Source organism: Lissotriton vulgaris, unplaced genomic scaffold (assembly GCF_964263255.1).
Source record: "Lissotriton vulgaris unplaced genomic scaffold, aLisVul1.2 SCAFFOLD_532, whole genome shotgun sequence".
Taxonomy (NCBI): Eukaryota; Metazoa; Chordata; class Amphibia; order Caudata; family Salamandridae; genus Lissotriton; species Lissotriton vulgaris.
In genome coordinates this window covers 1,095,320-1,167,408 of record NW_028245496.1, presented here as the reverse complement: position 1 = coordinate 1,167,408, position 72,089 = coordinate 1,095,320, and positions in this window count along the sequence as shown.

Genomic DNA, 72,089 nt, shown 5'->3' with positions numbered 1-72,089 from the left:
TCCCCTGCAGAAGCGTTATGATGCCCCTGCCACGCTGAAGACTGTGTGTGGCATCCGGTGAGGAGGAGAAACGAAGTAGCACATGGGAGAGTGACCACGGGGTTGTAGCAGAGTTATCCAAAAATATACTGTTGTCGCTGTATCACCTTGGGGCCCAATGGATGATTTGGTAGTAGCAGGAAGTGGCCTGAAGAAAGAGTAGGTGAACAAGCTTCCCTTGGTGGTCTGAGGAGTCGCATTGGGCCGGCAAAAACATTGGGCCATAAACCAAGATGCTCAGTTGGTTCACTCAGAATAGTTAGCGTAGGGAAGATTCCTGATGTCATCAGCAAGCTCTACCCCACCTTCAAATCTAGTAGGTCCACCGATAAAGTATATAACCGATCCCGCCAAGCTCACAATATTCTGTCAGTATTAGAGTTAAGAAAATGTATTGTGAACAGTTTCACGTTGTAATCTATGGGTTATAAAGAAGAAGTGAAATCACCAAATGTGTGAAGAAGGTGATTTATTGCTGAATCTATCAGCATCACAAAAACCCACTCTGGGTATGAGGGGGCAAGTGGAACCAGTCCCCAACTGTATTTGTCCAGGACACAGCACTTGTGCCTCACCACCACAGCTGTTGAATGCTGCCCCTGTTGGGCCAAACACATTAATGTCTATGGGTCTGATTTAGACACTGGGGGACAGCGCACTATGTATCAGAATGGTGATGGCCATCTCCTCTGCCACCCTGACCTGACTTCCTCCCTTCAAACTTACAGAGTTTGTTTTTGAAAAACAAAAAATATAGGTAGGGGGGCCATTATTATTTTTCTATCCATGTTCACCAGGGATTACCTGATAGTTTCCACATATTTGCTTCAAATCTCATAAATATTACTTTAAATCTATCTATCTATCTATCTATCTATCTATCTATCTATCTATCTATCTATCTATCTATCTATCTATCTACTATCTATCTATCTATCTATCTATCTATCTATCTATCTATCTATCTATCTATCTATCTATCTATCTGTCTGTCTGTCTGTCTGTCTGTCTGTCTGTCTGTCTGTCTGTCTGTCTGTCTGTCTATCTATCTGCTTGTCTGTCTGTCTGTCTGTCTGTCTGTCTGTCTATCTATCTATCTTTCTGTCTGTCTGTCTGTCTGGCTGTCAGTCTATCTATCTATCTAATTACATATTTATATATAAACACACAGGCACATGTATATGGGGACTCATTATGATTGCCTGTTTTAGGTAGCACCACAACTTTTATCTTTGGCCCATTGTGTGCCACCCTATGGGAATGATTTCTAGAGATGCCACTGGCCATTTGCTTCCTCAACAGCCTCCCAGCTCCAAAGACAGGAGTCAGAATTTCGGCAAGTAGAGACGTAATCTGGCAGAAAGGTGGCTAGAGATAGTACCTTCCACAGTGGGGAGTAGTTTGTAAGTTACTGCCAAAGTGAGGAGTTGGTTTCTGAAAAACAAAATGCAAATGCCCCCCCCCCCCCATAGCCTGGTAAACCTTGGGGTCCCGCCTGTTTCTAAATGACCAATAGTTTGGTGGACATGGTACTCCATTGCATTTGAGATGGAGTACCTGTTCTGCCAAATTCTATATCAGCCCCTTAATTCTATAAAAATCATATTTAAAAAGAAGCAGGTAAATGAAAGTGACAGGAAAGCCAACATATGCTGCGCTGTATGGTAGCCTCATCCCAAAAATGAGCCATCATTCAAAAAGTGTTTACCGTAACCATTATTACACAATGTCCTTCTGAAGGTGAAAGATCAGTTATGAAGTCTGTAGGAACTGGATGCCACGGTTCAGGAGCTACTGGTAACAGCCATGAATATCTAAAAATATATGCCCTAAGTTAGAGTTTGGTGAACAGGGTACACCACCACAAAAGTGTCAGACTATCCTGTCTGCCAAACAGACAGTCTGCCCTCTCTATTTTGAGTCAAGTGGCCGGCATGTTTTTGACGGTGGTGCCCCTGTTGCCTCTGCCGTTAGAGACCCAACACTAATGGCCAGGTAGAGTTAGGGCCATCAGCGTAGGTGCATCAGACTGTCCACCATATTTTGAGTGGAAGGTCTGAAGTATTTTTTCCAGTTTGTAGCCAACAAGGGAACCCTTGCATTTCTGAACTGCAAAAAATAGAACAATGACCCCCACCCCTCAGTAGAAAGATCCCAGGGTGTCAGGGTCATTTGTTTATTTATTTATTCATTGCCAGATCGGATACAACAATTCATCGACACATGCATTACAAACAATGAATATTATTCAAGTAAAAAAAAATCTGATTTAAAAACAAGTGTAAATAATTACCCGTCCCCAGTCTTAAATACTGCAGGTTGTTTTACTTTTCTACTCTTTTAAAAATACATCAACCTCCAGTGCTTAATTTGTGCCTGTGGTTTCCAGCACTTATTTCAGAGGACCGGGACTATACATTTCTACTCCTGCATCAGAATTCCTGATAACTTTTCAAGATAAATATACCTGCCTCGGTAACTGCCTGGTATATCTCAGCTGGTCACCCTGGCTCAGGCATGAGTAATGTGTATTGTTCATCACGTTAGCGATATGATCACGCCTTGTTGTCATGACCCTCATCAATCACTGAATAAACTGTGTAGTGCTTTCTCATCCAATGATCTCTGAGCCTGCTTGATGCAGCCAGGGACTGAACTTAGGCAAAGAAGGCTGTGAAAGCACAGGCAACCTTAGCAATAAGGGCCTGGTGCAGAGTAAAGCGTGCTAAAAATAATGTTTTATACACTTACTCTCATTTATTCCTCTAACCATTCTGGGCCTTTTAAGATAAGTCAAATTTAAGCACTTTCATTTACTCCAGAGGCAATGATCCACTGACGAATCTTTCTCCGCCCATGGGAGGGGTGGAAATTAGGGTGTCCAAACACCAAGTTAGCTGTCCAATGAGGACCATTAATTGACAGGCAACACACAAGTTAGAAATCAAAGTAGGTAAACTACTCTCAAGACAATGCTTAGAAATAAAGGATAGCAACAGGAAGACCCAAAGCCCTAAAGAAGTTAAGTTGAGTTAGAATTATACAGACCAAGAGTTTTGCAATTGCAACACAAAACAAAAGAAGCAACACTTGATGTTCTGTCAGAGCTCACTGTTTCTCCCTACAGCTCATTTAAATCCTTAAGAAACAGCACAGTTCAAATGGAAGAACCAACAGGACTCAATAATAGACTCAGAAACATGATTAATTTGGTTATTGTATTAGAATTTCAAAGTTTGTTGCCACAAGCAATATCTTCAGAAGTTCAGGTAAAAATGTCACCGCTTGTATAACAATGTCAAATATTTAAGCAGGCTTTCTCAAATGCTTAAAACCAAAATCAACCACAGAGTTAGAGAGTCCTAATACCATTAAGACAGAAGAATAGTCCATTGTCTAACAGCTCAAATTCCTAAAGGGACATAGAAATGGTTTCAGGTTTAGAGTTCATTAGGAGTGTGTCCATTAGCATAAACAAAGAAATAAAGAAAATAAAAAAACGGAAATGGTTCGGCAAAGAAGGTACACTCCATAAGCTACCGACTGTAGCTTCAGCAAAGGCAGTCCATAAGATCATCCTCTTGTACAGGGAAACAGAAACTATGCCATAGTCAAGAAGCAAAATTCAATGGCATTGCCCCTCTTTGGGGGTTTTCTCTTTTAAAAGGTTTGTAAGATCGTCCCAGTGAGGTGGCATCACAGCAGCATCGAAAGACCAGCACATGTCCATAATCTCATGGTGACATCTCGCACACTAGCAACATTGAGATGGTTTTGCATGCTAGTCATGAGAAACCAAAGATTGAGAATCCACATAGGCCTGGCATCAATAAAAAAAGAAACAAAGTATTCGTCCATAGCAATAGCCGAAATTCTATTCCCACAGGAATTTTTCACTATGCACATTAAAGAAATGTTCATGAATGTCAGGGTGTACACATGTACAGGACAAATAAGCTAAATTTATTTTGTAGAAAATGACCATTGTATTAAATCAGGGGAAAGATCAGCACTAGAGAGAACTCATTTAAAAAAGGCCTTTAAGTTAGCATTGCACGTTTAAAATGAAATAAACTTGAACCCAAGTATAGTAAAATGTAACTAATTCAATAAAAGAAATATGTAGAATTTTCACAAATCATTATTACATGAAAATAGCTAGCATTAGAAACACCCTACTACCCCAAATTTTCTCAATATTGATATGTGTATTATTTTCTAAAATCACATCACAAAAATCGTTGTTAATTTTCCATAAACTATAGAGTCTCTGGAGTTACTGTGCGAAGTTTCAAACTTATACCTCATTTCTATTGATTTTTGCACCAACTCTTCTAAATGGTGCATGCTTAGAGAGAGCATGGAAAATACTAGTCCACTTCACTTAACATCAAGATTTCATCAGTATTTGTTAATAAGGAATATGTGCATAAGAAAATTATTAGTCCAACTTGTTTATATGTATTAATATTACCCTATATATGTTTTCTTCATCTCACATTTTAAAGCACGCTTTTAGGGTGCTTCTGCTACACTTGTCTCTGTTTCATGTGTCACTGTATCTAACATGTGCAACGTGTATTTTCAGTTTCTCATGTCTCTTGTTAATAAATGTGTTGTGTATTAGGATTTAAAAAATTCTTATGCATCACATGTGAGGAATAAATAAAAGCATGCTTTTGTGCCTAGCCCAGTACTCATTACTGGACATAAACTGCTGTCGACATGTCGAGCTCATGGCCCACTGGCACTCACTCCCACTCTTCGTATTAGCCGTGTGCCTAGAACTGTCCTTGATGGCCCCCGCATACCAACTGCTGAGTAACCCTGGGCGAAGCACTATGTTACGCTTGCGTAATTTACGAAGTTTGCGCAACTTTGCACTACGCGAGCTGCACGTAGCACAGTGCGAACACGCGTAGTGCAGCGGTCATTTTTTGCTTGTTCGCGGTCCTCAACGTCATGTTAGCGACCGCGAGGAAGCAAAATTACATCCCGGCAATATTCTCAACGCGGGGAGGTCAGGTTTCTCTTTGCGAGTGGTTGCGCATGCTTGCGACCGCTCGCGATGAGAAACTACCAGTTCGCGTTGAGAAAGCTGCCACTCGAGTAAAAATCTACTCGAGCAGCAGAAAACTACAGCTCGCACTGTGCAAGATGCCATTTTCAATGATTGCACAGTGCCGGATGCTTGTTCGCACTGTGCAATCATTGAAAACGCATCTTGCACAGTGCGAACATGCTACTACGTAGCTCGCGTAGTGCTACGTGAAGTTCGCGTAGTGCGAAGTGCACTTCGCGTAGCTTCGCGTAGCGCTACTTCGCGAACTACGCCCACCCTTACTGCTGAGCTGCATGCGGGGGAGACTGCTGTGCAGCAGGCAAGGTAAGCTGAGAGGTGGACATCTGGCTGCTAGACCTCGACTGATTATGTATATCGCCTGCGCCCAGGTGACTTGCTATGACCCTGATGTTCTGCATGCAGATGGGCACCATTGTTAGCACTGAGTCTCCAGTGTGCCGACAATCTGAACCTCCACCAGTCAAGTGATTCCTCAGAACTGTATCAGCGGCAGTGAAGTGTGTGATATCCAGACTTTACAAACAATCCAGAAGGCCAAAGCCAGGAGGTTAGTAGATGATTTTCCAGTGGTATTCGAAAAGCCAGGAGTGGTAGATGACATGGGGATTGGCCACTTAGCTGCCAGTGATACAGGGCTCTCTAAAACCCCACGTTCATGCGTGAGTAATGCATTCAGTTCAGGTTTTACATGTGCATGCTGTTGATTTCTTTTATAAAACCAGCATTTTAAGTTTGTAAAAGTTGCGGGCTGTGATACATGCTCTAACATGTTGTTGTTTGCTGTACACGCTGGCTGGACCTGTGGTGGCGCAGTGAGCTAAAGAACGATGATGGATTCAACCCAGATCTGTGACTGGGAGTGAGTGTCTGAAAAGTTTCAGCGCTCCCCCATTATCTCCTTGTGTATGCGATGTGTGAGATGTACTCAGTAACGTTTTGGTGGGTAGGCATAGATACAACTCGATGGAAGAGGGCCCGGGGGTGGCCCTGTTTCTGAGTCTGCCCTGCAGAGCCCCACGGTCGCAGAGCCTTCTTCCTGCATCTCTACTCAGTTCCCAGTCACTGGTCTGCAGTCTTGGAACTCGCTGCAGATGTCATTTCCCAGGCCCCACGGGCTGTCACTCGGATGTTTATGCTAATTTCCCGGCACCGGTTTAAGCAGCAGTGACATGATGAGACTTCATGAAAGTGACGGCGTGCTGGCCCAGGAGCACATTCTGAGCGTGAGCTTTGCAGAGGTGCTGTGAGAAGCAGCATCGGATTGGTAACGTGGGAATTCGGGCAATGCCCGAGGGGACGGTGTCCAAGTTCTACTGTGGGCTGCTTTTTTGAGCAGTCTGGGGGGCTATTTGGGCCGCTCTCTATATTGTTCGAATACAGCCAGCAGCCCAGTGGGTGTCTGAGTGGCCTTTCTAGAGGCGGATGGGCGCTCATTACCTCCGTTTAGCAACAGGCAGAGGTGTCACTCCCTTTGCCTCGCTGGCCGGCCCATTAATGTGTGCACATACTGAGCGGGGGCAGAGAGCCTGAGTAGAAGTGGCCTCACTTGTTTCACCAGTGTACACTAACGCACTCTTTTTTCGAACCCCCCCCCCCCTTTGCCCCCAAGTTTTTTTTATAGGATTACGCCAAAGCAGTGATTTGAGGAGTGATTATGCAAATGTGGGCCGATTTTTTTTTGGGGCGTGCCCGGGCCGATTTTCAATCCCAATCCAACCCTGAGAAGTCACTGAAGCTGCAAAATGCAGTTTCAAAGAGTCATTTTTATTTCTGCGTTACTAATCACGAGGTATGTAACGATCCACAGTGAAGCGGCCCTGAAAAAGGAGAGGAGCCCACCCAAAGCATTTAATGCAGTACCCGGTCCTCACTTAACCTGATTAAGTTAATGGTTAGTCCATCCATACCTGACAACCAGTAGTTCCCCTAAATATGTTCTCTGTGCTCTTGTTGTCATGATCATGCTAGTAGGTGTGCGAGGCCTGTTGGGCTGAAAGGGCTTTAGCCCACTGTGCTTTGTGATGGGCTGATGCTGCCAGATTGCTGGGTCTTTGCTATTATTAAGGCCGTTTGCAGTCATACGCGCTCTCATCCACATAGAGTAAGCACTATTTGCTTTCAATTGCAGCAGCTTTTTTCCATTCTAATCATTCTCCCTTTGTCAAAGCGGAGTGTCTGTGGTTAGGTATGTGCTTGACTCAGAGCTACCATTTGAGGCCACTTCTTAAACTATTTTTATTCCTAGCAACAACATATTATGCACCCCAAGGAGCAAATATCTAGAACTATTTGGGACAAACATGATTTATGTCAGCAGAAATCATCATTGCCAAGGGCCTTTACCAGATGTGGCAGAAGATTAGGGCAGCACAAGAGCTGTCCATCTGACCCAATGTGAGACGCTCACTATGAACAATTTGAGATGCTTGAATGTGTCAGTGTAGATAAGAGGTGGTGGAAATGGAACATCTCTTCGAGGGCCTGGACTCAAGAATGCAGGTACCAAAATCAGAGTTGGAACCCTCAAAAAGACAGTGCCTCAGAGGAGTGCTTAGGACATGTGTGCCATTAAGAAGCTGAACCAAATTACACTTTCAGGGGCTATTTTGTGTGTCATGACACATATGGAGTCAGAGTGTTGGTCTGTTTACCCCTGAATGATTATTAAGATATGGCAGCCACTTTGCAGAATTCCATACAACCACAGGTTCTACAGAACAGAGAGGTCCTGAGCTAGTGGCACATAATCAATCAATCAGGTGTTTATTAAGCGCGTCTACTCACCCCTAAGGGTCTCAAGGCGCGGGGGGCGGTGGAGTTAGCAGGCTCCAGTCCATCAATGAGGGGGGTCCTGTCGAAGAGCCAGGTTTTGAGGTTTCTTGCGAAGATGGAGAGCTATGTTGTCTGTCAGAGGTGGAGCGGCAGGGTGATCGAGGCTCGGGCTGCGAGGAAGGAGAAGTACAGCCTTCCGAGCAGGTCTTTCTGGTGTGGGGGACCACAGCGTAGGAGAGCTGGGCAGATTGTAGGGTCCTCTGAGGTGCATGGAATTTGAGTCTACTGTTCTGGTATGCTGGTCCGGTGACTTGGAGGGCCTTGTGGGCATGGGTGAGCATCTTGAAGGTAACTCTAGCTTCAATGGGGAGCCAGTGGAGTGTGTGCAGATGTTGGGAGATGTGTCTGTGTCTTAGCAAGTCGAGGACCAGTCTTGCAGCGGCGTTCTGAATGTTCTGTAGCTTGCGGTGAGGTTTTTGTTTATTCCGGCGTAGAGTGCGTTGCCGTTGTCAAGTCTGCTGGTGATCAGGGCATGAGTGAGGGTCTTTCTGTGTTCGAGGGGGATCCATATGAAGGCCTTACGTAGGAGGCGGAGGGTGTGGAAGCAGGAGGATGAGACGGAGTTGATCTGGCATCCATTTTGAGCTCAGAGTCCAGGATGATTCCCAGGTTGCGTGCGTGGTCCGTGGGGGTGGGCGGGCTTCCGAGGGCGGAGGGCCTCCAGGTGTCGTTCCATGCATCGGGGTTTGGGCCCATGAGGAGTACTTCTGTTTTGTTGGTGTTTAGTTGTAGGCAGCTGTTTTTCATCCATTTGGCGAAAGTTTCCATGCCTTCTCGAAAATTGTGCCTGGCGGTATTGGGTTAGTTGGATAGGAAGAGGATGAGTTGGGTGTCGTCTGCATATGACAAAATGTTGTGTCTGTTGGTTCTGATGATGGGGCGAGCAGAGCCATGTAGACGTTGAAGAGCGTAAGGCTGAGGGAGGACCCCTGGGGGACTCCGCAGGTGGTAATTGTAGGGTCGGAGAGGAAAGGGGGGAGTCTGACCCGCTGTGTTCTGCTGGAGAGGAAGGAGCATATTCAGTTGAGGGCCTTGTCTTAGATCCCTGCGTCATGAAGTCTGCGTATTAGGGTGTGGTGAGAGACTCTGCTGAGAGGTTGAGGAGGATGAGCTGCTGTTGCTACTTTGTCCAGTAGGGTGCGGATGTCGTTTGTTGCAGCGAGGAGGGCAGTTTCCGTACTGTGTTTTTTCTGAAGCCGGATTGGTAGGAGTCGAGGATGTTGTGCTCTTCAATGAATGTGGTGAGTTGGCTGTTGATGACTTTCTCGATGACTTTCGTTGGGAATGGGAGCAGGGAGATGGGTCTGTAGTTTTTGAGGTCGGTGGGGTCCGCAGAGGGTTTCTTCAGGAGGGGGTGACCTTGGCGTGTTTCCAGTCTTCGGGGAACGTGATGGTTGCCAGGGAGAGGTTGATGGTGTGGCAGAGCATGGATGCGATGGTGTCGGCGGCTCTGTTGAAAATGTGGTGGGGGAAGGGGTCCGTGGATGCCCCGGAGTGGATTGACTTCATCGTCTTCAGTGTGTCTTCGGTGGTGAGGGCTGTCCAGTTGTCGATCGCTGGCTTCAGGGTGTTGGGGTGGTTGGTGATGGTTTAGTGTGTTGGTTGTCTTCGGCAAAGTTGTCGTAGATGCTCTATATTTTGTGGTGGAAAAAGGTCAGAGGAAGCTACCAGCTTTCCTCTGAATGACCAAAGCAAAGTTGGTAGGGTTGGAACAATCATTGTAAAGTTGGGTTCTGCTTCACAAAGAGGAATGGAGGCCCATGCTGTGGTGAAGCAAAGTGAACGTAAGTTTCAAGACAATAGAATTCTGCTCTTCCACGATCTGAGTAGAATGACCAAGAGAAGGCAGCAGAAGATGCAGCATGCCACAAAAGAATTAATGAGTCTGAACTTTTCCGCTTCCTTGTATTCTGCTCTGCTGCATATTGAGGATGGCGAGTGTGGTTAGGAAGTTCCTTGTTGACTGCACTTGCGTAAAAACATGGAGCTCACGCATGTTAGCAGGAGTGACCAAGACATCAGGGATGATATCAGCTGTTTGTACCACTTATTCTGACACGGAGGTTGACCGTGATTTTCTACCCCCTCAAAACTAACAAGAGAAAAGGGGATTCTACTGGCTCATTTGAAGGTGTTACATAACTGTTGCTTTTTCTGTCCCTTGATTTTTTCCTACACTTCCGGTTGCCTCTCACAGAGATTAATAGGATTTGTTTCATATGGCATTACAGAGCTGTTCTGTGGAGAACTAGTTGTTCTTGATATGTGCCAGATTGAGTTTTTGCAACTCTGGTTTGCATTTATATTGTTCTGTAAAAATATTTAAACCATATTAGTTTATCTGGATGTACATTCTTCAGAGAAAATCTACATTTGATTAATCACAGTTCAGATGTTCAAGATAGATAAGCGAATGCCTGCATGTGTATCGAATGGTAACCAAACATTGTGGTAGCTTTGTGGAAAACACACCACTTTTTCTGTATGCTCTGTATGCTCATTGAACGTGATTTTGTTCTTTCAATTTACACACACTATAAATAAGCCTAGAATATATTTAAAGGTTTATCTTAAAAGGATGAGGCAGTATTTACAATTTTTACTGTGCGTGTAGGCTAAAACGTTTACATATGATCATGTTAAATGTGGAGAGATTTCATTTAAAACAAATTGTGGTTTAAGGGCCCATCATTTCTCTGTACCTAACCATGCATTACTAACAATCACAAACTCAAGTTATAATAGTGTTCAAACACTGTCTTCAAAACAATTATCTTCAGATCTGCGAGTAGTTGGGCAGTGCGCAAACAACTCTACATATGTAAGCATGTGTGCATCCCAGAACCATATTCAAATTTTGTGAACTTTGGTAAAACATTTCAACATTTATAGCAATTAAGCATCTGTAATATCAATGGTCTAAAAGTCAACCAGAAATACTACATTAAGGAATCTGGGTTTAATTATTTTGCACACTTGGCTTAATTATTAGGCACAGTCCATTACTGAATCCCTCGTACTAAAGGTTACACCATAAATTATTAAAAGAGACAGCTAAAAAACACACTACCTCACCTGCAAATTCACACCTTCAACAACTTTTTATGCTTTTGATTGTCTCTATATCATCATTCTTCACAGTCGGCCTACATATAATCAACGTTCAAACAAAGCTCAAATCAGAATCCAGTGATCAGATCACCAATCCCTCAGTCTAATAAGATGAAAAGATAATTTTTAAAGGTGATTAAAACAGTGCTAGTTGGGTGGCGATTAGTTGGATGGGCTCCGAGATCCCCAGGGCGGACAGCTGGGCTAAGGACCTGCGGGAATGGTCAACAGCAGAATTCATTAGAATGAAGAGAGTCCGGAGAGATGAAAACTTAGAAGAGAATGCTAGAGCCTGGTATATGCTGATCTTAGAGATCTCAGTGGGGGAGCCCCCCAACACGCAGGGGTCAGGGGGGACGCAATCCGACCTCGTCGTACCTGATGTGGGGGTACAGCAGCATGTCGCTCTTTAGGTTGAAATCGGATAATCACCCTGAGATTAGAAGTAGTTGGATGAAGGGGTACATGGCAGGCATAGCGAATTTCCGAGTCAGTGACCAGGGAGGTGGGGGAGGGGGGGGTACATTAGTAGAGTTTTATCTGTTAAAGTTTATTTATGGAGATTCTTTAACCCAGACCAAAGTCATGCAACAAGTACCAGTGCAGATATCCCCTGTTCATATATCCCTTTTGGGAAGGAAGGTATTGTTTCCTTTCACAATCATCTCTCTTCTTTTCTTGCATACAGTTTTTTGATATATGTGGAAGCTGCTGTGACTATACTGTATGATTATTTTGCAAGACTGCACTGTATTGGGAATTCTGACGTAATTGTATTACTGTAATGTGTTTGGATGATTTAAACCCTCAATAAAAATTATTATTAAAAAAAACAAGGGGGGGCGTGGCCAAGATGGCGACGGAGTGAGACGCTCTTTGCGTTCCCTCCGGCGCCGACTTCGACAAAGCACCGAATAGCACCCCCGGAGCCGTGCTTTGACCGGCGGTTCTGTTGCTAAGGGGCACCGGAGCCTAGTGGCTTCATTCTGGTGGAGGCGCTCAACCCTCGGAGCGTCCCGTGCGGAGAGGCGCGCTCTTGGAGCAGAGGTGGTGGAAGGCCTGGCCGACGCCGGACTGGCGTAGGAGTGAACGCCGACCGGAAGTGCAGGCAGGGCGGACGCCGAAAGGGTGTGGAGGTCGGCCCGATGCCTGGAGCGGGACCTCGGTAGCCAGCGGGATTGCCGGGGGAGAGCATTTTCCCCGTTGCCCCCCTCTCGTGTGTTGCGCTGTGAGGAGCGGCGACTGAGGAGCCGGGAGCTGAGCGCGGATCGGCCACAGGGCGCGCGACCCGGAGGAGCAGTGGGACCGCCGAGCGGAAGAAGGTGAGCGCCTGGAGGCAGCCGGAGAGGGCGCAGGATCACGATTTGGAGCGCGGAGGGCGCCGCCGAGGCTGGGCAGCTGGGTAGGAACTGCGAGGGGGTGGCATCGCGCTCTGGCCGAGTGACAAGGACGGCCTGGTGAAGGTTGAGCACCCCCCGTCTGAGTGGGCCGATGGAGGTTTGTGGCCACGCGTAGCCTACGCGTGCAGTGCGCCTTGCCGGCGGCGGCCTGTTGTAGTGGGAGAAGCGAGGCATCTGGAGTCGCAGCTGCGGCCTACATCCTGAGTGAGGCCCTGCTCGGAGGACCTGCGCCGAGCTGCGAACTTGGCGCCATAGTATCGGGGGTCAGTGGCCCGGACGCGTGAGGCACCCTCTGGTCTCTGGGGGCCCCCGCCCCGCCGAACTGTGACCTAGTGGGGGCTATCGATGGATTGGAAGGGCTGGCCGTGAAGTGGAGCAGACCTGCTACAGCGGCTCTAGCGCTTCGAGGACGGGCGCAGGGAGGCCCGCGGTGTGGAGCAGGGGTGAGGAGACCCGTCTCGGTCGCTTCACCTCGCAAACGGCGACTGGCGCAGTGGGTTGTGGTCAACAGTGGATTGTGATCAGCTTGGGGAGGCGCTCACGATCGATCTTGAGATGGCGAATAACCAGAGGCGGGGGAAGAATGGCAAGGATGGCCTAACCAGAGGCTCCCAGCTCCCGCCGTCACCTGGGGCGAGTTCCTCCTCCACATCAAAGGAAGATGAGGCGCCGGTCACCAAAGCATTCATGACTGAGCTGTTTGCATCCATTAAAGATGACATCTCCGAGCTGCGGTCCCAGCTTGCGTCGGACCTTAGGGAGGTGAGGAGAGACCTGGATGGGGTAGGCGAGAGGGTAGCCACCCTAGAGGACCATGATCTTAATCTGGCTAATGATGTCCATCAGCTGCAACAAGATGTGCTGCGTCTCAGGGAACAGAATCTGGACCTGCAGTCCCATGCGGAGGACCTGGAGAACCGCTCCAGGCGGAGCAACATCCGTATCAAGTCGGTTCCATGGGATGGGGAGTCTGGCGATCTGAGAGGCTATGTCCTGGCGCTGTTCCAGCAGGTCTTGGGCGACGATGAACTCACTGATGTCAAGATGGACAGGGCCCATAGGGTTGGTCTTCCTAGGCGCGGGGGGGCCCCCCGCCGGACATCCTAGTCTGCGTCCACGATTTTCAGTTGAAAGAGCGCATTCTGAAGAAGGCTCGGGAGGCTACGTCTATCCTGTTTCGTGGACACCATCCGCAGTTGTACCAGGATTTGGCGGGCTTCCACTCTGCGGAAACAGCGTGAGTTCCGCCCTGTGACTACCTTTTTGCGGGAGCGCAACATTGCTTATTCCTGGGGCCATCCGTTTCGCATCATATTTCGGTGGAACAATAGGCTTGAACAGATCAGGTCCCTTCAAGTGGCAATGGATCTACTGGGAATCGACGGACCGGATACTTCACCTGGCGATAGGAGTCCTTCTGCAAGGGGCCGGCGACGGTCCCCCTCCTGGCACAGAGTGGGCGGGGAGGGGAGGAGGAGGGTGCCTGACAGGACCACCAGCATGCAAGAACGGGACGACGCGGTGGCCTCGGTTGCCACCGTCACGCTGTCTGCCTCTCAGCTTGGTTCCGGGGCGGCGTGATTTCTGAAGAATGATCTGACTGGCGTCGGAGGGGCGCACCCATGCAGGTATCGTGGGTTCGTATGTACTTTGTGGGAAGACGCCCAGGTACGAGATCTGTGGGGGACATCGGCTGATGTCTCCTCGCCATCCCGTGGAGGACTCTTTTGGAATTTCGATGGTTTGTGAGGGGGTTTCCGGGGGGGGGAGGGCCTTGGGGGGACAGTTTGGGGTGTTGGGGGTATGGGGGGGTGTTGGTGGTGACGCGGATGTGTTGTGGAATGTGCCACGTGACAGTGAATGGGAGGATGAGGTGCTCTGTTGGTGCGGGAAATGCGGGGCGATTTGGCAATGGGCTCAGGGAGGGGACTGCGGGGAGGAGGGCTGGCGGGAGCTTGATTTTTGGGTGGTTTGTGATCAAGGGACCTTCTGGCAAGGGAGGAGGGCCTGCCATGGGATCTATCGAGGGTTCTTGTTTTTTATCATAAGATGCCTGTTAGCTTAGGGATGTGGAATATTAAGGGACTGAATTCTCCGCAGAAAAGGCAAAAGGTATGGAAATATATAATTGACCACCAATTGGATGTAGTGGGGCTTCAAGAGACCCATCTGGCACGCAAAGATGAGCTGCGCCTTAAGCATAAGACGTATCCCCTAATATACAGATCCTCTGCATCCACGAAGCATAGGGGGGGTGGCTCTCCTTTTTCGTGCTGCGCTGCATTTTCAGCCTGTTGCGGTGCGCGCGGACAGGGAGGGCCGCTGGTTGATGGTGAAGGGGCTGGTTCAGGGGAGGTTGTGTACTTTTGTTGTGACGTATCTTCCCAATACGGGTCAGAATAAGTTCTTGCATAGCTTACTGCACAAGGTGGGTGATTTTGTTGAAGGGCACTTGTTCCTCATGGGGGACTTTAATCTGGTATGGGACGGGGCGTTGGACTGCTCTGGCACTCGCAGAGCAGAGACTGGTGTATTCTCTGCATTGTCACAGCAAAAGGTTACGGAGCTGGGGTTGGTTGACGGGTGGCGTTTTGTTCATCCAACGTCAAGAGATTACACGTTTTTTTCTCATGTGCACCACTCCTACTCACGATTAGATCATATATTTCTTAGCCAGGCCCTTAGGGGAGATGTCCTTGACTCTACCATCTTGCCACTCTCAGTTTCGGATCACAGCCTGATGGTGCTCACCTTGCGCTGGTCGTCGACCAGCACCGGGCAGCGGAAGTGGTACTTCCCGGCATCGGTACTACGGGACGATGCTTCTGATAAGGCGCTACGGTTGGCCATTAGGGAGTTCTTTGCCCTCAATCCGGCGTCCGATACCTCAGTCTCCAACACATGGGATGCCTTTAAGGCGTCCATCAGGGGCACTTGCTTGGGCCTCAATGCACAACTCAATAGGTTGCGACGCAAGGAGCGGGAGGAACTGGAGGCTGAGCTGGCCCCCCTTGAGCAGGCGCATAAACTCAACCCCACGAGGGTGACCCTCCGGCCCCTGACGGCGGTACGAGGGAAACTGAGAGCGCATTATAATAACAGGGCGGAGTTCACCTTACTGAGGTTGGGTCGACAGTCCTACTCTTGTGGAAACAAGGTGGGACGGCATTTGGCCCGTCAGCTTCGTGATAGGCGGGAACGCGAGTACATTGGGGGGATCCGCGACGGTGCGGGACTGTTGCAGCATAGGGACAAAACGAAGGCGGACATCTTCGGCCGCTTTTACTCGGACCTATACAAGGGGGATGGGCTGGATTCGGCCGCTCAGAAGGAGTATCTGGGGCGCCTGCCCCTTCCACGGGTGTCCAAGGAATGGAATGAGCTCTTAGGGGCCCCGATAGCCAGGGAAGAGGTGCTAGATGCCATCACGAACTTGAAGCTTCACAAGGCTCCTGGCCCGGACGGCTACACCGCCGTATTCTATAAATCTTACGCCTCCGAACTGTGCGATTTCCTGGTCACCCTTTTTAATGACATGGCCACCTCCGGTTCTTCTACTGGCTCCATGGCAGAGGCGATGATTACAGTGTTGCCGAAGCCGGGGAAGGATCCCGCACAATGCGCCTCCTTTCGTCCGATAGCGCTTCTTAATATAGACGCCAAACTATACTCGGCGATCCTGGCGCGTAGGCTACAGGACCTTATGCCGGCGCTAATCCACCCGGACCAATCTGGCTTCATCAAGGGGCGCCAGACACATGATAACACACGTCGGGTGGTGCATCTAATAGAAAAGGCGGACAGATTCCGTATACCGGCGGTACTAGTGGGTCTGGACGCCGAGAAGGCCTTCGACCGGGTGGATTGGGGCTTCTTGTTCAATACCATGACTGCCTTCGGTTTTTCGGAATCATTCATCACTATGGTTAAGGCTAATTTCTGCTGTCCCCGGTCTCGGGTCGCGGTGAATGGTCATGTGTCAACGTTCTTTGATCACACTCGAGGCACTAGACAGGGTTGTCCTCTGTCCCCCCTATTGTTTGCGCTGAGCATCGAGCCTCTTGCAGTGGTGGTACGGGAGCATGAGGGGATCCGAGGCTTGCCATTCGCGGGGGAACAGCATAAGATTTCGCTCTTTGCGGACGATGTCCTGTTCTCCGTTACGGACCCGGAACGCTCGCTGCGTTGCATTAGGGAGGTCTTGTTGGAATTTGAGGAGGTGGCAGGCTTCAAGGTCAACTACGGCAAGTCGTACGTCCTGAATCTTACCCTCTCGCAGGTCGAAATGGATAGGGTGCGACCGCTGACCCCGTTGGCCTGGGCCACAGATTCGATTGTCTACCTGGGAGTCCATCTGACCCCGACCGTGGGCGGGCTGTTCCAGGCCAACTTTCCATCTTTGTTGGCGAAATCCCGAGCGGAACTGGACAGGTGGAAACCAAAGTTTTTGTCATGGCTGGGCAGAATCCATGCCGTGAAGATGGTTCTCCTCCCTAAATTCTTGTATTTATTCCAGGCATTGCCTATCCCCATTGATGGCGACTTTTTTAGGCAGCTTAAAACTCATATACTGCGCTTCGTATGGCAGGGGGGTCAAGCACGACTTTCCTATGGGGTTCTACGCCGACCGAGATCCGAGGGGGGAGTTGGGCTCCCTGATCTGCAGTTATATTACAAAGCGGCTCAGCTAAGAGTGTTGGTGGAGTGGTCGCAACAAACCTCCGAGAAACATTGGCTCCATATGGACCGATGCGTGGCTGGCAGGTCGATATGGGACTTAGCTTGGAAACCAAAGAAGGACCGCCCCCTCAACGCGTACATAAGCACTCCTACGAGCACGGTGTTGAAGGTGTGGGACTCACTAGCTGGGGACGACCGTTGGACTACGTTCCCTTCACCGTTAACACCCTTGCACTTCAACCCGGCCTTCCCGCCGGCGCTTCTAGAGGGGCCGTTTGAGGCGTGGAGGGAGGGGGGTTGTCGAGCATTGACCCATCTGTTCCATGGTCTGGACACCCTCACTTTCGCTAACTGTATGAGAGATTATGGGGTCCCTCGGACTGAACAATACCGGCATGTTCAATTGCTTCACTGGGCTACGTCTCCCGGAGTGTTGGAGGCGGCTACGAGACCGCCGACGCCGTTTGAAGCCTTCATATTACGGACGTCCGTCATGAAGGGAACCATTTCCTTCCTGTATCAATTATTACTTCAATCGACGATAGCTCCTCGACCTCGTTATATGGGGCAATGGGAGGACATGCTGGGGAGAGACATCACGGATGTGGAATGGCCGGCGCTCTGGCGTGACCTGACGCACTTTAACCATTCCTTGCATTTGAGGGAGGCCCACCTCAAGACGGTCATGCAATGGTACATGTGCCCGACTAGGCTCCACCGCATTTTTCCGGCGACCTCCGATAAGTGCTGGAGGGGATGCGGACTACTGGGTGACTTTCGCCACATCTGGTGGGACTGCCCGGTGATCGGACCGTACTGGGAGGAAATCCTCTCCCATATCAAGGACATATTGGCTTACCCTATTGACGACTCCATGGCCTGTGTCCTGCTAGGACTGCGGGATCCTGGCCTTGCCTACCAGACCAGGGCAGATAAAAAGATCTTGTGGCTGTGCCTCGGAGCGGCGAAGCTCACGCTGGCTGCGGCCTGGAAAAAGAAGGAGGCACCGGCGATCTCGCTGTGGCATGCGCGACTCTGGAGGCTGCTCAGTTTGGAGAGAGTGGCGGACATCTTCCTTGGCCAATTCAAGAATTTCAGATTCCAGTGGGGCCCCCTGGTTGACTTCCTTTCTAAAGGGTTACCTTCAGCAGTGTGTCCAGCCTCATTGAGGTCGCTGCACCTCTTCCAGGTGTAATGTGGTTGTGGAATGTGTGTATGTATGACTGGCGTCACCACCATGGGGGAGGGAGGGGGAGGGGTGGGGGGAGTGTTCTGTTTTTGGTCTTTTGGGCTGTGGAGGTTCTGCTACCTGGATGTTTGACCCGCTTACATGGAAAATACAGGACTGGGGTCTGGCATAATGCGGTACTGGCTCTCCTAGCTGCCCTGGTCTACTGACAGGCATGTCGACCGCTGTGTGAAGTGGTTCTAATAGCTGTGCTGTTCCGCTTCTGGTCTGGATATGCCTATGCTAAGTATTGGAGCTTTGCTGTAATGTGATTACTGCTTTTGAATCACTCTTGCGTACTATGCGGCTCCTCCGCAGCCCTTTGTTCATTCCTTTCTGCAAATCAAAATAAAAAAATTTACAAAAAAAAAAAAAAAAAGAAAACAGTGCTAGCAGCAATTCTAAATGAAATGTATTTACCACCCTAGAGAACCTTGTCATCTCAAACAGAGGAATGACTCTAAACCCATCACTGCTGGCTGAGGCATAGTGGGATGTTCACCCATTTTGGTATCAGCTGCTCAGATCATTTTCCTTTCTCATTTCCTATTCTGTTCTGTACCACATTATCATGCCTTGTCCCACAAATAAGGAAAAGCTTGTCTTGCCCTATGAAATAATTGACACATTTGGCTCTTGATCAGAGTCAAATAGGTTGATGTATTCATGCAACTTAAGCATCTAACTTGAATCCCTGGGATCAACAAAGATATTCAGAAGATTAAGAAGAGAAATCGCTTTACCCCCAAAGCTAAAGAAAGAAATCCAAAAGCCAACATGACAAAATGTGTATAAAAAAACTGACTAGGGCCTACAAGAAACCCCAAAGATTACACACATTTATCATTAATTTCATTCAAAACATCTTTATTCGAGGAATCATAAAAGAAAAAACAATACAGTATTTATCGATACATCATTTCCTTCTAATGCCATAATCCTTAAGAAAATAAATTGCAGCTTTTTGGAAATCATTACATTTGTGCAAATACGCAATTCCAGGATAAGGTGCAATTAGTAAAATCAGTGCAAATAACATGGCCATTAAGTTCTCGGTGCAATAGACGATTAGAATAGCAAAGTACAGTTCATATGTATCATAGTAGTATTCCTGAAGGTACTTGTGCCCCTATGTGTTTATCACAGTAACAATAAAAAAAGAAAATAGTAAGAACTACTACAAACAAAATACATTATAAAATATTAAATACTATATACAATAAAACGTTTCGGCGACTCAGTCCTGCAAAACTCAATTAATGTTCTTTTATCCTCTATTGCAGAATCCTAGTTAAAATTTCAAACCCTTCTTCATTCTTATATAGTTGATAGCCAATAAAAATCTAGAAACTCCAAATACAGTAAGCTGGGTTTTATCTGTTTTTAAGATGTGTAACATATCATGATATCTCCTGGCACCCATGTTCCTGCCCAACGGTACAATCCATTTTTGTCTAGCTCTCAGGTAAGTAGGGCAGAAGAACAAAACATGTGCTATATTTTCCTGCATACCCAGCTGGCACTTACTATCTTCCACCCCATTTTCGGCAATTTTCCCATTTGGTTGTAAAGGACTTAACACGGAGGGTCCCGTACCTGAATTTCAAGTACAATATTTTCGCAATTAGGGTTCGATTTGGTCTAAAAATGCCTCAAAACGGGGTGTTGGTTTAACCATCAGAAAATCGTTTGTGAGTGAGCCAACTCCACAATTTTGTAAAACTTTGTGCACAGTGAAGTTCCAATAGACCCTTTTGAGTTCCCTTTTTGATTCTGCAGTCAACCTTTCTGGGTGATGCCAGAACTCACTAAGCCCCAAGGTCAAAAGCCATCTACGTATATTAGCCAGTCATGGGAAAGTAACATGGGTATCTAGTGCGATAAGTTCGCTTAGTGCCTGCCTGTAGATATGGAGTTAATCAGTGGCCCATAACCTAAAACAATATGAAAAAGTCATCCACACAGCCCTATGCTCGATGCGTTTCAACCCCAGATCGTACATGTAGGGGATCACCGGTGTATTTTGGGGAAGGGGGACCATCGCTCTTAAAACCCTGTTTTCTCCCGCGGTTAAGGTGGAGATTTGCTCTCCGCCCCACAGCTCCGAGCCTTAGAGAGCAGCGGTTTGGGTCCTATACTTATATACCTCCAATGCTGGGGTGATATACTTGGTACCAGTTGCACCCATTTATCACTATTCTAACTGTATCTCCATGACCAAATGTCCTACCGAGAACTTCATGCCAATGTTATGGAATTACGCATCTCAGAGTCTCCCATCACAAACATTATCAGGAATGTTTGATTGAGGATGATGATGATAAGAGTGCATGTTTTCCTATGATGGACTACGGTGTTTCCCATATGCTGCTGCACACGGGCTAGTGTGAGTCAGAAAGAGATAGTGATATATAAACCCAGAGTAATAATATGAGAGCAATGAAGCGGTACATAAATCACATTACAAAGAGACACAATAGTACTTTAAAATAAAAATATGTTGACCTAAGATGCTTTGTTGCTCCCTTAAATAGCTTTATAAGCCACCACAACGTCACCTCAAAACACTGAGGGTGGGAGAGGCCGGAGAGATTGAAACTCTGGGCTAAGTGAAGGTAAATGAGGAGACAAGACAGAAGAAAGGAGGTAGGAGCAGTTGCAGTGGTGTGGTTTTCCACAAAAGACAGATATCTCACTGGACAACTCAACCGTGTTATATGCTTCATCCTAAGTATCTAATTAAAGGTGTTGGGAGGAGAGTAAAATATAGAAATAATGGGAAGCAAGATGGTTCCCCATTAGCAAGCTCCGGTTTCCCTGCACAAAGCGCTTTTAATTTGGCTGCATAAGCCTGGAAGAGACCTGGAAGCCTTAAACTCATATTAGCCACGAGCTCTTCTTAACACAGTTTACTAGATTTTGGCAAAGGGACTCTCTCCGCCCTTGGGATTACGATGTCAGATTTCTGCAGCCTTTTTGTGCCTCTCTTTAAACAGGGAGGCGTGACCACAATGCAGAAAGACCAATTTTGGAGTATGTGGCTGGAGAAAAGGAAGTAAGGGAAGAGAAAATGTACTCTGATTGGTGTAACGGGGATATCCAGGAAATCCCAGAGCCCGAGAAAAAGAGGACACGCTGGAAGATGCTGTGGAGCCACGTAGAATGCAGACAATCCAGGAGGCAAGAAAAGAAGCCGTCGGACAAGAGAACCACGACGGAGGCACCCCTTGAGAGGAAGACGTCGCCTGAACCGAAGAGTGGTGGACCGCCACAGAGGATGCTATGTAGCAGCCTGGAGAGTTGTGTGAGTATCCGGGAGCCCAAACACTGGGGATTTCGCTAAGAGGGATGAGCGAGGAGGAATTGGAAGGGAACGGACGCACTTGGGAGGTTTTTCTGTTATATGAACGGATAGCCTGCTTATTATTGGTGTGATTTACACGAGAGACAGTATCTCAAGCGCATACTGGTACTACGTACCCCAAAATTAATTGGGGCGAATGTACCATAAACTGGGCCGATTATCTTGGTTATTTTTTCAGGGTCAAAGGTAAAAGCCCTTAGTTCCTTGACTTTGAAACTCTGAAAGAAACAGAGAACCTATTAGAAAGATTGAAACAAGCAGAAAGGGGCAATCTAAGCACTCAAAGAAACCCAGATTTTTTTTGTTCACCTCCTACTCATTTATTTAAAAGCTCATTTAGCTCTGTTTTTTAAAACTTCGAGATGATGGACTAATGTAAATGCTTATGATTAACTATGAGAAATGTGTGTCTGTACTTTTATGGATAGAGCATAACTGAATAAAGATCAATGAAACTGAAACTGAAAAGCCCATTTATCTTTCTATTGCTTTACTTGGCTATCTCTCTGCACCCATTTCTTTCTATTACTTTGAGCACTGCAGTGAATGGTAACAGGACAGTCATTTGATATTCCCTGCATAAAATATTTACTGCTACCTTTTACTCTTAACCGAGATTGCCGTGGTCCCTCCACGTCTGAAGACTTAGGAAGAAAATACGGAAGAAAGATTACTAACCCTACATAATTTCCAGAAGATTCCACCCAATATTATGTATATGTTTTCCTATGCAAATGAGACAGAAATAAAGACACAATGGCGAAACAAACTAAGCCTCCTTCCTTATGCATCCTTCACAGTCTCCTACTCTGCCATTTTTCCAAAATCTGATTACGGTAACCAAATATCTTCTAAAATATTTTCTATTGTGTCATATTTGTCTCAGCATTTTTTTAAATTCACCATATGCCCTGTCTGCCACAAAAACAAGAACCAACCATGTCTACAGGATAAATATGTTGTTGAATGCAACATTTGTAACATTTGTAATTCATTCTGTGAACATGTCTGATCAAGAATCCTAAACCCATTGTAAAAGTAGTTATTTTTTGTTTTGTTGAGAACAATCTTACTGGCCAAGTACACCTAAAATGTAAATAAACTATTCGTATTGGGACTCATTACGATGTTTGGCGGAAAGCCTCCTCCCGACAGCTGGAATCACCTTGACCGCATCAGAGCAATTCGACCGACTCGGTCAGTTTACATTCCGACCGACCGATAACGATGTTTGCGGTTGGAATGTAAACCACCGTGGTCATTCCGAATCGGTTCCAAGTGACTTATGGAGTGTCCATGTCGGTCTGAACAGGATCGTACACCCCTGTGGACAGCGTTCCCGCCCTCAAGATTATGATGTCGATTTCCAACAGCCATTTCACGTCAGCCTGTCTGACACGGAAAGGCTGTCGGAAAGTGACTCTGGGGGCCCCAGGCAGGGCCCCCTAGGCACTGCGGCCTACGATTGAAGGCTGAGGGGGTACCTAAGGAACCCCCCTGTAAAACCCTGCACTGTGTGGCAGGCACCATGGGATGCCTTTGACAGGGTGCAGAGTTTTCCGCAAACACCCCATTTCCCCATAAGAGCCTGTGTTACGGCCGGTTGTCGGGCGGAACACGAGCTCCCATAGAGAACAATGGGACTCCAACGAACAGTGTTTGGTCGCATCATAATCCAGCAGTCAGGACTGCCACCCACAAGTCGGTCTTTCACGATTCTGAGTTGTTGTCGGGCAGAGGCTTTCCGCCCAACATCGTTCTGAGCCCCATTGTCTTGAAGAATACAGCTCCTGTTATGCACTGTATGATAATAGTAAAGGGAGTCTGCCTCTGATGATGGCTCCTCCCCCATTCAGCAAAGTGTTACTCCCCCCCCCCCGAAGTATGGATCTGAGTTGTTGTCGGGCAGAGGCTTTCCGCCCAACATCGTTGTGAGCCCCATTGTCTTGAAGAATACAGCTCCTGTTATGCACTGTATGATAATAGTAAAGGGAGTCTGCCTCTGATGATGGCTCCTCCCTCATTCAGCAAAGTGTTACTCCCCCCCGAAATATGGATCTAGTAGCGCCCCTGAATACTAGTGTTCTGCAGGTACCGTCACAGTTACCACCGAAGGAGGATTCTCACTCCACCATCACTAGTCAAAAATGTGCCAAAGGCAAGTAAAACCGAAGTCAGGACCAGGATGAGCTCTCCACTAGTGGAAAGCTTATCCTGGTCCCTATTGTTGTGCTTCTGGTACAGTTTAAGCTTTGCAAAATTAAGATGCAGGGTTACATGGCACCAGGGAAACATGTTTTACTACCCACTTGATTTGATGTGCTCAGCTGACAGAACCTTTCAGAATGTGTACATGGCTTTGGCAGTTTTGTCTGTGTTCGTTTTAAGCATAATCAGTAGTTTTGATGTTCATGGCATGTTTCTACATGGTAAATGGGTCTTTGGAATTAATAAAAATTTTTGGAGCTCCATAGTGAAGTCTAAAGAGCACTATGAAATGAAATGACAATAGGTACTTATAAAGTGCACGGCTACTCCACAGAGTGTCCTGGCGCTGAAGGACCACCAAAAAATAGGAAACCAGGGCACGAGAACCAAGCCAAGCCTGGAAGAAATTACTGCTGGAAAAGCCATGTTTTAGCTGTCTCCTAATAGTAAACAGATCCTGGACCTGCCTGAGAGGGAGTGGCAGACAATCCCATAAGCGGGCGGACAGCACTTGAACTGAGCGCCTGCCTACCCGGGAACGGGCAAACTTAGGAGTGAGCATCAGAGACTGTCCTGAGGAGCTCAGGGCTCGTTGCGGCACATAGTATTGGACCCTTCTCCTGAGATATACTGCGCATGTGCCACGGAGGGCCCGAAATGCCAGAACCAGTGCTTTAAACTGGATCCTCTTACCACCGGAAGCCAATGCAAGGCCTTCAGATGGATTGTCATGCGTGCTCTGGGACCCACCATGAGAATGGCTCTGGCTGCTGCATTCTAAGCCACCTGCAAATGATTCAGTAAGTACTCAGTAAGGCCCAGGTACAAGATGTTGACGTAATCTAGCCTAGATGCAATTAAGGCTTGGCTACTCTACAGGTAGCGGGGAGGATTTTTTAAAAACATTTTCAGCATGCGGAAAAACGTGCCAACAACAGTCTGAATTTGAGCTTTCATTGTTAGAGTGGTATCCAGCTTAACCCTTAAGTTCTTCACGATACTAACTGGAGCTGTGAGAGGGAACATATCCCGAGGCCACCAATGGTGCCATGATTCGAAGGGCGGACAACCCAAAAAGATAATTTCAGATTTTTCTGAGTTGCACTTTAATTGATTAAGCCGTAGTCAAGAGAAAACCTCCGTCAGACAGGTGTTGATCTCCTCACCTCTCAAATCAGAGCCTTTGTCACATGTGAACAGCAGTTGAGTATCATCGGCGTAGGATACTATCCCAGCGCTGTGGGACTCAGCTAGGAGTGCAAGAGGAGCCATATAAATATTAAACAGTAACAGGCTCAAGATAGACCCCTGCGGGACCCCCACCTTCATAGGTGGAATGGGGCCGAAAAGGAGGGGGAGCAGATTTCCTGACGGCGGGTGATCAAAAAGGAAGTGAACTACTAGTCTTCAATTCATAGTACAGACGATGGATTTCTGCTTAGGCAATTTTATTTTTGGGAGATATAATTCATTTCTACTATTCAAACACCTTTTCTTTAAATGAGTGTTGCTTTTGTCAAATAAGTGGACTGTTGTAATCCATGTTGTTATTCTCAAGCAGTAGTATATTTTGATTTTGGCTGCTTTCCCGTTGTCCATGTAGGCAGTGTGCATGACAGTGGTGCAGTTGGGTCACGCCATGAATGTAGCTGGACGGATAAATGGAAGAAGTGGCAGTGGCCTACTAAAAAACATTTTGAGCACAGGGACTTCTGTTATTTACAAATCAAGCACTGTTAACCTCATTTCATTCATCAGCTTTACCCTTACTACCAAGCAGAGGATAGAAATGTTGAAACGGCAAAACACTACAGAAATATTCGCTGTGTACCAAATAAATGGGGCATTGGATTTATCAATTTTCGCCTAATTCTCGTATAGGATTTACAAATAAAAAGAGTGTGATCTTCAGTCTCCTGATGTTACATACAGATTGCTATAAAGAACAAGGGAACCCGCTAGGTAAGCAAGGACCTGGGGTATCAATTGCAAGAAAAACAGTGGTCCTTGACGCGGAAAATGACAATTATAATAATTATAGGCCACAATATGCGCTATAATAACCAAAAAAGTCCAGCCGGACTTACAAATTTATTCAATAATTAAATAAATTGATTTGGAAGGAAACAATAAAACAGTGGGACACAGTCCTGCATCCACAATGCTATACGTACATTAGGACAATACAAACATATAAGGTGTTTCAGGCATGTAAAAAAATGGAGCAAGAAGGGGAACTCTACAATGCACTTGCTTCACATATGTGGGGAACAAAACATTTTAGGCACATAATAGTGAACTAGTGTTAAGCCCACATATCATGTCGACGGCGTTTCGATCCAGTCAGAGATAGTGGATCATCATCAGGACAACCATTGCCTGCCTGAATTAAAGCATCAGCGCGAAGAGCAGTGTGTCTACCACGCTGTTCCAAGTGGACTGGAAGGGCTGAGTCAGAGCTAGCTGCCGCAGTAAACCGATGTGGTTGTACCATGCACCCTAAGGTTAAGGTGTGCGAGTGGAAGCCTGGTCATTTGGAGCGGAGTTGGCTGGGCATCAAGGTTGCGTGTATCTGGAATTATGAGGAATACACAGTGCGGCTAGGCGGAGGATCAGAGATGTGCTCCAGGGAGGAGCGGTGTCTCGGTGGTGCTACGACGTTGGTCTGCAATGGACCAAGGATTGCGACGACTTCCGTGGGAGAAGTGCAATCGCCTGTTAGTGGGACATAGAACCAGGTTGGGGCTCCAAGATGAACGGAGGTGGAGGGACCTAATTGGGGCACCTGCCAGATGGGCTGTACGTGGAGTTCCTTCGTTCTCAATGGAACGGCGGAAGACGTCCCGGTGCACGATCGCGCCGTGGAGCTCCAGTAACAGTAACAGGCTCAAGATAGACCCCTGCGGGACCCCCACCTTCATAGGTGGAATGGGGCCGAAAAGGAGGGGGAGCAGATTTCCTGACGGCGGGTGATCAAAAAGGAAGTGAACTACTAGTCTTCAATTCATAGTACAGACGATGGATTTCTGCTTAGGCAATTTTATTTTTGGGAGATATAATTCATTTCTACTATTCAAACACCTTTTCTTTAAATGAGTGTTGCTTTTGTCAAATAAGTGGACTGTTGTAATCCATGTTGTTATTCTCAAGCAGTAGTATATTTTGATTTTGGCTGCTTTCCCGTTGTCCATGTAGGCAGTGTGCATGACAGTGGTGCAGTTGGGTCACGCCATGAATGTAGCTGGACGGATAAATGGAAGAAGTGGCAGTGGCCTACTAAAAAACATTTTGAGCACAGGGACTTCTGTTATTTACAAATCAAGCACTGTTAACCTCATTTCATTCATCAGCTTTACCCTTACTACCAAGCAGAGGATAGAAATGTTGAAACGGCAAAACACTACAGAAATATTCGCTGTGTACCAAATAAATGGGGCATTGGATTTATCAATTTTCGCCTAATTCTCGTATAGGATTTACAAATAAAAAGAGTGTGATCTTCAGTCTCCTGATGTTACATACAGATTGCTATAAAGAACAAGGGAACCCGCTAGGTAAGCAAGGACCTGGGGTATCAATTGCAAGAAAAACAGTGGTCCTTGACGCGGAAAATGACAATTATAATAATTATAGGCCACAATATGCGCTATAATAACCAAAAAAGTCCAGCCGGACTTACAAATTTATTCAATAATTAAATAAATTGATTTGGAAGGAAACAATAAAACAGTGGGACACAGTCCTGCATCCACAATGCTATACGTACATTAGGACAATACAAACATATAAGGTGTTTCAGGCATGTAAAAAAATGGAGCAAGAAGGGGAACTCTACAATGCACTTGCTTCACATATGTGGGGAACAAAACATTTTAGGCACATAATAGTGAACTAGTGTTAAGCCCACATATCATGTCGACGGCGTTTCGATCCAGTCAGAGATAGTGGATCATCATCAGGACAACCATTGCCTGCCTGAATTAAAGCATCAGCGCGAAGAGCAGTGTGTCTACCACGCTGTTCCAAGTGGACTGGAAGGGCTGAGTCAGAGCTAGCTGCCGCAGTAAACCGATGTGGTTGTACCATGCACCCTAAGGTTAAGGTGTGCGAGTGGAAGCCTGGTCATTTGGAGCGGAGTTGGCTGGGCATCAAGGTTGCGTGTATCTGGAATTATGAGGAATACACAGTGCGGCTAGGCGGAGGATCAGAGATGTGCTCCAGGGAGGAGCGGTGTCTCGGTGGTGCTACGACGTTGGTCTGCAATGGACCAAGGATTGCGACGACTTCCGTGGGAGAAGTGCAATCGCCTGTTAGTGGGACATAGAACCAGGTTGGGGCTCCAAGATGAACGGAGGTGGAGGGACCTAATTGGGGCACCTGCCAGATGGGCTGTACGTGGAGTTCCTTCGTTCTCAATGGAACGGCGGAAGACGTCCCGGTGCACGATCGCGCCGTGGAGCTCCAGTAACAGTAACAGGCTCAAGATAGACCCCTGCGGGACCCCCACCTTCATAGGTGGAATGGGGGCCGAAAAGGAGGGGGAGCAGATTTCCTGACGGCGGGCGTTCAAAAAGGAAGTGAACTACTAGTCTTCAATTCATAGTACAGACGATGGATTTCTGCTTAGGCAATTTTATTTTTGGGAGATATAATTCATTTCTACTATTCAAACACCTTTTCTTTAAATGAGTGTTGCTTTTGTCAAATAAGTGGACTGTTGTAATCCATGTTGTTATTCTCAAGCAGTAGTATATTTTTGATTTTGGCTGCTTTCCCGTTGTCCATGTAGGCAGTGTGCATGACAGTGGTGCAGTTGGGTCACGCCATGAATGTAGCTGGACGGATAACTGGAAGAAGTGGCAGTGGCCTACTAAAAAACATTTTGAGCACAGGGACTTCTGTTATTTACAAATCAAGCACTGTTAACCTCATTTCATTCATCAGCTTTACCCTTACTACCAAGCAGAGGATAGAAATGTTGAAACGGCAAAACACTACAGAAATATTCGCTGTGTACCAAATAAATGGGGCATTGGATTTATCAATTTTCGCCTAATTCTCATATAGGATTTACAAGTAAAAAGAGTGTGATCTTCAGTCTCCTGATGTTACATACAGATTGCTATAAAGAACAAGGGAACCCGCTAGGTAAGCAAGGACCTGGGGTATCAATTGCAAGAAAAACAGTGGTCCTTGACGCGGAAAATGACAATTATAATAATTATAGGCCACAATATGCGCTATAATAACCAAAAAAGTCCAGCCGGACTTACAAATTAATTCAATAATTAAATAAATTGATTTGGAAGGAAACAATAAAACAGTGGGACACAGTCCTGCATCCACAATGCTATACGTACATTAGGACAATACAAACATATAAGGTGTTTCAGGCATGTAAAAAAATGGAGCAAGAAGGGGAACTCTACAATGCACTTGCTTCACATATGTGGGGAACAAAACATTTTAGGCACATAATAGTGAACTAGTGTTAAGCCCACATATCATGTCGACGGCGTTTCGATCCAGTCAGAGATAGTGGATCATCATCAGGACAACCATTGCCTGCCTGAATTAAAGCATCAGCGCGAAGAGCAGTGTGTCTACCACGCTGTTCCAAGTGGACTGGAAGGGCTGAGTCAGAGCTAGCTGCCGCAGTAAACCGATGTGGTTGTACCATGCACCCTAAGGTTAAGGTGTGCGAGTGGAAGCCTGGTCATTTGGAGCGGAGTTGGCTGGGCATCAAGGTTGTGTGTATCTGATACTGACCTTAAAATGGCGGCTGGCGGCGACCTGCAACTGGCGATCGGCTCCCCCAATTGAGCTTCTGAACCCAACTCTCACTGCCCTCGCACACCAAAAGCTGCCCCTGTTCTTAAGAATTGCTGCATTCCCCCACTTGGAGTGCTGAGGCTGTCGACATCACCAGACTGCCCCGAGGTCACGCAAGACTGATCTGGTTTTCCACTGGGCTCTGGTGAGAGGCCCCTCCTTCCCTTTGCTTCAAACTTTGCTGCCTTCCATCGCTGCCTGGGCGCCTGTGGTCTCTCTCCCGTGACCCTCCTCTGGTCTCCGGATTGTTCTCCTCTGCCCCAGCTCCTCGTGAACGATGAGGCTGCGACTTTGCTACGGACTGCTTTTCTCCCCCTGGACCTGCTGGCTATGCCAGCCCTCTTCCTGAACTGTCGGACTTGGACTTTTGTGCTCCCCGCCATTTTCTCCGTATGACTTACCTCTTCTTCTAACGTTCTCTTCCGCCATTTTAGTGATCTCTCACTGTCCTTTCGACTTTCCGATTGTCTCTCCTGTTGCCTCTGACACACTCCTCACTGTCTTTTTCACCACTTTCTGCTTCCATCTCTCGTTTATCTCACGTGCTTGCCTTCTCTGTGACTCTTAGAGTATATCCAGTCCTTTCCCTTCCCTATGTATATAGAGATAGCTCTAATCACTAGTATATGCTGTAGAACGTTGTGCTCTCCACCATTCCTATGTGACTCTTAGAGTATATCCAGTCATATCCCTTCCCTATGTATATAGAGAGAACTCTAGCGACTAGTCTCCCATGTGATTGTTAGAGTATATCCATGTGTATCCCTTCCCTATGTATATAGAGATAACTCTAACAACTAGTCTCCTAAGTGACTTTTAGAGTATATCCATGTGTACCCCCTCCCTATGTTGATAGAGATATTACTAGTATAGGCCTAGAGTATATCCATTTGTATTCCTTTTTGTTACACTTGTAATCCTTGGTCCGTATGCTTTTAACTGGTTCTTTTGTAATGCAAAAATTTGCAATCATTTTACGCATGTAACCGTCAGTCCTTATGTTTTCCACTGGATCCTATGTAAAGCGCTCTGACACCTTCGGGTAAAGTTCGTTATCTCACGTGCCTGCCCTCTTTGTGACTCTTAGAGTATATCCAGTCCTTTCCCTCCCCTATGTATATAGAGATAGCTCTAATCACTAGTATATGCTGTAGACCGTTGTGCTCTCCACCATTCCTATGTGACTCTTAGAGTATATCCAGTCATATTCCTTCCCTATGTATATAGAGATAACTCTAACGACTAGTCCCCTATGTGACTGTTAGAGTATATCCATGTGTATCCCCTCCCTATGTTGATAGAGATATTACTAGTTTAGGCCTAGAATATATCCATTTGTATCTCCTTCTTGTGTGATTCTATCTCTTGTACATTTGCAATTCTTTTTTCTGTTTGTACCTTTTGTAACGCATATAATCCTAAGTCTTTTAGAACGCATGTAATCCTAAATCCGTATGTTTTCAACTGGTTCTTATGTAAGTCAAAAATTTGCAAATCTGTTTTTCTGATTGTAACCATCAGTCCTTATGGTTGACACTGGGTCCTATGGAAAGCGCTCTGACACCTTCGGGTAAAGTTCGCGCTATATAAAATCGCATAAATAAATAAATAAAAATAAATAAAAAACCTTAGGGTGCATGGTACAACCACATCGGTTTACTGCGGCAGCTAGCTCTGACTCAGCCCTTCCAGTCCACTTGGAACAGCGTGGTAGACACACTGCTCTTCGCGCTGATGCTTTAATTCAGGCAGGCAATGGTTGTCCTGATGATGATCCACTATCTCTGACTGGATCGAAACGCCGTCGACATGATATGTGGGCTTAACACTAGTTCACTATTATGTGCCTAAAATGTTTTGTTCCCCACATATGTGAAGCAAGTGCATTGTAGAGTTTCCCCTTCTTGCTCCATTTTTTTACATGCCTGAAACACCTTATATGTTTGTATCGTCCTAATGTACGTATAGCATTGTGGATGCAGGACTGTGTCCCACTGTTTTATTGTTTCCTTCCAAATCAATTTATTTAATTATTGAATAAATTTGTAAGTCCGGCTGGACTTTTTTGGTTATTATAGCGCATATTGTGGCCTATAATTATTATAATTGTCATTTTCCGCGTCAAGGACCACTGTTTTTCGTTACATACAGATTGGCACCAATTATCATCTCATCACAAAGATGGCCACTTAAATGTAGAGGAGGCAATTGGTAAAATCGTTAATCTGAACTTTATGTAAAGTTATGTAGTTATAGACGGTTGTAACCAATCCAGATATTTTTCAAATTTTTTGTCATATTTGGTCAACAAGAATGTATCGACCCAGAATGGACTATGATTGTTGTTTATCATTGCAGCAGTGCCAAAACCTATCTTTGCTAGCAATACGTGCTCCAACCAGAAGAGAGTCCACATCTGACCAATATTTTGGTAACCGAAGATCTACAAATAATTTCTTGACATAACTCAGCCACGGTATTTTACTCACCTTGCGCCTCCCAATAGCATCATGCAGGCCCTCCCTGTAGGGTTCTAGGTTTTCATTAGTCCACCTCTGGACCAAATGCAGGATTAGCAACAATCTCACAAAGCCGGCTGGAAATTTTATATCCAAGGCCAGCCTGAAAGGAAGCAAAGGAGTACCCTTGTGGAGAGACAGTACTGATCTTCTAAAGGCATTTTCTGCATTCTCAAGGCTAGGTACATCACATTGTCCCCATAATCCTGAGTCATAAGTGGTTGCACTGACTGCTTGAGATCTGAATATCTTGAGAACTGATAAAGTAGGCTGATATAACGAGTGCCTAATATATTTGGCTATATACAACCCTCTATGCTCTAATAGAGCTAAAATGCTTTATATTTGCTTAGACCATGAGTGAGAATCAGATATCCTTACCCCCAAATAATCAAACTCCCTAGCTCATTATAGCTTTCTCCCTTTTAGCAATATTTTACCTTTAAAATTCCTATGATTATTGAATGCCATTAACATGGTCTTTTGGGTGTTTATCTCTAAAACATGGGTAGAGCAAAATGAGGCGAATCTCTGGAATTATATCCCAGGACCGGTCTCGGTCTTTAATATTAACAATGTACCATTCATTAAAAAACACAGGGACGGTGTCTTGATACACAACAACATAGGAGCGCCATTCACCCAGTTAGATAACAAATATAAGCAACCATTAATAAAAAGGAGAAACAGCGTTGGGGCCAGAGACAGATATACCTGAACCTTTTTGGTATCTTTAGGTTTCACCGCCTCCAGTTGATTCTCCCATTGCTCTTTAAGTTTGTGAATATTAAAAAATAGTAAACTTGCACCAAAAGTTTTAGTTTACCTCTGTGAATAAGGCCCCTAAACATTAAACAGGATGATGAGTTTTCTGATATTAATCTTGATCTTTAAAGCTAAAAGATCACTAGTTTGATTGAGAATCATTTATTTTCTGTGTTTCAAAAACAAACTCCCACTGCAGGAGTTTGTTTGTAAAAAAGAAAAAAGTTTACTGAGCGGCCGCCTGAAACATGGCGTCTGGTCAGTAAACCTTCAGTGCCTTCGAATGAGTTGCCATGGCAGCAGGTATTCTGAAGGCACAGAGATCTCTGCAGGGCCGATGGAGATCACATAATATGGTGGGCAACAGACGAATGGTGGGCCACCTGCCACACTCTAAATCAGGCCCTTAGACTGTAATGATTTAAGTTTCACACAAATGGGATCTGAATGAATAGTTGGCCACCAAAAACATCGACAAACTTAATTCAGATGTAATCTTAACTATTCTATGACCACAAAAAAGTAAGTCATGACACATTTTCATTACATTCAACTATGGTTCTTTAGTTGGTATAAAGCTACCTGGCGGAAATACAATTAATGTCTTCATACCAAAGGAGTCCTTAGATGAAGATCTTCTAATTCCAATCAATCCATTTGTTCTTAAACCATCCTAACTTTGTGTAAAAGAGACTGAACAAGTCCAGCCACACATTGAGAATGAATTGCAGGCTGGTCATAAGTAAGTGATGAGTCTGGATATAGATGAGATAGAGTATACGCAAAAGTATTTTAAAGTAGGAATGTGAGTGATAGTGAAATCATACTATGCAAAGAAAATTCTCTATATGGCTTGAAAACTATTCATACATTAAACATTTTTCAAATATTGCAAATTCCAGAGATAAGTTTGAATTTCAAATGGTTCTGTAGTACCATCAATAGATAACTCCATTCAGTCAGTACAAGGCATCTTCATGACTAAAAGTTAAATGTTTTCTTTCAAAGACTGAGTAGCTTGTTTCAGATGCTGACAAAACATGAGATAAATCAAATACAATGTTATTTTCTATCATCTTGTGTGTGAAATTCGTGTGGCAAATACTGCCACCTAGTTTTAGCTGATGGTGATTTTGTGGAAAGATGACAGTGGTGGAGGCAAAGATGCTGCTATCTGATTGCCACTATACTTGTTGCAATTGGTGGCAAGGGAGTTTTTTTGTGTGCACCGTTCAGATACCTCAATGGTTGGATACATTTGAAATGTTTCAAGACTGTTATGTGATTCAAAATACAATTTCCCACCTTTAACACATCACAACCTTCTAACCTTCCAACTCTTTAAGTGCTCCCACATCCTATTCATTTCACCATCTCTTTTGGAAACAGATTTACTAAAAGTCATGCTAGTAGCACTAAGGTGAAATCTGCAGCACTACATTTCGTGGATTTGGAAAAACAGCAGAGCACCATATTTAGAAAGAGCTCGCGTTACATAAATTTTTTTGTGATATGCTACATACTGAGCTTAGTGCAAAGTCAAACTATTGTATACCTAAATTTCTAAGCAATTGCTACAGTTCAATAGTAAATTACACAATATATGTAATTTTGTGGAAATGAAATTCTAATCATAGAACACCAGTCAACAATATGCTTTGTCCTTGTTTGCCCCTGGTTTCCTTTGGCACTAAGGGGCATATGCACAAGGGAAGTGGCGGAGAGAGGCAATAGCCTTCCTGGCTTAACGCCTCTCTCCGCCACTTCAAAAACACAGTGCTCCACCATATGTACAAGAATATGGTGCAGCTCTGCGTTTCCCCCCTGCACTGGCACTACACTTAGGAGATAGCGCCAACACAGGCACCCTTTCACCATAGTGCAAGGGTGTCTGCGTGCAGGAGAAGATTGTTTATGTGCAGGAAGGTCCTCCTGCACATAAACAATCTTTAAATGCCATTTTGTAACTTCTGTGTGTGCTGCATAATGCAGCACACACAGAAGTTGCAAAACGGCATAAAAAAATGATTGTTTATGTGCAGGAAACAATCATTGGCCTTTTGCTGTTCTTATGTGTACTGCACATTTCTCCTCGTTGCACCAGGGTAAGACCAGGTTTTCTGTGGTCTTAATTCTGCTGCTGCCGCCTATTTACGCCTCCCTTGCAAATAGGAGGCAGCATCGGAATCAATGGGTGTTGCAGTGGAATGCCCACAGCAACACCCACTGCCCTCCCCATTCATGCTAAGCATAGACTGAAAGTGGGCCTTATTCACAAGGCAGCGTTAAGCCACGTTAAGTAGCTTAACGCTGCCTTGTAAATAAGGCGAGGCCCTGATCGCCACAAAAACGTCGCAAAAAGTGACATTCCCATGGCGATAGGGGCTTGTACATATTCCCCTAAGTTTTCCTACATAGCCAGCCATGCTATTTTAGTAGATCTGGCTTTTTGTGAAATCTGTGGGTGTTTGTGCTATTCCCACCCTGTTGCACTCCCCTTGCATAGATGATAGGGTGGCTCTTGGCCAGCGCTAAAAGTCATTTTGCGCTGTGCATGTGTCGACTGTTTGGTGCAAAATATGTTTTGATCGTGTTGTGTGGACTAAGAAGCTTAGTTGGGTATGCCACTTTGCATGCTGGTTGATCAGTTAATGTTTGGCTCACCCCCGCCCCCCTATTTTACTAACCAAGCTACACATCTGGAAACAGGTGTAGTGAGAGAATGGGGAGGAATCAGAGAGCTGTCTTGAAAGAATGTGTTGCAGTCCTTCGTTATATGATTTACATTATGAAATGTCAATTAGGGAGATTTGCCAAGATGCAGTGCAGTGTATTCATCCTTTTTTCAGTATAAGATTTCGATGCTCCTAACAGACTATTGGCACAATGATGTCTGTAATGACTTACTTCATGGATGAATAGAAAAATATGGCCAAGTTAACGTTTACATGTTTGTTTATATGGTTCACAGCTCTATATTTAACAATGACGTCCTGCTGATTATTTAGTATATCTTGCATATTGATCAGTTTCATGATACATGCTGAGATATATGTATTAATTTATATGTAAATATCTGTAGCAAATACAATAAAGAACAATTTTAAGCAAAATAGAAGTTGGAGCTCAGAGTAGGTGACTATTTGGGACCTGCAGGGTGGACTCTCTAAGAGTTCTCCAGTGACCAGCAGTTTGAGGCATATGTCTTCAGTTTTCGCATGGCTGTCTGGTTAGTATGGAGTGGTTAGTTAAGAAGGCTATTATAACCTGTTTTTGTGCCCTCTAGTTGCCAGCAAGGTTGCACAGGTCCTTCCATACATTCTATACCTGGCCTGTTGATGCATGAGTGATCAAGTAGTGAATTGATATATGATATCACATTGTGACATGGATAATATCAGACTGCTATTAGGAGGACTGTCAGAAAGACTATAACTACTGTCTTCACTGTTATGGTTAGTCTTATGAAGTAGAGCAGACACTGTGTAATATGTCTGTTATGTGTGGCAGTTGCCTCTGGTTAGATTCCTTCACCTCATTATGCAGAATGCAGGTCATTGGTTGCTGTGAGAGGCATATTTTATGATTAGGATGGTGTAGTTATCATATTCCACAAAGGTCATCTCAGAGCTGTGTTGGGCAGAGTTCTTCATTTTGGGTAGGCTGGCTGTGACTGTCTTTTTGGTGTAATGTGGTGTGCTGGTTAGGATCATTCTATAGTTCTGCACCATACTTAGAATGATAAGGAGGAAGTATTGTTCCGGGTTCTTCCCTAGGGTCACTGGTTGACATACAGAGACAATGCTTCGGTCACAAACAAACTGTACCATTGGGGTACAAGATATATGAGAAGGTTCATTAAAGTAGAAATGACAGGGTTACACTAGCCTCAGTTCTAAAGGCAGAACATCCTCAAACCCTATCTGAGCCTGAATCGTTTGTCTGTGCATAAAAAATAAATCAGTACAAGATTACTTTTCTTCTCCTTCCTCTTCCCCGAAGGCAATGACATCCAAACGCCACTTTTTGGTTATAGAGGTAGGGCTTCATGCGCTACAAAAGGATCCAGTGACTCCCCTGAGAGATCCAAACTAATGGTTAGAAGCCCACTCAGTTGCAGCAAAAAAGTGATCAATCACATTGGAATATATGATCTAAAACTGCAAAATGATCAACCTGCTCATAAGGCAGATCAAGTCTTAGATAATATTCTCTCAACAGACAAACACATCATCTCCCATGAACTATTTTACCTGGACAGAGCACTTGTCCTCCTTAGTCAAAGACATTTTAGGCACTTGCACTTACCTGCTTCACACCAAACCAAATACACGGCTAGACGACTTAAATACCAGTGTTTCTCATGTCTTTGAGCACATGTTATGAATGCAAAGCCAAACAAAATCCTTAAAATAAAGTCAAAAGACAATGCCCCTGAAAACAACTTATATCACACTTAAGGTCATAGAGAAATGTCAGAGCAGAAACTATTGTATCTCTCAGAAACTATCCAAAAGAATCCTAATTTCATGTTATGGCTGATTTGCATACGCATGGGGCCACTCAACTACCCCCTATTTATTTATTTATTTATTGAGTTTATTGAGCGGGACAGCTACCCAAAAAGGGTTTCCCGGCGCTAGACAGGCAGAGTGCTCGAAAATCACCAATACAGCCGTTAACTGGCGGATTATTGGTCGAAAAGCCAGGTCTTAATGGCTTTCCGGAAACGGACGTAGTTGGTTTCAGTCCGTATGCTTGGGGGCAGGGAGTTCCAAAGGGTGGGGCCTAAGTAAGCAAAACACCTGCCTCCCATTCTAGCAAGTCTGATTCTGGGCACAAAAAAGTAGACTAGAGAAGAGGATTGCAGGTTACGTGAGGGAGTGTAGGTATGGACAAGGGATTGAGGTAACGGGGAGCTGTGCCCGATTTGACCTTGAACATGTAGCTCAGGGTTTTGAATTTGATACAACTCTCCACCCTGAGCCAATGTAGATCACAGAGGGGTCCTGAAATGTGACTGGATCTGGGGATTTTTCACAACAGTCCAGCAGCGGTGTTTTGAACTACCTGTAGACGTCTTGTCACAGTCTTGTTAGCCCCAAGGTAAGGGACATTTCCGTAGTCCAGCCGCGAAGTAATTAAGGCATGGACCACGGATTTTTGGGTGTCGCTGGGCAACATCCAGATACTTTTCTTAAGCCATCGCAGTATTGTAAAGCAGATGGTGGTCGAAACCTTGTTTACCTGATGTTGCATAGTCAAGGCATTGTCAATGATAAAACCTAGGTTGCGGACAAAGTCGGAAGGCCGAGGGAGGGTGCCCATCTCAGAAGGCCAATGCTTGGAACTCCAAAGATCGTGTTTTTGACCCAGAATTAAAACTTCGGTTTTACTTCCGTTCAGTTTCAGTAGATTACGGTTCATCCAGTCGGCAATTTTTCTCAGACCTGACTGCAGGAGGGATGTAGGGCCTTGGTCGGGGTTAGAGAGGGAGAATGCGATCTGGGAGTCGGCATAGGTGAAAAGAATAAGACCTTCTAGTTCCGCTATTTGGGCTAATGGTTTGACATATAAATTAAAGAGAAGGGGGCTGAGTACAGAGCCCTGGGGTACACCATAAGGAGAAGCATGAGTTTTGGAGGTTGCTGTCTTGGAGAAAATGTGAAATGTACGGTGAGTGAGGAATGAAGCTAGCCAGCTCCTAGCAGATCCGCCTATACCCATATAGGTTAGTGTCTTTATGAGTATGGTGTGATAGATGTTATCAAATGCGGCACTGAGATCAAGTAAAATCAGTGCCACTGTGTCTCCTCTGTCTAAGAGCTGGCGTAGGTTCTCCGTGACTCCCAGCAAAGTTGTCTCGGTGGAGAAACCGGGACAAAAAACAGATTGTGAAGGGTGAAGTATAAAATTGGCCTCAACAAACTGGGCCAGATGGGAGTGAATGTGCCTTTCAAGAATCTTGGAGAAGACTGGCAAAAGAGTGATGGGGCGGAAATTGGAAGGGATATTAGGGTCGGCTGTGGTTTTTTTCAGTAGAGGTGAAATGATAGCATGTTTCCAACTGGCCGGGACAATGGAGTCACGTAAGGAGAGATGAAGGGTTTTACAGATCATAGCAAGTTGGGTGATGTCCAGTTGTTTAAGTATTGAAATGAGAAGTGGATCATTAGGGGAGCCTGATTTTAAACTGCCTAAAATCTTGGTTTGGGTCTCCTGGTTGAGACAATGCATTCAGGGATTCCTGAGTGTGAGACGGTTGAGGAGATGTGAAGCAATTTGTGATGTTCAGTGTGGGAGATTGTAAAAGCTGAGGTCTGTTGCAATGCTGTTTGGCTATGTCCTGATAGATGTTTTCTATTTTTTGTGTGAAGAATAGGGCAAGTTCTTCACATTGGTTGCTGCTCAGGGAGGGGGTGGGGGGGGGGGGGGGTATGCTGAGGTTTCAGAGTCCCCAAGCTCTTTAACCAGTGCAAAAAGCGTTTTAGATTTATTTGAGGCCTCAGAAATAGTTTTGGCGACATGGCTGGCCCTGGCAGTGGCGCATGCCTTATGATATCATTTTAATTCTTTTTTGTAGGTAATTCCTGACTCAGGGGAGTAATTTTTTCTCCAACTCCGTTCCATTCTCCTACACTTGGACTTAGCCATTTTTAACGATTTATTGAACCAGGGAGCTGGAATTTAATGGTCATTATATGTTTTATTGAGACAGGGGGAGACAGACATTTATGGCATCTGTAAGCCAAACTAGACTCTAGCCAACTTTGTGAGCAAATTTACCACTACTTCGTAAATGAAACAGTAAATATCCAGACTGAAATGAAGCAGAAGAAAATCACTACCCTCGCCCATCTATGACAAAACAGATGGTTTAAATTCTCCAACTGTCTTAACTCATTTTGAGCTTATCACAGCACGCAAACTGAGCACAATAATAAAGAGAAGTCAACTCAAAATATCTCTTACAAGCCGGGTGTATGAGGGATCTCTTGTCCCTCTCTTTCTCGTGAGCTTGTGTGGTTATCTCGCTAATGATAGTGTACACATTTCCTTGAAAGACACTATGATCTTATCCCTTTTGAGGAAGCCATGTTTGAAATCAGACAAGCTAAGCAGCTACCTTGCAATACCTTTGTTTCCAAATTTAGGGAAGGTGCCCCATCACAATTACAGGCTTTATTCAAGAAGAGAGCCTTATTGACCGCCTTGCAGGCAGGCTTCAGAGGTGGTCATGGCATTGAGGTAGTCGCTTTGTCAGTGCTGGGTGACCTGCGGAATCTGGTAGACAGCAGTGATGTCGGGCCATGATGTTGTTAGACTTTTCTTCGGCTTTTAACACCATCAACTATTCCAACACACATGACAAATAGATGAAGCATTTGCTGCCACCGTTTTACAATGGATAAAATCATACCTGCAGGACAGAATTCAGACTATCACTACGCCTTCCTTTGCATCACAATCCTCAAGAAGTCAGCTGTGGGGATCAATGTTATCCTCTTTCTAATTTCACATGAGGCCCCTGCTCTAACTTCTCCGTGATGCCAGGGCCAGTTCTGCATGTCTAAGGATGAGGCCCAATTGAAAGATGGGCAATTCAAGAATATGCAAGCATGGTGGGCTCCCAGGACCAATCCAAGGTATCAAATTGCCTCCTTCTGAAAAAAATATTTGACGTCTTAAAACTCTACAAAACACAGCTCATCTCCACACCGCTCGAGGTATGGAAGATAGCTGTTCGTCCTAAAATCCAGGGTCCCACTTCTCACCCCGCCAAATCCATATGAAACCTCGGTGTATACATCAAGAACAGCTGAACAAACACATTAGCAGGACTCTAGCTGTAAAAAAACATTAAGCATATAAACTTAAGAATGGTGTGTGATTATACGTTATATTCACAAATGTAGTTATAGGACATGAACTCTTTGAGCTACATTTGCTTTCCTGCCAGAATGCATTAATAAGTTCTGCTTTAAAACCGGATTTCCAAAATAAATAAAGATGCAGTTATTTTGGGCCCTGATCAGTCGCCTATTCTGAAGTTTACACAGTGTTCAGTTTTCCCCATAATGTTTCTTATTTTCAAGGCATGTCTTTGCCCTTCTAAAGTTGACACCCTTGCCTCACCTCAGATGACCCCACTTCACTCCCATGGCCCTACAATGGATTACTACCCACGCAGCCCCATCCCTTTCGGCCCAGGCAGAGAACCTCAGGAGTCCGACATTTGTCTGGTGACTTGGGTCTCAACCTTGGCAAACCTTTTCTGCACACAAAGATCTTAAGCACGCTGCTTCTTTTCATTGATTTAAAATCGCACATAATGGTGATAAACATGTTGGTCTTAGGAGGCATCGCGTCGAAAAAGGATTTCCATGAAGGCCATGACAGCAGTATGTACGGGTATTCACACAAGTAAACTACCTTTTTCAGCAAATGCCTGTAAGTGGTATGTCCTAAGCTGCTCTCTTTGCTCAGTACACCAAAGTCTATTCGTCATCTCTAAGACTACAATACGGGAGCATATTAGCAAGAACCTGGTTAAAATTATCGTTGTTTTAGCGGCAGGAAATGGGCTTGCTAATATGCGTTCCAATAGAAGCCCAGGTTAAATGTGCAGGACATCTAACCTGGGCTTCTATTGGAATTCTATAACGCATATTAGCAAGCCCATGATCGCAGTTTTAGCGGCAGTTTTCTGCCGCTAAAGCGGCGATAATTGTAACGAAGTTCTTGCTAGTATGCCCCACAGTGCTTAATTTGTGTCAGTGTTTCCCGTGCTCGGCACCGGCACCTAATTCTCAACACTGGCACTTGTTTATGACAGTCTACCACATGGTGGCGCTGTCTTGCTATTTTGAAATACAGGACATAAACACAGCGTTTATTAATTCAAGACCAGTGGACGCAGGATTCCTATTGGTTTTGCCACTGCTTGTTGTAAAAGAGGACAGCACGTTCTAGTTTTTCAGGAAGGTGTGACGCTAAGGAATTGCCTATTCTAAAATAAAGATACTTGCATATCACAGACTGGATTGCATTCAAGTGGCCGTAAGACTCCCAGCACCTTTTTCAGAGCTAAGGAGGATCACTGTTCGAGCTCAGGGTGTCCTGGTCTGAACGGTGACATTGTGCACCAAGGGGCGGATTTACAAGCCCCTTGCGCCACTTTTGAGTCACTTTTCCTATGTTAAAAGTGACGCAAATGTGGCGCAATGGGCTTGTAAATCTGCCCCCAAGTGCGGTGGTCAGTTGGGCCCCGGGAATGTTTTCTGTGGGTGTAGGGCTTAGCAAGACAGTGCCATCCTGCAGGGATTGTGCTTTCGTTTACATTGTCTACTGTGAGTTACAAAGAACTATCCCATGTTATGAATGGCTGGACGTTACTAGATTGGCAAGTTACACTTTGTTCAGTGGATATTAAGAGCAGAACGAGCTTTTATTGAAAGCAAGTAAAACAAAGTCTCCACAACTCTCTACAACTCTTGGTTTGTAGTTCATGGGTTGCTTTTTAGGTCTCGCTACGAATGCAGCGCATGCGCGGTTGTGCTAGTTAGACTATTGTTGCCGCTTTGGTGCTGGAAGGGAGACAGGAGGTAGCACGCGCGGACAGGAGATGTGCACAGGTATGGACAGCGTGCACATCTCCTGTCCCCGGAGGCTGACTGCGTGCGCATGGCGCACTTTCAGTTTCCCTCCCCCCGTCGGCTTTAATGGGGAGTGCAGCACGGCATGAACTGGTGTTAAACGGGTGCTCTGCACCGAGCTTTCTGGTCGGTGTACAATGCATTTATTTGTGACTATTTTATGGTAAAATCCTATCACGCAAGAGTCGGAGAGGGAGATCAACACCCGCTGTTTACAGTGCTTGGAGTCGGCTTACGGGCTGGAAGCGCTGTGGCAAACAACGAATTTGTATTATTATGATGTGTTCTGATTTATAATTATGCGGTCGGATGGTGACCTATGTCCTCCCGTTTTATTGCCAGTACTTTGTGTGTGTTGAGGGGGGTAGATAGGGCTCTTACGGTCTGTCCCCACTGCCCCTCCGACAGGTCCACGGACAGAGTCACTCAGAATGTCTTTATTTATAAATGAAGCGCTTTCTGTTTATTTCTCATATTTCTTTGGCGCCCACCTCTCCGCCCGGAAAACCAGGCACTTTACAGAAAACTAACCCCCTCTTTTGCAGGTGAGGCGGAGGACGCAGTCAGGTGTGAGAGAGAACCGGAGTGGATGGGCGGGTAGGGCCGTGAAAGAGTGGGGACACGCACCTCACGGTGGAAGGGGTGCGTGAGGGAGGGTGGCATCTCAGCGGGGTGGGGATGATGGGGTGCGAACCTTCACTTCTAGGGGTGCGGCCCCAGACTCCAGGGGGCAGGGGTTATCCCCTCTCTCCCCACGCCAGGGAGCATTTCATCACACTTCTGTTGCAAAGGGTAAATATAACACACCTCTCCCTATGCCCTGGTGACCCCTTGTAGACCCCTCGCTATTCAAACAATCAGCGGACCCTATAAACACGCCCTTCACGTGCGCCAGAGACCCGGTGACTCGCATGGGGTCACAGTGGCACGCACATACACACTGCCTAGAACCCCTTCAGGCACCCAGTCGGCGCTTTATATGTGCATGACCCTTATTAGAAGCGCTGTACACGCCCTCAGGCATATGTGGTGTGCCCTCGATGTTAGTTGAACGCTCGCTGCTGACACTCGCGGTGCCCTGAAATAATTTCTTAGAACCCTGACAGCCAAACTCAGGTCGATACATTGACTCCTATTACATTTGGTAATACAAGCATGTTATTCACAGCGCGTAGAAACAACTAACGCTTGGTATAAAGCACTATTTACATTGGGTTATTATCGATATTGTGGGAACTAGTTGAGGTGGGCTCCATTGATAGGGAGCGGCGGGTCCTTTCTTTTTTAAATTTCACAAACCAGTCCCCTTATTTGTTTGTGAAAAGCAATGGTCTGTGGGTGGTTAATGCCACACTGGGGGGCCCCTGCTGTAAGTAAAGGGGGGGGGGGGCGAGGGTGGTACAGAGCGTTAAACCGAAAGCATCCTTCTCACCCGAGTGCCTGTGAGAAAGGTATTTCTGAGGAATAGGCTACTCAGCAAATGTCAAGGATGCTTCAGGCCGGGTCAGGCTTTGATTGATGAAGTCACTTAAGGTGTCTTGGTGCCTAAAATGTGTCATTTTTACAAGAAGCTAAAGCTGTTACCAGGGAGCTCTGGAGTGCGTGCTTTTAAGGCTCATTTACACAAATGTTTGCACCAGGTACTGTCTGATTATGTATCAATAATATTTATATTTGAAACAACTTCTGTGATCTCAAACGTGAAATGTTTTAACACACTTTGCACAGCCTAATACTGCGTCTAATACTATTTTACGTTTACAGAGTGCGCTGTGTCCCAGGGTTATGTCCCAGGGTCCCCTTGAAGAACTATAAGTGCACAGGTCTCTCTTCCCGGGTACAGGACAGGATTCACAGCTGTGACTCGCCGGTCGCACACAGACATCCGCAGGGGTTACACTCCTCCCAGGGTACGACCTCGTAGCACTATAAGTGTAGAGGTCACTCTTCCCCGGTGCGGGGAAGGATTCACAGATGTGACTGTGGTCTCCGCAGAAATCTGCAGGGGTCGCATTCAACCACTGAAGCTTCAGATCATAAAACAGTGCATTTCCCTTTGATTGGTTTAACATTAATTTATTTTTCCGTTTCTTTAAAGGTGCGTTTTTCGTTCTAGGCATTCACCTGAAAGATAACACAATACCTGCAGTGTATCATTTTTTTAGCCACGTATTTGACCCGTCCCCACACTCCATGACTCCGGCCATGGGCTCAGGGCCACAGTTCCCCTACTCTGTATACATTATATAAGTGCAGCTATGGAGTGGATACATACATGAGCTGCAGTCTCTAGGCGCCATATGTGTCTTCCAAAAAATAAGGCAGATCACCTCACTTGCGCCTTATGGGTGACTCATAACTCCTCAGTGCACACATTTATAGGCACCATCTGTACATCTTATAAATTATACTCACAAGCAAGTACACCGGGTGCACTCCTGGGCGAGCTAAGCACACCTTGTAGAAATCACTAGGTACATTTAACAGCCCCTCTTCCACCCATCCTATGCACTCCCCAGAAACAGGCCCTTGTTCCCTGTGAATACTTCCAGCTGACACTATGCACACACGTCACGCACAGGGCGTAGACCCTACGCACTCTACACGCCTAACACCTGGCCCTCCTAGTGCCTAAAAATGAATGTGTCCTTCTATAATGTAACCGGTGCTCAAGTAAAGCCCCCTACATCTTCTGGGCGAGTTCCGCTATATTAACATACGAAAAATAAATAAATAAGCACCACGGGTGGGGGGGGGGGGGGAGGCGGGGGAGGGGGGGGGAACCAAGCATTTGCATTGCAATAGGTCTCGCATTGATGCAAGTTTGAGCTATTGACATTGCAAATAACAATGCCTTTTATTTTTGTTTTCGTTATTCAAACATAAATAAAAGGCATTGTCATTTACAATGCCAATAGCTTTAACTCGCATAAAGGCGAGACAGACCTATTGCATTGCAAATGCTTGTTTTTAACAGTCCTGCTAATCTTGTTAGGCACCCAATTCTTGATCTGCTCTGATTCTCAATTCTCGAGTTTCCTTAGTTCTCAATAAAAACTCGCTCTGTTCTTAATATCCGCTAAAGAAAGACTGACCAAGGCAACCTTTTTATGCAGTTTTGACATGTGCTTCGGTATCAACATGACAGCATTTGGCTTTGTGGAAATTCTAATTCCCAAGTAATGTGCACTATATAGGTGGCATAGTGTTAGAATACCATGCGGGCCCCGTATTGGTGTGCAACTACTTTTTTCATTGGTGCTTAGTTACTAGTCTATACCTGGACGTTTTGATTAGGGTTGTGCAACGTTGTAAGCCACTGCTACCAAGAAACTTTATAATTCAGAGTAATAGCACATCAGTGTTAGATAATTTTGATTTGAAAAGCTATCTTACCAGTGGTTCCTCAGCCGCTTTTCACAATGTGAAATTCCCCCAAACTATTCGGTGAAGTGTAGCTAGCAGGTGGGGACCCTCTTACAAAAGGAGTCCAGCTCTGCAGGGGTGACTGAAACCATTGAGTATGGCTGTATAATGAAAGTCACTGGTGTAAAATAAACATTTAAGCTTTATGTACACTGGCGTCTGGCAATCTAGTCAAAGCAAGAAGACAGACATAGATGGCTGTCTTAGAGTCAATGTTTGACATGTCATTCGTTTGGAAATGCCAAGAATAGCTGAACAAACACATTAGCAGGACTCTTGCCGCAGTAAAAAAAACATTAAGCATATAAACTTAAGAACTAACGTTATTTCCCAAATTTAGTTGTAGGACATGAACTCTTTTAGCTCAGTTTACTTTCCTGCCAGCAGGCATTCATTAGTTCAGCTTTAAATCCGGGGTTTTAAAATAAATAAAGATGGGTTTATTTTGGCGTCTTATCAGTTGGTTATTCACAGGGCTGAGTTTTCCCCTTAGTGCGCCTTATTTTCAAGGCATGTCTTTGCCCTGCTAAAGTTGACACCTTTGTCTCGCCTCACCTGCCCCCGCTTCTCTCCCAATCCCCTACAATGGATTGCCACCCACGCAGCCCCATCCCTTTCTGCCCAGGCAGAGAACCTCAGGGCGGTCCCAGGAGCTCCTGGGCACTCAGCGCCTTCTCCATTTGCAGTATGGTGGCAGGACCTCATCCCCTGGCAGGGCAACCCTTGCTCTGGGGGATGCCAGCAATGAGGACGCTTCAGACTTGAGTCCCTGTTGGGTTTGTGATGTCGAGCAGCCTACACTCACTACTATAGCCAGGGCCACTGGAATTATGCGGCAGGAGAAGGCCAAATTATGTGGCAGGGTTGAGCACATTATGCGGCAAGAAAAGGCAAATTATGCAGCATAATGCAGCACATTTTCAATTAGCATTGCTTCATTTTTTGTCATTTTTAAACTTGGTAACACTGTCTGGGCATTGTTTGCACCACATTAGTACCAATTTATCACCAACATTTAGCAATAAGCAACAGGAAGTTGACCATTCCAGTTTTGCAAAGGGCCTTTAACCACGCTGCAACATGTGTCGCTACATTTTTATTAGAACATTGGAATGTTGGGAGCTCCATTGAAAACAATGGAGTGCTCCGGGCTTATAATGGCTGGTATAAGCCCGGAGCTCCAACACTCCAATGTTTCTTTGTTCACAGCTAGAACGAAGGCTTCAAGGAGCCTGAGGGAATTCCAATCCCCTCACGCTCCCATAAGGCTTTGTTCTTTTTTGTTAGAACATTCTGCCCTCTAGTGGCAGAATGTTCTAATAGTCTTATAGCCCTTCGTAGCTGGGCTATACCGGCTATTAACATCGCTGCTGTGGTAATTTTTGCCCTGGGCTGGAAATTGCCATTTTGCTGGTGTCATGACGAGCTCAGCTCGTCATCAGCACAGCTCAACTGTGCCTCATGACGAGCTGAGCTCATCATGAGCCTGGAAGGGGTTAAAGTCCCTCTCCCTTGTTAAAAGCTTGAGTCCAATGCTGGAGAGGGCGTTTAATAGCCGGTATAGCCTTCTACGGCGGGCTATAAGGCTATAGTAACTTTTGAGCTTGAAACAAAATGTCTTTTTGTTAAAATCTGCAGATTATGCGACAGATGACGGATTTTGTAGCAAATGCTGCAAATTTATAACTGCGAAAATCGCCGCACAGACACATAATTCCAGTTGCCCTTATTATAGCCTAGGAACTAGCCCGTGGGCGTTGTAGTGATGGTTTCTCTCAACCTGGTCAGAAAGAATCTTTTATTTGAATCAAAGGACAGTTAACATAACTAACAAACCCAGGATTATAAACAGTTGTAATGTAATACTAAAAGGCAACAATAGTCTTCGGAGCTACCCGACTTGGATTTATGGATATTGCTACATTACTTTACCAATCTAAAACCTATTGTACACTAGATTGCATGACTTGTAAACCAAAGATCTTATGATTCTCGTAGAGTTTCATGAAATATAATCCATATGTCTAAACCTTACGCTAGCAATGTTTCTAGCCGTACCTATCTTTAGAAGTGCCACCACCAGAGCATTAAGTGGGCAGGTCCCGCTGGGTCTCAGTCTTGGCAGTAATTAAAAAACAAACTTGTAACAGGTCTCTAATGGGCTCTGTATTCATATCCTTTTGACAAAACCACTGATTCATTTTTCAACAATGACTGTAAAAATTCTCAAGGTATTCCATGTTCGTGATGCAATCCTTTTGTTACATTTCACATATTCCACTCCATTGTGCATTCCCTAAGAGTATTTGCTTTTTTCAAGATGTCTTTCTATAGGTTTTGTTCATGCAACATATTTCTCCGGTATAGTGCATTATATGAACTGAGTAGCCTCCAGGTGCTTGAATAAGTTCTAGCCGTGGTGGGTATTTAAGATGGCACACAAAGTCAGAGCTCTGACGATGAGGCCGAAGGTAGGTGAGCTTCTCACAGCACCCATCAGTGGGTCATGAGGTGTGAAGACTTCATACATTTCCAATCCTTGACCTCTCCGCAGAGCGCGTGGAGCTATGGCTGAATATGTTGTAATTGTGGGAAAGTGTGAGATTGGCAGATGAAGGATTTCCTATGTAGGGAGAAAAAGAGCTCCAGAGTACTCCGAAAGCCACTAGCGCCTAAACAGATCTTAGTAATCTGAAATTCACAGTGGTAAATTTAATTTAGAATTGAAACATTGTGATTTCTAATTATTCATAATAAAATACTTGTTACTGAAGTAGGTGCTACAGCTAACAAGCATTGGCAATACTAATAGATCTGACCTGTTATAGCTATACATGTTGTTCTGTGTTATGTCTGGATGCAGTACCAGAAAAATCACAGAGATGCCACAGATACTGTCAGGTACCTTGTTGTGTGAGGCATGGGATTTCCATAATTCCAGAGGGAAGCCTATTGGAAAGGATTCTTAATTATGCTTGTTTAGCCACACCCCTTTTAGAGACCCTCACCCTTTTCATCCCACTCAAAGCACTGACTACCACATATGTGACACTTTTGTTTTCATACTTCAGAAATCTCCCTGTGAGGGCCAAGTTAGTAGTTGCAGCCAAAATACAACCTCTTTTATACGTTGGGAGACATTTAGGTTTAGATTAGGTAGTGAAGTATTTATATCACTGTCATTCTATTGTAATTGGTTCCTGCCATTGCTCCAACCTATCCTTTTTAGGTTACCTCCCCCATTAGCCATCAACCCTTCAATACAATGGCTTCATTGTTAGCACATTCCTGACTACCAATCTGCCCCCACCCCCCTGCCTTCTCAGTGTCGCCTCCTCATTAATTTAACACCCAGAAGGCACTTTCAATACTTTAACCTTCACTGGAACATGCCAGATGACACTACAATCAAACTTCTTAATAACCTCCTCAGGATAATAGACCTGAAACAACTTTGCCTTTCCCCAACCCATCTAAAGGGGCTACTCTTGACGCCATCATTGCGTACAGGAACCTTGCATCCCTATCCAACATCATCCCTATCGACTGTTCTGATCACCACCTCATATTGTTCATGATCTCACCCTTAGCCCAGCCTGCCCCTACTTAAAGAAACTAAACCACAATATTATCCAGAAACCTTAATCGTATCCCCCCAGGTGTCTGGAGGCCAAATTCCAAGCACAACTCAGCCGCACTCCTCCCTCTCTCACTACAAACAAACTCACTGTGCATTACAATAACACTGTCTCCGAGGTTCTAGATCAACTTGCACCACCCAAACCAAAAACTCTTAAAAATATCCCTTCCAATTCTTGGTTTAACTTTGCCCTCAACAATGAAAGACGAGTACTCAGACTGGCCTGAAAGAACCTAGAGACAACACCCTTCCCCCCCAATCTTGTCGTCCTTTGAACCGCTTGATCCGTATACAAGAAGCACGTTTTCTCCAAAAAGGCTCCCTACTTCCATTCACAGCTCTCCTGGGCCAGAAACAGACCCAGAGAACTGTTCAACATTATTAGAAGTCAAACCTCCCCCGCGCCTCCCAACATATCTGTCACCCCGAGCAAATGCGAAGAAATAGCTAACTTTTTCTCAGAAAAAATTGCCAAAATCAACCAATCCTTTACTTTAACTCAAATTGCCCCCATCCCCTCTGTTCCCTTGATACTTTCTCAACATCCTCCCATCTGCTAACATCCCCTGTGTCCTCCCCACTCCCACTTTCCTCAACACCTCCTGAATTTCTCCACGACAACACTCAGCTCAAAAACAACGCCTCCTGGCTGAATTTTCACTCTTTTTCCGAACTAGAAGTCTTTAACATCCTGTCCAAATTAAAACCACCCTCCCACACCAAAGACCCTCTCCCATCTTCCCTCAACCAAGACCTAAAGCACGTCATTGTCCCGTATTGGACCAACATCATTAACTCCTCCTTTTCCTTGGGGTGCGTCCCGGCCTCCCTCCAACTCGAACAAATCACGCTCATTCCAAACAACCCTAAGGCCGACCCAAATGGCCCCAACAACCTCCGCACCATCTCAAACCTCCCTATTCTCTCTAAAGCCCTAGAAAAATCTGCCCTTCAGCAATTGGATAAACACATAGACACTTACAACCTACTCAACCCCCTACAATCTGGCTTCCGTAAAGGCAGTAGCACTGAAACTGCACTGCTAAACATAATTGATGACATCCACCTTGCCCTAGACAATGGAGAGACCTGCCTACTCATTCTCCTCGACCTCTCTGCGGCATTTGACACAGTTAACCATTCAACCTTACTCAATACACTTAAATGTTGGTTTGGCCTTAATGACACTGTCCTCAACTGGTTCAATTCCTATTTCCAACACAGAACCCAACAAGTAAAAATCCAAAACTGCCTATGTAGCCCCATTCTGGTCTCTGTTGGTGTCCCCCAGGTATCTATGCTGTCTCCTTCTCTTTTCAATCTAATAATGGAACCCCTTACCCTCATTCTCAAACAAACCGGTATTAAATATCACCTTTACGCCGACGACACCCAACTGTACTATAAAATTAAATCCCACTTTGATGTAATGCACCTCAACACTGCCCTAACCAATATCCAAACCTGGTTCTCTTCCAATCATCTCAAACTTAATCCTAAAAAACCTAAATTATTCTTTTCTCTCCTAAAAACAACCCTTTCCCCATCCAAACATGGATCACTGACCTTAATGCCCTAAACTGTCAACTTTCCCTCTCCGAAATAAAATCCCTCTGCATCACCTTCGTCAGTAAGTTTATGCTCAATGCCCACATAAAAAACTCATCAAAAGGAGCACTGTTTACGTTCCACCTCTCAAAAAAATCAAACCCTTCATTCCAGCCAAAGATTTCAAATCAGTCGAACAATCCCTGGTCCTCTCGAAAATCGACTATGGTAATGCCCTTCTCTCCGGTTCTCCCAAGGTTCACCTGGCCCCCCTCAAATCTGTTCTAAACCTAGCGGCTAGGCTTACAATGGACTGCAAATGTTTTGACCACATCTCGCTGGCTCTAAAGACCCTTAAATGGCTTCCTATTGAAGGCAGATCCTCCTATAAATTAGCTTGCATTACGCACAAAGCCCTCCATAAAAAGACCTCACTCTACCTTTCAAACAAACTCAAAAAAGATGGCAGTGCCCGTCTGATGAGAAGCACTAACTCTCAATCAATAAATCAAGAACTTGTAGAGCGCACTACTTACCCATGAGGGTCTCAAGGCGCTAGGGGAAAAAAAGGGGGGGGGGCGCTACTGGTCGAACAGTCATTTCTTGAATAGCCTCCTGAAGGTCAGCAGGCCTTGGGTCTGTTGTAGGTTCAGTGGGAGAGTGTTCTAGGTCTTGGTGGCAAGGTGGGAGAAGGATCTGCCACCGGTGGTTGTTCTCCGGATGCGAGTGTGGGCAAGGTCGGCGGAGCGGAGCTGGTTGTTGGGGATGTAGAAGAAAAGTCGTCTGTTGAGGTAGGCTGGGCCGGTCTTTTGGAGTGCCTTGTGTGCGTGGATGAGGAGCTTGAAGGAAATCCTCTTGTTGACGGGGAGCCAGTGTAGGTTTCTCAGGTGGGGGTGATGTGGCTGTGGCGTGGTACGTCAAGGATCAGGCGTGCCGAGGCGTTTTGAATGCATTGCAGTCGTTTGATGAGCTTGGCAGGGGCTCTGGCGTAGAGGGCATTTCCATAGTCAAGTCTGCTACTGACGAGGGCCTGGGTGACTGTTCTTCTTGTGATTTTGTGGAGCATGCGGAGGGTGTTGAAGCAGAAGGAGGAGACTGCGTTGACTGGCTTGGTCATGGAGAGTGTTGAGTCGAGGATGACTCCCAGGTTGCGTGCATGGTCAGTGAGTGTCGGGGCTGCCCCCAGTGCCAAGGGCCACCAGGAGTCGTCCCAGGCTGAAGGGTTGGAGCCGAGGGTGAGGACCTCGGTCTTCTCCGTGTTCAGCTTCAGTCAGCTGATTTTCATCCAGTCAGCGATGGCTTTATTCCTTCATGGAGGTTGGATTTGGCGGTGAGGGGGTACTTGGTGAGGGAGAGGATCAGTTGAGTGTCGTCAGCGTAGGAGATTATGTTGAGGTTGTGCTGTCGGGCGACTTGTGCGAGCGGGGTAATGTAGATGTTGAACAGCGTCAAGCTAAGGGAGGATCCCTGGGGTTCGCCACAAATGATCTTGGAGGCTTCGGATCGGAATGGGGGGAGGCGGACACTCTGGGTTCTGCCAGAGAGGAAGGAGGTGGTCATTCCAGGGCCTTGTCTCAGATCCGTGCGTCATGGAGGCGTGTATGTAGTGTGCGGTGGCAGACAGTGTCGAAGGCGGCAGAGAGGTCCAGGAGGATGAGGGCCGCGGTCTCACCATTGTCCAGCATGGTCCCGATGTCGTCGGTTGTGACGATGAGGGCCGCCTCGGTGCTGTGGTTGCTGTGGAACCCTGACTGCAATGGGTCCAGGATGCTGTTTACTTCGAGGTATCGGGTTAGCTGTCTGTTGACGATCTTCTCGATGACCTTGGCTGGGAAAGGAAGTAGGGAGATGGGCCGGAAGTTCTTGAGGTCTCTCGGGTCCACCTTGGGTTTTTGAGCAGGGCGTTAATCTCGGCGTGTTTCCAGCTCTCTGGGAAGGTCGCAGTCTCAAAGGAGAGATTGATGACGTTGCGCAGGTGTTGTGCGATGGAGCTGCTGGCTTTGTTGAAGATGTGGTGCGGGAATGGGTCTGACGGGGAGCCGGAGTGGATTGTGCTCATGGTCTTGATGGTGTCATCGATGTTCACTTTGGCCCAAGCTGGCAGGGGGTCGTGGTCGATGGTGTGCGGCGAGTCTGGAGTGTCGATGTCTGTTAGGGCTGTCTGGGTGTTGAAGCTGTCGTGGATGTCAGTGATCTTGCGGTGGAAGAAGATGGTGAGGTTTTCACACAGAGCTTGCGACGGCAGGATGCCGTTGGTGTTGGAGAGTTCTTTTATGATGTTGAAGAGCTCCCTGCTGTTGTGTGTGTTGTTGTCGTGGCAGTCTTTGAAGGAGGTACTCTTGGCAGACCTGATTAGGTGATGGTGTTTGCGGATGGCGTCTTTGTGGGCTGCAAGGCTGTCCGGTGTCTTTTTATTGTGCTGTTTCTTCTCTAGTTTCCAACATGTTCATTTGGAGGCTAGGAGTTCTGGGGTGAACCAGCTGGCTCTCTTGCTGGTGTCTCTGTGGGTGGGTTTCTTCAGCGGGGCGAGGGTGTTGGCACAGTTATTGATCCAGCGGCTGATGTTGCGGGTAGTGTCGTCAGTGTTAGAGGGGTCAGTGGGTGGGCTGAGAGCGAGGTTTGCGCGTAGTTGATATTCGGTGATTTCGCTCCAGCGGCGGCAGGGAATCCGTTGGGTGCGGTGGTGTGTGGTGGGTTTCTGGAAGGTGAAGTGGATGCAGCCGTGGTCGGTCAGGTGGAGTTCAGTGGTGTGGCTGAAGGAGACGTGGGAGCTTAAGGAGAAGACGGCGTCGAGCGTATGGCCAGTGGAATGGGTTGGAATTGTGACGAGCTGCCTCAGTCCGAGGTTGGCGAAGTTGTCGATCCGGGTGGTGGAGTTGCTGTCGTTGTTCTCAGGGTGAAAGTTCATGTCTCTGAGGAGGATAGTCGGTGGAGGTCAGGGTCAGTCGGCGATGGAGTCGCTGAACTGGGGTCGTGGTCCTGGGGGTCTGTAGATGAGGGTGCCTCTGAAGGTGGTCTTGGGGTCTGTGTGGATTTGGAAATGCATGTGTTCGGCGGTGCTGAGAGTGTCGTCGGTGATGGTTGAGAACCTGTTGCTGTTCTTGTGGACGATGGTGATTCCTCCTCCGACTCCATTGGTGCGGTCTCTGCGGGAACAGGAGCAGCGAAGGGAGCAGAAAGCGATGGCACAGAATCACGGGGCAACGATGGGAAGCAGAAGGAAAAAGGGCACAGAATCACGGGGGCAATGATAGGAAACAGAAGGAAAAGGGCACAGAATCATGGGGCAGTGATGGGAAAGAGAAGATAAAAAAGAGTAAAGGAGAAAATACAGGCACAGAGGGAGGACAGACAATAGCAGTTACAGACAGCAAAAGCAATAAAAACAATAAGGGCGGGGGCGTGGCTAGCAGCCTAGCATGGCGGCTGTGTAGCGGAGGAGCGCGGCAGGTAAAGCGGCTCCTTTCCATTATTCTGTGCCATAATCCGAATACATTGCACTTCTGAATACGGACCGCAAGAGCAGAGACCGAGGGGGGCGTGGCTTGGACGCCGATCGGGATGGCGGCGTGAGCTCGCAGCTCCGCGCGGAATCCCGCTAATTCTCCTGTTTTTCGGGACCCTAGGCGACCCGGAGACGACGTTCCTGCCCTCTGAAGTGTACGGGGACAGCTGGTCGTACTCGGAGAGTCGCTGGGGGACTGCTGGCCCCGAGGAGATCGAGGAAGAGGCGGCCGAGGTGTAGTCCGGGGTGTGAAGAAAATGGCGGCGGGGAGGTCGGACGGTCCCGAACTTCAGCCCTGAGCCCGCCTGTCGCCAAGCAGAGAGGGACCCTGCACCCGACTGCCCGACGCACTGGGACTGGTGGCGCGATGCCCTGAGACCGGGGGACGTTGCCCGATTCACCCAGGAGATCAGGGGTTCTCGTCGGCCACCGCCCTAAGACTCATCCTCCCCCCACAGGCCCGGTGGGGGTGACGGAACGGAGCTCGTCCGCCTGGTCATTGCTCCTGAGACCATTGGTGGGGATATAGCACTGCCCGGTGCCCGGTGGCCGGCACGGACCCACGGGTGTACCCGTAGTACGGGTGGCCGGACTTGTGACGCAGCGCCCTGATATGGCGGCGATCGGAGGGCCGATGCCCGGGAGCCGCGAGGGGGACTCGGCGACATCGACCCGGCCGAGTGAGAGTCCCTCCCCGGAGCTTGATCAGGAACAGCGGCTGAACCGGCGCTTGGATGCCATCCTTGAGGCGATCACCTCCACTAAGGAGGCATTGCACAATGACATTGCCCAAGTGGCCACGGGCCTGGGGCTGCTACGCGCGGATCACGCGAAGCTGGCGGATCGGGTCAAGGATCATGACCAACTGTTGCTGGACCTGAAGCCATCGGTGGTGACCGCGGAGCACAGGATCACGGACATTTTGGCCCGACTGGACACTCTAGAGCGGAGGGCGGAGGATGCCGAAGGCCGCAATAGGCGGAACAACGTGCGGGTCGTAGGCCTGCCGGAACGGATTGAGGGGGAGGATGCGGTGGCCTACATGGAGAACTGGTTCCGCACTGTGGTGGCGCCGGAGGGGCTTACTCCATTTTTCACTCTGGAGCGAGCTCACCGGGTGCCCGCTCGCCCGCCGGGGCTTGGCCGCCCCCCCCGACCGATGGTGGTGCGGCTCCTCCACTATAAGGACCGAGACCTCCTCATCCAGCGGGCCAGGATGTCGGGCCCTTATGAGATGGAGAACAGCAAGGTAACGATCTTTCCGGATTATACGCAGGCGGTCCAGAAGGACAGGGCATCGTTCCTTGCTGTGAAGAAGGAGCTCAGGGAGGAAGGCATCCAATACTCCTTGCTCTACCCGGCCAAGCTGCGGATTATCATGGATGGCACCACACACTTTTTCCAGACTCCGGACGAAGTCTGGCAATGGCTTGAGTCGTACAGAGCGGGGACAGACAGGACGCACCAAAGTCGGCGAGACCAGCCCAAGCAGCCCCGGGTGCGGCAGTCACAACGCATCAGGTCCCGCAACAGGTGCCAGCGGGAGAAACGGGAGGCTCAAATGGCGGCGGAGAAGAGGGACGCACTCGCGGCGACGGCGGCCATTACAGGGTCGCAACAGAACAGTGAACGGGCCGAAACGGACTCGGGAGGAGAAGGCAGCAGAACAGGAGAGGAACTTTCGGAGGCGGAGAGCCAGAAGGGGCCGAAAGTGACCCCACAGACTTCGGACGATATTTTTTGCGGCTGAGATAGACTTGGGGCTAAACCGGGACTTCATGGTAGGGTGATATCCTGTTGCTGGAGGGCGGGTCGCCGGGTGGGGGAGCTGAGTGTTTCGGAGGGGATGAAGGGCGGGACGCGGGCTCCGCTAGCTGGGGTCGGCGGCGACTCACCCCCCCTAGGCCCTTAAGGTCGACTGTGGTGGAGACCACGGGTAAGTGTGCGAGAAGTTGGATCAAGGTTTGGATGGGGGCGGCCATTGGGTTCGTGTGCTCTGTCCTGGGGAGTGGGGTTTGGGGAATGTTTCAGTTTCGGGATTGTTTGGGGGGGGGCAACTGCATAGGGGGGGTCATGGACCGTTGTTGTTTGATTCGGACTGTACGGAATTGGAATGGGGACATTACCTAATTTGAAATGCCTAACGTGGAATGTCCGGGGGCTGCGGACTATGGTGAAACGTCACAAAGTACATGCATACCTGGTACGAAGGGGGGTTCAGATAGCTATGCTCCAGGAGACTCATCTCACCAAAAAAGAGTGCGCTGCCTTGCAGAAAAGATGGCGGGGCCAGGTTTTTGGCACCACTTACTCAGCGTATGCCAGGGGGGTCTTGATCTGGGTGAGGGCGGGGATACCCTTTCAAGTGCTGAATCAGGTAATAGATCCGGGTGGCAGGTTTGTAGCGGTGGAGGGGAGATTGTATGGACGGGATGTGGTTTTCTGTTGTGTTTATGCACCGAACACTGACCAAGGCCGATACTTTGATAGCCTCTCGGGGTCCTTGGCCTCTTTCCTGGCGGGTCCGATAGTGCTAGGGGGGGACTTTAACTCGATTACGGATGTGGCTCTGGATAGGTCCCATCCCCCCCTAGTAGACTCTCCTGTGCGCAGGCTGGCCGCGCACAGGAAGGACTGGCAAGAACGATGGGGGTTGCTGGATGTCTGGAGGGAGAGGCACAGGGGAACCAGGGATTACTCCTTTTATTCCGCTCTCCATGATTTACATGTCAGGATCGATTCGGTGCTTTGCGGGAGCTCCCTAGCCCCATTGATTACCCACGCTGAGTACCTTGCTAGGACTATATCCGATCATAACCCCCTGTTGGTGCATATTCAGTGGCAGAGGGAGCGCTCAGTTATACCAACATGGCGGCTTCGGCCGGAGACGCTAGAGGATTCTGTGTTCGACGATGCGGTCCGGCAGGGCATTGATAGTTATTTCGGTGTGAATGAAGGAACGGCGACGAGTAGGTCTACTGAATGGGATGCGATGAAAGTGGTGGTGAGAGGGGTGTGCCTGGGCAGGTTCTCGAACGCTCGAACGACTGTGCTGAATGACTTAATGAAAGCGGAGGAAACTTTGAGGGACTTGGAGTGCCGCAGGCCAACTAGGCCAGGTCTACAGGCCCGGTTATTGGAGGCGAAGGAAGTGGTAGCTGCGGAGACGGAACGCTTGAGATGTTACGACTATAGGCAGTACATTATCAGGGCACATGCAGAAAGGGACAAGGTGGGTACCCTCTTAGCCAGACTAGCTAGCCCGGAACTTAGGGGTTGCCCGATCCTCAGCATTACTAATGCGCAGGGAGAGATGGTGTACTCCCAGGCAGCTGTATTGGACCGCTTCAGGGGATATTATGAGGACTTGTACCGGAGTCAGTTGGGAGTGGGGGTTCAGGACATCGTGGAGTACCTGGGGGAGAGGCCGCTCCCGGTCCTGGATGAGGACGACGCGAAGGACCTGGGTAGCCCGATCACACTCACGGAAATTCGAGTGGCTATCAAACATATGGCCCGTAACAAGACGCCCGGGGTGGACGGACTGCCAATCGAGTTCTATCAGCACTACGTGGACGCTCTGGCGCCCAGGCTGCTGGTGGTGTACACGGAGGCCTTCGAGAAGGGAGTATTGCCTGGCTCCATGCGGGAGGCCTTGATAGTACCACTTCTCAAGCCGGGCCGGGATCCCGCGGACGTGAGGTCTTACCGCCCGCTGTCCATGCTGACGGTGGACTATAAGATCCTGAGTCGCATCCTAGCCTCTAGACTGGCCCCGCACATGACGGGCCTGGTGCACAGGGATCAGGCCGGGTTTATACCCACGAGGAGCACGGCGACGAATATCCGCCGCCTGGTGGGAATAATGGACGCCATCTTGGATGGGGAGGGAGCGCCGGCGGTTCTGTCCGTGGATATCGAGAAGGCCTTCGATAGTTTGGAATGGCCTTTCTTGGATGGAGTGCTGGAGCGGTTTGGCATGGGCGACGGGTTTCGAAGGTGGACGAGAGTCTTGTATGACTCGGCGACGGCGAGAGTTCGATTGGGCGGCTTGGTATCTGCCGCGTACCCGGTGGGCAGGGGAACACGACAGGGATGCTCTCTCTCCCCTCTGTTGTTTGCCCTGGCGATGGAACCCTTGGCGGTCCATGCGAGGTCAGGCGACCGATACGCGGGAATAGCGAGTGATGGGCAATGGCATTATATATCGCTCTATGCGGATGACCTGCTTCTGTACCTAGCTGACACCTCGGGGGCACTGGTTGGAGCGATGGATCTGCTATCCGAGTTCGGCCGGCTGTCGGGCCTTAAGGTCAACTGGGCAAAGACCTGCGTGTTTCCGCTGAGAGCGGGATCGCCAGCCCCTAGCAGCGACTTGGGTGTGGCATGGGAACCCTCTTGCATCACCTACTTGGGTGTCCGCATTTACCACTCGGCTGCTGACCTTTTGGAGGGTAACATTGGCCGTTGTGTCCGGTCACTGCGAGGTAGCTTGTCTTTCTGGTCGACCCTCCCGCTGACAGTCCTGGGCAGGATAGCATTGTTGAAAATGGTGGCGCTCCCCCGCTTCCTTTATTATTTCCGAACGCTACCTGTCTGGATTCCCCAGGGGGTGTTCAGGGAACTGCGGTCAATGATTACTGGCTTTCTGTGGGGGCACGGCCGTCGCAGAATAGCCCTGAGCACGTTACTTCGCCCCAAGTTGGAGGGGGGCATGGCCGTGCCCGACCTTGAGCTGTATTACTTAGCGGCCCAGTTGCAGGTCCTTACGCAGAACGTAGCCAGGGTGTTCCGGGGGCCGGAGGAAGACCGGGGTCGGGGGATACAGCGCCACGTGCTGTCATACATCATCATGCAGCAACGGCTCGAGTTACGGGCCCTCACCATGGAGGAGCGGACGCTCCGGCTGTGCTGGCAGAGGAGCCTTCGGAGGGCGAGGGCACCGCGGCCTTATGCCCCGGAGATCCCGATCGGGATGTTGACGGCTTTGCCGCACGGAGGAGATTGGTCCCCGTTGTTGGATTGGGAGGAAGCGGGGTTGCAGGTGGTGGGTGACTTGTACATAGATGGGGTGTTGGCGCCATTCAACGTGCTCCGGGACCAGTTCGGACTGCCTGAGGGGGGCTTCCTCCTACACGCGGCTGTAGTGGCTGCCATGCAAAAGCACTGGAAAGAGGGGCTCCTGGAACCCGCGACGACTATGGCGTGCCAATATGTGGTGATGGCGGCTGGTACATTCAAAGCTGTGACGTGCCTCCATAATAGGATGCTGAACGAAGGGCTGGAACCACTCCATGGGCTCAAAGCTAAATGGGAAGGGAGCCTTGGCCGGCCCATACCGGATACGGCATGGGGCCATATCCTGCGACGCACGTGGAAGGGCACCAGGAACGCGCGCTTTCAGCAGGTCCATTTCTATGTGCTCCATAGGGCCTATTTAACTCCAGAGAAGCTACAGCGGCACTTTCGGGTACCGGATGCCTGTTGCCCCCGGTGTTCGTCCCTCGGGGCGGACATGGACCACTTGTTTTGGGGATGTCCACAACTGGGAACCTATTGGGCGGAGGTAGGGGAACTCCTGAATGAAGTGACTGACAGGGAGGTAGAATTCGACATGGCGGCGTGTCTATTGCTCTGGTTCCCGCATACTAAGCACACCAAGGTGACAAGTAAATTCATAGATCTGGGTCTGATATTGGCTCAAAGGGAAATATCGTGGCACTGGAAGGCCAGGGGAGGTCCCTCACTGCGTAGATGGAAGAATGAGTTGCTGCGATGGTCTGACTGCGAGAGCGTGCTCCGGATGAAGCAAGCAGTGAAGTTGGGGAATGAGAAGGCTCTGGATGCGGCGCGTGCATGGGAGTTAGTGGTACAGGCTCTGCGTGATGCTTTGGTTGAGGATGAGGACGGCGAGGACTAAGCCGCTGGACGCCGCTGGGCGAACACAGAAGTATGCAACTACGCACTGTAGTGGAACCATCCAGTGCAACAGGGCGAAGCACACACCTTAGCAGTTGCCAGGGGGGGGGCCTTGGGGGGGTTAGTTGTAGGGGGGTTTGGGGAGGGCCGGAAGCCATTGGAGGGTTGCTGGTTGAGGCCTTGGAACTACTGGGACAGGGGGTACTGAGTGGCGGGTGGACTGATTGGGTGGGACGGCCTGGCATGAAGGCCCGAATAGCCTAGAGCAGGCCCCGACAGGGGCAATTACGTTGATTTCCACGGAGATGGCTGACGGGAATGTTGTTGCGGGTGGGGGGGTAAAAGCAGATACGTAAAACGACCTTCCGCCAGGGTCCCAATGGGACGTACACTGTGCTGTGTTCCTCTCGAGCGATTTGATATGCCGCCCGGCCTCCGGGATGCGGGCTGAATGGCTGTGTACAACTGTGAACTGTCATTGGACGGGGGGAGCCCACAAGTGCACTGGCTGTTTAATTTTCTCCTGTGGTTTATAACTCTGCAATAAAAATATAATTTAAAAAAAAAAGAGCAGAGACCGAGCGGCACCACCGAAAGTACCTCCGGTAGTGGCCCGACATCGGAAACCTGGCAAGAAGAGCTGCGCACAGCGGAGGCCTTCATCCAGCCCCCAAGCACCGGCCTTGACTGCTGACCAGGCCGGGCGGAAGTGAGAGTCGGCGGGCTGCGAGACTCGGAAGTGGCCGGTGGGGATGGAAATCGGGAGGAACGCACTACCAGCGGCGGAGCGGCGAAGGAAAAGCAGCGGCAGCCTAAACCACTCAGTGGGGGGCCAACACAGTACTGCTGCGGGGGAAGGACACCTGACCCCAGGGACGCTGCGGAGGGGAGAGCTGCCCGGATTTCTGCCGGACCATTGCACGGTGGGAGGACGGCTGTTGGGGGACTGAGGCCACACACAACTGCTCTCATAACCCCCACCTCCATAAATCGACTAATTGGGCCCAGAGGCCGTGCTGCAGATATCCAGGTACGTGTGAGAGGCACCGCACTGGGAAGAGAGTCCACAATTGACGGCCACGCGTAGGGGATCGGGCCCTTGAATGCACGTTTAACTCACGGGACTGCGGCGCGCCTACTGATAGACACAGGCGTGGTGAGGGGTTACATAAGCCTGCAAGACCAGTGTGGGGGAGACCCCAGACGGAACGAACTCCAGCCTCGACCTTAATGCGCCCCACGCCGTCACAAGAGCGCCCTCATACGGCAGAGCCGGGTTCCTGGCCCATAGCAGAGGCGCGACTTTGACATTCTCTGAGGCCCAGAAAACGACGGAACACAGCACCAAGAAACGTGCACGGGCTCTTCGCCCTACGGCAGCTCCCCCCTCTCAGCCCCCCCCACCGTAATATCTGATCCATAAAGAGCTGCACGCTGCCTCACAGATGACACAAGCGACTCGGAGCCAAAGAGAGCCTCGAAACGCAGGAATAGTTTCAGCAATGGCAGGCAGGGGACCAAGACAGAACACGACGCAGGCGAAACTAGACAAATACGCCTATGAAAAGGCTAACACCTCGCAGATGGATGTTCGCCCCTCTACAGGAAAAGGTGCGGAGAGTGACGGATCCAAAAAAGTGACACTAGAGGACATCATGAAAACGCTGTCTAATGTACAGACAACGGTGGGATCCATATCTACAGATGTTAGCTTACTACGGGCTGATTTTCATAAAATGACGGAGCGGGTGGCGCAAGTGGAGGTGGTCACGAAATCCCTGGTAGAAGACACCTCTGACTTACAGAGAGCCATGGAACATATGGAAGTAGTCACTAAGCAGCTCCAGGAGAAGCTGGACGATCAAGAAGGACGCTCGAGAAGGAACAATGTACAAATCCTAGATCTGCCAGAGTCGGAGGGCAAGCGAGCAATGGACCTTTACGTGGAGGAATTAATTAAGACCCGACTGCAGCCTAGGGGACTATCCGTTTCTTTTCAGTTGAAAGAGCACATAGGGTGCCTGGCGGTGCACTAAAAACCAGGCGCTGCAACAAGACCGGTGCTGGCCAGGCTGTTCAACTTCAGAGACAGATTCGCCATACTCCAAACAGCACGGACGGCGCGGCTAATTAAGGTACAAAACTCTACGCTTGCGTTCTTTCCCGACTACACGGCTGAGGTGGCCCGCCGCCGAAAAACCTTCCCAGAAGTAAAAAAAGCCCTGCGAGCAAAGGATCTGCCCTATTCGATGCTCTTCCCGGCACAACTGCAAGTCGTTGATAACAACAAGACATGGTTCTTTGACACACCAGAGACAGCACAAGATTGGTTGGACGGCTGGCGTCAAGTGGAAGCACCTCGTCGCTCTGGTAGAAGTCACCGGAATCAACATGGTGAGCGCCTCCCAGGTTCACAAGCAACGAACAGTGCTACCCCAGACAACAGATCGTAAGCGGAACCGGGAGGTGAGGACCAGCAACCGGAGTCCTGAGGACCCCACAGATAGAGACTAGACGGTGCTCGTCTAAGATATTGGGCATGCTGCCCTCGGGCTCGATGATAGGGTGAAGCCGAAGAGGGCAGAAGGAGCCGCTGCCACCACAGAACTCTATCACCCCGCATGCAAGTACTTTGGGTTGGGACGGGGATATGGACTCTGCTAAAAAACGGTGTTGGATCTAGCCCTGATCTCTTGACTGGGTGAGAGTATTCTGCTTAATTCAGAGACTCTGTCCATCACCACCCCTTGTTGTTAAATATTTTGTCCACCCTAAGCGTGGAAGGGTATACTCAGATGTGAGTCCCTTGCTCATTGCACCATCAGGATTCAAGCAAGCCGGGCCGACGACGGCTGAAATGCCAGAAACCGGTCCCCTGAAGCTTGTTTCCTTCCCAGTGTAAGAATTGGCTTGGTAGTTTGGTTTGCCCTGTTCCCAGCATGCACTGGGACAGGAACAGACTAATTTGCATATAGCCAGGTTCTGAGCTGGGATGGTGCAGTGAGCTAAAAAACGGTGTTGGATCTAGCCCTGATCTCTTGACTGGGTGAGAGTATTCTGCTTAATTCAGAGACTCTGTCCATCACCACCCCTTGTTGTTAAATATTTTGTCCACCCTAAGCGTGGAAGGGCATACTCAGATGTGAGTCCCTTGCTCATTGCACCATCAGGATTCAAGCAAGCCGGGCCGACGATGGCTGAAATGCCAGAAACCGGTCACCGGAAGCTTGTTTCCTTCCCAGTGTAAGAATTGGCTTGGTAGTTTGGTTTGCCCTGTTCCCAGCATGCACTGGGACAGGAACAGACTAATTTGCATATAGCCAGGTTCTGAGCTGGGATGGTGCAGTGAGCTAAAAAACGGTGTTGGATCTAGCCCTGATCTCTTGACTGGGTGAGAGTATTCTGCTTAATTCAGAGACTCTGCCCATCACCACCCCTTGTTGTTAAATATTTTGTCCACCCTAAGCGTGGAAGGGCATACTCAGATGTGAGTCCCTTGCTCATTGCACCATCAGGATTCAAGCAAGCCGGGCCGACGACAGCTGAAATGTCAGAAACCGGTCCCCGGAAGCTTGTTTCCTTCCCAGTGTAAGAATTGGCTTGGTAGTTTGGTTTGCCCTGTTCCCAGCATGCACTGGGACAGGAACAGACTAATTTGATTATATAGCCAGGTTCTGAGCTGGGATGGTGCAGTGAGCTAAAAAACGGTGTTGGATCTAGCCCTGATCTCTTGACTGGGTGAGAGTATTCTGCTTAATTCAGAGACTCTGTCCATCACCACCCCTTGTTGTTAAATATTTTGTCCACCCTAAGCGTGGAAGGGTATACTCAGATGTGAGTCCCTTGCTCATTGCACCATCAGGATTCAAGCAAGCCGGGCCGACGACGGCTGAAATGCCAGAAACCGGTCCCTGGAAGCTTGTTTCCTTCCCAGTGTAAGAATTGGCTTGGTAGTTTGGTTTGCCCTGTTCCCAGCATGCACTGGGACAGGAACAGACTAATTTGCATATAGCCAGGTTCTGAGCTAGGATGGTGCAGTGAGCTAAAAAACAGTGTTGGATCTAGCCCTGATCTCTTGACTGGGTGAGAGTATTCTGCTTAATTCAGAGACTCTGTCCATCACCACCCCTTGTTGTTAAATATTTTGTCCACCCTAAGCGTGGAAGGGTATACTCAGATGTGAGTCCCTTGTTCATTGCACCATCAGGATTCAAGCAAGCCGGGCCGACGACGGCTGAAATGCCAGAAACCGGTCCCCGGAAGCTTGTTTCCTTCCCAGTGTAAGAATTGGCTTGGTAGTTTGGTTTGCCCTGTTCCCAGCATGCAATGGGACAGGAACAGACTAATTTGCATATAGCCAAGTTCTGAGCTGGGATGGTGCAGTGAGCTAAAAAACGGTGTTGGATCTAGCCCTGATCTCTTGACTGGGTGAGAGTATTCTGCTTAATTCAGAGACTCTGTCCATCACCACCCCTTGTTGTTAAATATTTTGTCCACCCTAAGCGTGGAAGGGTATACTCAGATGTGAGTCCCTTGCTCATTACACCATCAGGATTCAAGCAAGCCGGGCCGACGACGGCTAAAAGGCCAGAAACCGGTCCCCGGAAGCTTGTTTCCTTCCCAGTGTAAGAATTGGCTTGGTAGTTTGGTTTGCCCTGTTCCCAGCATGCACTGGGACAGGAACAGTCTAATTTGCATATAGCCAGGTTCTGAGCTGGGATGGTGCAGTGAGCTAAAAAACGGTGTTGGATCTAGCCCTGATCTCTTGACTGGGTGAGAGTATTCTGCTTAATTCAGAGACTCTGTCCATCACCACCCCTTGTTGTTAAATATTTTGTCCACCCTAAGCGTGGAAGGGTATACTCAGATGTGAGTCCCTTGCTCATTGCACCATCAGGATTCAAGCAAGCCGGGCCGGCGACGGCTGAAATGCCAGAAACCGGTCCCCAGAAGCTTGTTTCCTTCCCAGTGTAAGAATTGGCTTGGTAGTTTGGTTTGCCCTGTTCCCAGCATGCACTGGGACAGGAACAGACTAATTTGCATATAGCCAGGTACTGAGCTGGGGTGGTGCAGTGAGCTAAAAAACGGTGTTGGATCTAGCCCTGATCTCTTGACTGGGTGAGAGTATTCTGCTTAATTCAGAGACTCTGTCCATCACCACCCCTTGTTGTTAAATATTTTGTCCACCCTAAGTGTGGAAGGGTATACTCAGATGTGAGTCCCTTGCTCATTGCACCATCAGGATTCAAGCAAGCCGGGCCGACGACGGCTGAAATGCCAGAAACCGGTCCCCGGAAGCTTGTTTCCTTCCCAAAGTAAGAATTGGCTTGGTAGTTTGGTTTGCCCTGTTCCCAGCATGCACTGGGACAGGAACAGACTAATTTGCATATAGCCAGGTTCTGAGCTGGGATGGTGCAGTGAGCTAAAAAATGGTGTTGGATCTAGCCCTGATCTCTTGACTGGGTGAGAGTATTCTGCTTAATTCAGAGACTCTGTCCATCACCACCCCTGGTTGTTAAATATTTTGTCCACCCTAAGCGTGGAAGGGTATACTCAGATATGAGTCCCTTGCTCATTGCACCATCAGGATTCAAGCAAGCCGGGCCGACGACGGCTGAAATGCCAGAAACCGGTCCCCGGAAGCTTGTTTCCTTCCCAGTGTAAGAATTGGCTTGGTAGTTTGGTTTGCCCTGTTACCAGCATGCAGTGGGACAGGAACAGACTAATTTGCATATAGCCAGGTACTGAGCTGGGATGGTGCAGTGAGCTAAAAAACGGTGTTGGATCTAACCCTGATCTCTTGACTGGGTGAGAGTATTCTGCTTAATTCAGAGACTCTGTCCATCACCACCCCTGGTTGTTAAATATTTTGTCCACCCTAAGCGTGGAAGGGTATACTCAGATGTGAGTCCCTTGCTCATTGCACCATCAGGATTCAAGCAAGCCGGGCCGACGACGGCTGAAATGCCAGAAACCGGTCCCCGGAAGCTTGTTTCCTTCCCAGTGTAAGAATTGGCTTGGTAGTTTGTTTTGCCCTGTTCCCAGCATGCACTGGGACAGGAACAGACTAATTTGCATATAGCCAGGTTCTGAGCTGGGATGGTGCAGTGAGCTAAAAAACGGTGTTGGATCTAGCCCTGATCTCTTGACTGGGTGAGAGTATTCTGCTTAATTCAGAGACTCTGTCCATCACCACCCCTTGTTGTTAAATATTTTGTCCACCCTAACCGTGGAAGGGTATACTCAGATGTGATTCCCTTGCTCATTGCACCATCAGGATTCAAGCAAGCCGGGCCGACGACGGCTGAAATGCCAGAAACCGGTCCCCGGAAGCTTGTTTCCTTCCCAGTGTAAGAATTGGCTTGGTAGTTTGGTTTGCCCTGTTCCCAGCATGCACTGGGACAGGAACAGACTAATTTGCATATAGCCAGGTTCTGAGCTGGGATGGTGCAGTGAGCTAAAAAACGGTGTTGGATCTAGCCCTGATCTCTTGACTGGGTGAGAGTATTCTGCTTAATTCAGAGACTCTGTCCATCACCACCCCTTGTTGTTAAATATTTTGTCCACCCTAAGCGTGGAAGGGTATACTCAGATGCGATTATTTTGCTCATTGCACCATCAGGATTCAAGCAAGCCGGGCCGACGACGGCTGAAATGCCAGAAACCGGTCCCCGGAAGCTTGTTTCCTTCCCAGTGTAAGAATTGGCTTGGTAGTTTGGTTTGCCCTGTTCCCAGCATGCACTGGGACAGGAACAGACTAATTTGCATATAGCCAGGTTCTGAGCTGGGATGGTGCAGTGAGCTAAAAAACGGTGTTGGATCTAGCCCTGATCTCTTGACTGGGTGAGAGTATTCTGCTTAATTCAGAGACTCTGTCCATCACCACCCCTGGTTGTTAAATATTTTGTCCACCCTAAGCGTGGAAGGGTATACTCAGATGTGAGTCCCTTGCTCATTGCACCATCAGGATTCAAGCAAGCCGGGCCGACGACGGCTGAAATGCCAGAAACCGGTCCCCGGAAGCTTGTTTCCTTCCCAGTGTAAGAATTGGCTTGGTAGTTTGGTTTGCCCTGTTCCCAGCATGCACTGGGACAGGAACAGACTAATTTGCATATAGCCAGGTTCTGAGCTGGGATGGTGCAGTGAGCTAAAAAACGGTGTTGGATCTAGCCCTGATCTCTTGACTGGGTGAGAGTACTCTGCTTAATTCAGAAACTCTGTCCATCACCACCCCTTGTTGTTAAATATTTTGTCCACCCTAAGCGTGGAAGGGTATACTCAGATGTGAGTCCCTTGCTCATTGCACCATCAGGATTCAAGCAAGCCGGGCCGACGACGGCTGAAATGCCAGAAACCGGTCCCCGGAAGCTTGTTTCCTTCCCAGTGTAAGAATTGGCTTGGTAGTTTGGTTTGCCCTGTTACCAGCATGCACTGGGACAGGAACAGACTAATTTGCATATAGCCAGGTACTGAGCTGGGATGGTGCAGTGAGCTAAAAAACGGTGTTGGATCTAACCCTGATCTCTTGACTGGGTGAGAGTATTCTGCTTAATTCAGAGACTCTGTCCATCACCACCCCTGGTTGTTAAATATTTTGTCCACCCTAAGCGTGGAAGGGTATACTCAGATGTGAGTCCCTTGCTCATTGCACCATCAGGATTCAAGCAAGCCGGGCCGACGACGGCTGAAATGCCAGAAACCGGTCCCCGGAAGCTTGTTTCCTTCCCAGTGTAAGAATTGGCTTGGTAGTTTGGTTTGCCCTGTTCCCAGCATGCACTGGGACAGGAACAGACTAATTTGCATATAGCCAGGTTCTGAGCTGGGATGGTGCAGTGAGCTAAAAAACGGTGTTGGATCTAGCCCTGATCTCTTGACTGGGTGAGAGTATTCTGCTTAATTCAGAGACTCTGTCCATCACCACCCCTTGTTGTTAAATAAGTTGGGGAGGCGGGCAGTTATATGTCCGTGGAGTAGGGAGGCAGGGAGAGGGGTAGGGAAGGGGAAGTTACTTGTTGATGTTCTATTTTTACATGTCTGGGTAAGATCGCTTGTAACAGTTCAAGTGTTGCACATTCAGACACGACACGACGAGAGAAACAGACACACGACTCAACGGGGCAATGGGATCACAGCACTGATGGGGGCGACATGGAGGGCCCCACTTAGACCGCCTCACTATGTCACAACACTCGCAAGCAGCCGCCCATAGCGGCTTGATGCAGCGGACAGCAGTTCCACCCCTAAAGATGCTGACCTGGAACGTATGGGTCTGGGAGACAAAATTAAGAGGGGACTGGTGATACAGGCACTCAAGCGTCAAGGCCCACATTTGGTCTTGCTGCAAGAGACGCACCTCACGGTGAGAGCATGCCAGGCACTGGACCGAAGAGGTTACAAGATGGTAGCACACTCAGAATTTACCTCTGGCTCGAGGGGGACGGGTATTCTGTTAAAAAAAGTCCTCCCCTTTCATTTTACTGCAACACAAAATAGACGATCACGGCCGCTTTGCAGCAGTACACTGGGCACTGGGAGAATTTCTACTAAACCTCCCGGCGGGAGACACCTTCATGGGGGGAGATTTTACCTCAGTGATTGACCCAATGCTGGATAAATACCCGTTGCGGGCACACACGCCTGGTCCCACCAGTTTCCAGGGGTTCTTGGAGGACATGGGCTTGGTAGATATATGGAGACACAGGTACCCAACCACGAGGCAATACACTTATCACTCGACCGTACACAATAGCTTATCACGTATAGACGATTTTTTGGGGTTAGGAGACAGAATGCAAGCAGTAGACCCCATTGAAATTCAGCCTAGGGGAATATCAGACCATTCTCTGATAGTATTGACATTGTTCAGCCCGGAAAAGACTCCCAAGAGAATATACCCCATATACCCTAACTTTCTGAAAATCCCTGGCATTAGGAAGGATTTTGAGGAGAACAAAGACTCGGTGCCCTCCCCCTCGATCCTTTGGGAAGCGTACAAGACGGTCCTTCGCAGACAGGCGATGACCTCCATTACGGGACACAAAAAGGCGCAAAAGACAGGAACTTATGGAGTTAGAACGGTCCGTGCACACAGCCAATGTGTCCCACATGGCAGATCCCACAGTAGACACGGCTCACACTTCACAACTATGCCAGCAAAGATATAGGGAACATCTCATACTGCAGGTACTTGACAATGTCTTGGCTACGACCCACAAAATATACGATGTGGGAGACAAAGCAGGGAAAATGCTAGCCTGGTTAGATAAAAAAGGAGGGAGCATTCAAGGCATTCAGCAGTTGTATACTAGTGAGGGCCAAGTGCAGACACACCCTGAGGGTATCGTAAACATACTAGCAGACCACTTTGAGAGGGTATACACCCCGAGCGGAACATCAGAGAAGGTGCAACCCCGGACTCTCTGAATCACATACTGACCCAGACACTTCCACAAGAAGCGGTCCAAGATTTGGAAGCTGACCTCACTATTGAGGAAATACAACTAGCAATCCAGGCAATACAGTCAGGGAAAGCAGTAGGCCCCAATGGAATCCCCATAGAATGGTACAAACTTATGTCAGAAGCACTCAGCCTGCCTTTGCTGTCTATGTACACGGAGAGTCATGAGTAAGCGGAACTCCCGCTGGATCAACGAACAGCCACCATAGTGGCAATTCCAAAACCTGGCAAGCCGCCGACAGCTTGCACATCATATTGCCTGATCTCTCTCCTCAACGCTGAAGCCAAAATCCTTGCAAAATTGTTAGCCACGAGATTGATGGCCCATCTCCCATTACTGGTGCACCCGGATCAGTCTGGCTTCATGCCGAACAGGAGCACAGCTTTCAATCTCAGGCGAGTGCATGGGGTGATAGCACGAGCTCCGTCCTTAACGGAACCAGCTGTGATCCTATCATTGGATGCCAGAATGGCGTTCGACATGGTAGAATGGGGGCACCTCTTTGCGGTCCTGTCATGTATGGGTTTCGGCCCCAAGTTCATAGCTTGGGTGCGTCTTCTCTACGCCAACCCGGTCGCACACATTACGGCCAATGGTCACATTTCGCGTACGATCCAACTGGCGAGGGGGACCCGGCAGGGCTGTCCCCTCTCCCCCTTGTTGTTTGCCCTGGTCTTAGAACCACTGGTGACACTGATTAGAACTATACCGTTATTGAAGGGCATTAGCTGGAAAGAGGGGTGGGAGGATCGTGTGTCCTTATATGCTGACGACATGTTGGTATACTTGACAGATCCAGACAGAAGTATACTAGCCCTACTGGCCTTGTGTGACGAATACGGACAATCGTCGGGATACACTCTCAACTGGTCAAAATCTGTATTATACGTTCTGAAGGGGCCGGCGCCTCTGCTCGACGTAAATTGCCCACTACATCTGACCACGTCATCCTTTAAGAACCTTCGTATCCATATCACCGATAATCAAAAAGAATTGTTTGATAAAAACCTGGCTCCACCCCTGGCCCGGCTCCGAACTGACGTGAAACATTGGACTTCGTTGCCATTGACGCTCCTCGGACGGGCTGCACTCTATAAAATGATGGCTCTCCCAAGATTCCTTTATGCCCTGGAAAACTCGCCCTACCATGTCCCGCCAAGATACTTCCGACAGGTGACAACATTGGTGTCCAACCTGTTATGGAGTAACAAGCCGGCACGTATTGCCCATATCAAACTGAACAGAAGTTGGTACGAGGCGGGGATTGCATTACCAAATCTGCAACTGTACTACTGGGCAGCCCAGCTCAAGATCGTCCACCAATGGATTCATGCACCTGGGGATGACCCAGCATACAGGGCTGATAGGACTCGGCACAGACAATATGCTTTCAGTGCTCTACAACAGAGGTCAGGCGGCAAAGTTGATAAGCCCCACAAAACATACAGCCATGCTGTGGCATGCGGCGCTGGCGAGGCTGGGCTGGAAGGGTGTGATTACTAAGTTCCCCCCTCTCTGGGACACTAAGGCACTGGGACAGTTGAGACGGAGTAAAGGGTTTACACAATGGGACAACATAGGAATATCTACGGTGGGAGACTTGTGGGACAGGGGATCGGTAGTCCCGTTCTCCCTTCTTCAGCAACAGTACGAATTGGGACCAAACAAAACCTATAGGTATGTAGAGATAAGGCACGCATTACTACAGGTGATACCACCAGATACTGACGTCCCGAATCCTCCCAGCTAGAGGATAGATTACTCACGGATTATATGCAGCATAGTGCCACTTCCCTTACCTATAAAAAACTGATGAACAACCAATCAGACTCTACACTAAAATTGCGCGAAAAGTGGGTAGATGAACTGGGAGACA